The following is a 65,352-nucleotide window of genomic DNA, read 5'->3' as shown; positions in this document are numbered from 1 at the left end:
GTGTGGGCACGACTGAGCAAACATGAAGCAAACAGAGGGGAGGGCCGGGCGAAGCCACAGCTCTTTGTGTAGTTTGCAAAATTCTTGCCTCCAGCTTGTGTGAGAATAACAAGACCTTTATAGTCCTGGGGAGCTAAGACACTGGAATTTGTACATTCTTCACTTGTTTTGTTTCGGGTTGATAAGGAACATTCTATCAATACGTACTAAATGTCCAGGAACAGAAAACCTAGTTGAGTATGTCTTAAGTAAGGACAACTTACTTCACAGGAAGTTTTTTTTTTTTTTCCAAAATATTTATTTATTTATTTGAGAGCAACAGAGAGAGAAAGAGGCAGATAGAGAGAGAGAATGGGCGCGCCAGGGCCTCCAGCCACTGCAAACTCCAGATGCGTGCGCCCCTTGTGCATCTGGCTAATGTGGGTCCTGGGGAATCGAGCCTCAAACTGGGGTCCTTAGGCTTCATAGGCAAGCACGTAACTGCTAAGCCATCTCTCCAGCCTGGAAGTCTATTTTTTAGATGAAGTTAGACTTCTACAAGTAATGTGTACAATAGAAAACTGAACAATGGTCTGGAGAGATGACTCAGCAGTTAAGGCACTTGCCTGCAAAGCCTAACAACTCAGGTTCAGTTCCCCAGTAACTGCCTCAAGCTAGATGCTCAAGGTGGCACATGCATCTGGAGTTCATTTGCAGTGGCTGGAGTCCTGGCATGCTCAGCTTCAATTAATATTTAAAAATGTTATATGGCATTCTATTGTATGTATATCACAATTATTGAAAGAAAAAACTTTAGTCTGGTTCCCAGGGAGTTTATTTCATGTGTATGGTGCTAGCAATAGAACCCAGGCCAGACAAACATTCTACCCCTGGGTGACATCCCCAGCTTTTGGTCTCTTGAGACAGAGTCTGATTATGTAGCCAAGGCTGGCCTTGGACTTGGCAATCCTCCTGCCTCCACTTGCTTAGTTCTGGGATTACAGACACACCAGTGTCTGGTTTTCAGTTTTTGACTTTTCTAGGGTGATGCTGTACACACACACACGCGTGCATATCTGAATAGCTCTTGGACACATGCCTGAGCTTATATGAGGGATAAGTACTTAGAAGTGAACTTAGCTGTTTCCAAATGGGTCTCCCGAGAAGACCCCGTTGTGCTTCCAACACAGGCTGTGAGCGAGCCTGTTGCCCTTGTAGAGCTTGACTCGCTCAGCTGAACGTTCTTGCTGGTCTGGGACTGAAACCGTGTCTCGGCGATGCCCGTATTTCCAGCGAAGCTCCCAGTCTCATCTGTTTATGTCCCTAAGGTCCCCACAGTTTGCCTTTAACCAGAAAAGTATTTACTAATTTGCGAGTGTGTGTTTACGCCAGGGTCTCTCTCACTGCTGCAAATAAATACCAGATGCTTTTATCTCTTTTTGTGTCCAGCCTATGTTGGTGGCTTGGGACTTGAACCTGGGCCAGCCAACTTTGCAAGCAAGTGCCTTTAATTGCTGAGCCATCTTCCCACGCCCTGCCTTTTTTCATACCAAATTTTTCTTCATTTGAAAGTTCTTGACATAAAATGAATTTTATTTATTTATTTTTGGTTTTCCGAGGTTGGGTTTCGCTCTAGCTTAGGTTGACCTGGAATTCACTAGGGTGGCCTTGAACTCATGGTAATCTTCCTACCTCTGCCTTTTGAGTGCCAGACTTAAAGGCATGTGCCAGTATACCCAACCCCATAGTTTCTTTTTTTTTTATAATTTATTTTTATTTCTTTATTTGCAAGCACAGAGAAGAGAGACACACAGAGAGAGTGGGCATGTCAGGGCCTGTAGCCACTGCAAATGAACTCCAGGTGCATGTGACCCTTGTGCATCTGGCTTACATGGGTCCTGGGGAATTGAACATGGGTCCTTTGGCTTTGCAGGCAAATGCCTTAACTGCTAAACCACCTCTCCAACCCTGGTTTCTTTCTTTCTTTTCTCTCTCTCTCTCTTTTTAATATTACTGGGATGGAGAGATGGCTTAGCAGTTAAGGCATTTGCCTGCAAAACCAAAGGACCCAGGTTCAATTCCAAGGACCCACAAAAGCCAGATGCAAGGCGGCACACACTTCTAGAGTTTGTTTGCAATGGTTGGACCCTGGCACTCCCATTCTCTCTTGCCTCATCTCTCTGTCTCTCAAATAAACAAAAATATTTTTTTAATTACTTATTTGCAAGCAGGGAAAGAAAGAGAGGGGGAATGGGCATGCCAGAACTGACCTTTAGACACATATGTCACTTTGTGCATATGGCTTTATGTGGGTACTGGGGATTTGAACCTGGTTCATCAGGCTTTGAAAGCAAGCGTCTGTAACTGCTGAGCCATCTCTCCAACCCCCTGAACTTTGTCACCTCGAGTAAGAATTCTTCTCGTCTCACCTCCCGCTTCCTCTCCCCCTTTATGCCCTTTGGTACTCAGGCTTTTACAGCAAGCACTCTTAGGACCAACTAAGCCACGTCTCCGGTTCTGGTCCTCAGGTTCCCCACTGTCCATGCACTCACGTGGCTTCACTTTTATTTTTCATTCCTGCTCCTTTCTGAGACAGGGTCTTGTGGAAGGAACCCAGGCTGGTTTAGAAATTGCTATGTAGCCAAGCATGACCTTGATCTTCCTGTCTCTACCACCCCCCACCAAATGCTGGACTTGGTGTTGACCACAGTGCTTGGTTCAGTGTTGGGGATCAAATTGAGGGCTTTGTGCTTGCTAGGCAAGCCCTTTGCCAACTGAGCTACGTCTCCCGCCCTTGCCCTGGTGTCTGGAGACCTAACCCAGCCACCTGCTCCTTCCTCACCTGTGTACAGAGCCTTCCATCCTGTTCATGCTTCTTCCACTATAAACAGACTGGAGCTGCTTTTGGAACTGGACGAACCAATGCCAACCCACTGTTCCTGCCCGTGGAATTCTCCAAAACTGGGTAAACAGAAAGAAATCCAGTTTTAAACTTTTTTTTTTTTGTGTGTGTATGGGTATGGGTGCACATCACGTGTGTGCATGTAGAGGCCAGAGGTTGAGGTCAAGGTGTCTTCCTTAGTCTCACTCCCCGCCCCCCCCTTTTTTTTAACATTTATTTAAGAGAGAAGGGACGCATCAGAGCCTCTCCAGCCACTGCAAACAAGCTCCAGACACATGCGCCCCCTTGTGCATCTGGCTAATGTGGGTCCAGGAGAATCGAACCTGAGTCCTTTGGCTTTTGCAGGCAAACACCTTAACCGCTAAGCCATCCCTCCAGCCCTCCCCTTTGTTTTTTGAGACAGTCTTTTGCTAAACCTAAAACTCATCAATTTGGTTAAACTAGCTAGCCAGCAGGCCCCAGTGATCACCTGTCTCTGCCTCCCCATTGCTGGGTCACAGGCACGTGCCTCCATGCCTGGCATTTTATGTGAGTGCTGGAGATCCAAACTCGGGTCCTGGTTGTGATTAAGAGGCAAGTACTTTTCCTGCTGAGCCTTCTACCCAGCCCCGGGGTATTTTTGGTGTTTTCTACTTATTTTTTCTTTTGGTGGTGGTACTAGTCCCTCTAGCCCTGGAATTCACTATGTAGTCTCAGGGTGGCCTTGAACTCATGGCGATCCTCCTACCTCTGCCTCCCGAGTGCTGGGATTAAAGGCGTGCACCACCACACCCGGCCCTGGCTACTTTATTTTCTATTTTTTTTTCCTTTCGGTGGTGGTACTAGGGATTGAACTCAGGGTCTTATGTGTGCACTATATCACTGAGCTACATCCAAAGCCCCCATTTTCTAACTTATTTAAGTATTTTTATTTATTTATTTGCAAGCAGAGAGAGAGAGAGAGAGAGAATGGGAGCACCAGGGCCTCTAGCCATCGTAAATAAACTCCAGACGCATGCGCCACCTTGTGCATCTGACTTCATGTGGGTGTTGGGGAATAGAACCCAGGTCATTAGGCTTTGTACGCAAGCACCTTAACCCACTGAGCCATTTCTCCAGCCCTTGATATATTTATTCTACTTAAATTTGGTATTTATTTGTGCATGTGTGTGTGTGTACACACGTGTACACTGGGCATTGCTCACCCTTTGTGTGTGCCCAACTTACATGGGTGGCCTGGGGGTTGAACCTTGTTCAGCAAGCTAAGCACCGGTAACCACCCCGAAGTTGATACTCGGTGTTTTAAGAAAAATTTTCTTTGGGTTAGAGTGATTCTGGCTCAGTGGTAAGGTGCTTGCTTGTAAATCCTGACAGTCTGGGTTCGATTCCTCAGTACTCAGGTAAAGCCAGTTGCATACAATGACATGCCTATTCTCTTTCTTTCCCTCTTCCTCCTTGCAAATCAATACGCATTGTGGGGTGGGGCACACCACAGTCTTGCCACCCACAAGTGACAGGTGCTTGTCACTCTGTGCACCCGCCTCGTGCGGGTGGCTGTAAGTCAGCACCTTCGGTCACTGAGTCACCTTCCCAGCCTTGAAGTGATATTTTTCTTTAAGTATGAATCAGTGGGAATACGTCGGCACACTGAAGAGTTCTCTCCTGATAGAGGACGCTGCCTAACTGGTGATTGTTTCTATCGCAGGGGTTGTGTAGATTAGATGAGCCTCTGTTTACATCTGTGAGGGGATGAGCTTCTTTACTTGAGTGAGATTTCCCACCTTATCTGTGGGGCACATCATTCCATGGGCCGGGGTCCTGGGCTGTGTAAGAGGAGAGCGCTGGCTGAGCCCCGGCCTTCATCACTCTGCTTCCTCACCGCGGACTGAACATGAGCAGCCGCCTCCAGCTCCTGCTGCCACGCCTTCCCCGCCGTGATGGGCTGTGACCTGGAACCGGACACTGAAATGAACCTTTCCTCCTTAAAACCGATTTTTTTTTTTTTTTTTGGTTGACAATTTTGTCCCAGGAATGAAAATTTGGTTAATATGTTACAGCATTGTGGTACAAATAAAAAGTGAGCTTTCATGGAAAAAGACAAGCAGAAGCTGAGTGCACAGCAGGGCTTGGTGACGCACACTTTTCATCCCAGCACTCAGGGCTGAGGTAGGAGGATTGCTGTATGAGGCCACCCTGAGATTACGTAATGAATTCCAGGTCAGCCTGGGCTAGAGTGAGACCCTAACTCAGAAAGCCAAAAAAGAGCCAGGCGTAGTGGTGCATGCTTTTAATCCCAGCACTTGGGAGGCAAAGGTAGGAGGATCACTGTGAGTTTGAGGCCACTCTGAGACTACATAGTAAATCCAGGTCAGGTGATCAGAGCAGTGACCCACCGACCCTGCCGGCCCACTCCAGCCCACAACACAACAAAGAGGGACCCAAGTGGGCATGCAGCTTAATTGAGACCAAAGGCATCTCAAAAGGTAACTGAGATTACACCAGGTAAGTACCCACTAAATAAGCCTGGTATATAGGCTTGCATCGGAAGTGCTAATTGTGCCTTCCATGTCAGGGTAAATTATATATTGTATCTGATGGATGGTCAGATTTGCCATTCTCAAATGAGCTATATTTTGGGCTTGTCATTAAATTTTTTTTTAAATTTATTTGACAGAAAGAGGGGGAGAGAGAAAGAATAGGCATGCCAGGGCCTCTAACCACTGCAAATTAACTCCAGATGCGTGCACCCCCTTGAGCATCTGTGTAACGTGGGTCCTGGAGAATCAAACCTGGGTCATTTGGCTTTGCAGGCAAATGCCTTAACAGCTAAGCCATCCCTCCAGCCCCCCCCCCCTTTTTTTTTAATTTATAGTGCCTGTGTCTCCTGTTGTTCGTTAGGGAAGGGTCTCACTCAGTCACAAGCTGACCTTGGAACCTTCTACAGACCAGAAATCTCAGCCTTCCAGTTGACAGGGTTAAAGGTGTGGGCAACACACATCCTTAGGGACTGTGACTTTGTTAGAGGAGCTGTTTGTCATAATACCTACTCTTGCATAAATACTCTGCTGATTTTCACTGAATGTGTGTATTGTTTAGTTAAATTTTATAATTTGCCTATATGTTCCACTCATCCTACTAGAATACTCTCATAGGGTCACTTTTGTGGTTATTCTGAGAGTCTTAAGAGCTACACCTAGCACTTTAAGCTCCTACGCTGAAGATATATAACATCAGATTGATTGATACACCTGGTAATACTGCAGATAATTAGAAAACCCAAGCATTAAATTAATCCAAGATACAAAAATCTGTACATTATAATACAAGGAACACAAAAAAATCAAGACAATATAAATCCACTAAAAAAGTATAAATCCATCAGAAATGACCTCCAGTGAGATTGAGTTAGAGGAAATGCCTGAGAAAGATTTCAAAAGAATGATTATAAATATGTTCAAAGGAATCAAAGAAGACATACAAGCCAGGTGTGGTGGTGCATTCCTTTAATCCCAGCACTTGGGAGGCAAAGATGGGAAGATCACCGTGAGTTTGAGGCCACCCTGAGATTTTACAGTGAATTCCAGGTCATCCTGAGCTAGAGTGAGACCCTACCTCAAAAACATAAACAAAAAGAAGACGAAAACACAGGAAACCAATTTAATGAAATGAGGTCAATAAAAGACATGAATAAGGAAATAGAAATAATAAAGAAAAACCAGTTGGAAATACTAGCAATGAAAAAGTCATTCAGATTAAAAAAAAAAAAAAAACTGCAGAAAATCTCACCAGTAGAATGGACAAAGGAGAGGACAGAATATCTGAACTAGAAGACCAGGTGGCAGATCTAATACAGTCCAACAAAGAGAAAGATAAACTAATAGGAAAGCATGAATGGAAATTTCAAGATATTTAGGACACTATGAAAAGATCAAACATAAGAATGCAGGTAAAGTATTAGGAGAACTTAACTCCAAAGGCATAGTAGGCGTTTTCAACAAAATCATAGAAGAAAACTTCCCCCAAATTGGGAAAGAGCAGGAAGCCTTTACAACACCAAACAGACAACCTGGAAAGAACTTGTCCTTGCCATATTACAATTAAACTACCAAACACACAAACCAAAGAAAATATATTGCAAGCAATTAGAGAGAGAAATCAAGTCAAAAAAATCAAAGGCAAGCCCATCAGGATCACAGCACATTACTCAACACAAACTTTAAAGGCCAGAAGGGCTTGAAATGATATATTCCAAGTTCTGAAAGATAACTGTCAACCAAGGTTACTTTATCCTGCAAAGCTATCCATTCAAATAGAGAAATAAGGACATTCCACAACAAAGGTAGACTAAAGGAATATTTGAACACAAAACCAGCTCTACAGAAAACACTTGGAAGGATCCTCAATGCTGAAGAGAAAGAAAAGTGCACATATAAAGAACCTGGGAAAAAACAAACCATACTCACATAGTAGTTAATACAAGAAAGCCAAGGTAAAACTGGAAGAACTACAAAACAAGAAAAATGGCCAAAATAAATAAATGGTGTTTAAGCAAATGGGCCTAGAAAACAAGCAGGGGTTGCTGCTATCCTAATATCTGACAGGTAGACTTCAGACCAATATTAGTTTAGGAAAAATAAAGTAAGTTGAGCCAGGCATGGTGGCACATGCCTTTAATCCCAGCCTGAGCTAGAGTGAGACCCTACCTCAAAAAACCAAAATAAATAAATAAAGGAGGCCACTTTATATTGATTAAAGGAACACTCCAACAGGAGGACATTACAATCCTAAACATATATATATGTACCTAACATGGGGGCTCCCAATTTCATCAAACAAATGCTATTAGAACTGAGGTCACAGATAACACCAAACACAGTTGTAATGGATGACTTCAATACCTCATTCTCATCAATTGACAGGTCATCCTGGCAAAAAACAGATGTATTTGGATTAAGTGAGGTCATAGAACAAATGGACCTAACAGACATACACAGGACATTTCATCCAACTGCTGAAGAATACACATTCTTTTCAGTAGCACATGGAACATTCTCTAAAATAGACCATGTATTAGGACACAAAGCAAATCTTAACAAATACAGGAAAATTGAAATAATTCCTTGCACTCTATCTAATCACAATGGAATCAAACTACAAATCAAGAACAAGAAAACCTATAGAGCATACACAAAATCATGGAAACTAAACAATACACTACTAAATGATGAATGGGTCAATGAAGAAATCAAGAAGGAAATCAAAAAACTCATAGTCAAATGATAATGAGAACACAACATACCAAAACCTTTGGGATACAATGAAGGCAGTCATAAGAGGGAAATTTATAGACTTAAGTGCCTATATTCAGAAATTAGAAAAAAAAAAACCTTAAAATACTTTTGGCTGGGCATGGTGGCACACGCCTTTAATTCCAGCACTGGGGAGGCAGAGGTAGGAGGATTGCCGTGAGTTTGAGGCTACCCTGAGACTACATAGTAAATTCCAGGAGCAAATCTGACCAAAAGAAAGAAGAAACACAAATTAATAAAATCAGATGACAAGGCTATCATCACAACAGATACCAGAGAAATTCAAAAAATCAGAGACATTTTGTAACATATACTCCACTAAGTTTGAAAATCTGAAAGTAATGGATGATTTCCTTGATTTATATGACCTACCTAAATTAAATCAAGATGAGATTAACCACTTAAATAGACCTAAAACAAGTATGGAGATCCAAGCAGTTATAAAAAATCTCCCAATAAAATCCAGGACCAGATAGATTCACTGGTGAATTTTACCAGACCTTCATGGAATAACATCAATGCTTTTCAAACCTTCCCATGAAATAGAAAAGGAAGGAATCCTACCAAACTACTATGAAGCCAGCATCACCCTGATACCAAAACCAGACAAAGATAGAACAAAAAAAGAAAAAAGAAAATTACAGACCAATCTCCCTCATGAACATAGATGCAAAAATTTTCAACAAAATATTGGCAAACAGAATACAAGCGTATATCAGAAAGATCATTCACCCTGACCAAGAGATGATCCCATATCATCTGGCCTGATCCCAGAGATGCAGGGTGGTTTAACATGTGCAAATCGATAAATGTAATACATCATATAAATGGACTGGGACAAAAATCTCATGATCATCTCATTAGATGCAGAAAAAGCATTTGACAAAATTCAACATCCCTTCATGACAAAAGTCCTACAGAGACTGGGATTAGAAGGAACATATCTCAATATAATAAAGGCTATTTATGACAAACCTACAGCCAACATAGTACAAAATGGAGAAAAACTTGAAGCTTTTCCACTAAAATCAAGAACAAGACAAGGGTGTCCACTGTCCCCACTTTTATTTAATATAGTACTGGAAGTCTTAACCATAGCAATAAGGCAAGAGATGCACATAAAAGGGATACAAATTGGAAAGGAAGAGATTGTTATCATTATTTGCAGATGACATGATTCTATATATAAAGGACCCTAAAGACTCTGCCAGCAAACTGTTAGAGCTGATAAACACCTACAGCCATGTAGCAGGATATAAAATAAACACACAGAAATCAGTAGCCTTCCTATATGCTAACAACAAACACACACAGGATGAAATTAAAGAATCACTCCCATTCACAATTGCATAAAAAATAAAGTAAAAAGGACTCATCTCACTACTTTAGAGATACTTGCTTAATCATGTTTATTGCCACTCTATTCAGAATAGCTAGGAAATGGAACCAGCCTAGATGTCCCTCAACTGATAGTGGATAATGAATATGTGGCACATTTACACAATAGAGTTCTACTCAATTGTAAAGAAAAATGAAATTATGAAATTTGCAGGAAAATGGATGGATCTGGAAAGGATTATACTTAGTGGGGTAACCCATGCTCAGGAAGTCAAATGTCATATGTTCTCTCTCATATGTGGATCCTAGCTACAAATGATTGGACTTCTGTATGTTAGTAGGAATAAAACTCAGCAGCAGAGGCCAGTAAACTAGAAAGAAAATATAAAGGGAATAAAAAGGGAGGGAGTAGGTACTTAATAGGATAGTATTCTATATATGTAAGTAGAAGAATAGATTAATGGGGGTGAAAAGGCCTAAGAGAGGTTAGAGGAAGAGATTGAGTAAAGGAAAGGTGGAGGGCTAATCAAATCTAAGAGGATATAAATAAGTCATATGGAAACCTACTTCTTTGGACAATGGAACACTCAGAAGCCATAGATTATTACTAGAAAAAGTTCAGTGCCAGGGATGGGATACCTTCCAGTGAGTTGTTGGCCAGGGAGGTCCCTGATGCCCCCAAAACATTACAGGCCATTGCCAAGGCCCTTGGTTTCCCACCAGGAATAGATGGTAAGACCCTATTGCTGAAGACCCCACATACTTGGGCTGCAAGGTCACTGAGAAATCCTGCTGGAGCTGAGCTAAAAACCTCCTCCATGTATACCAGAAACCTGGAAAAAGCTATGCTTCATGCAGTTCAATGAGACAGAAAGAAATCACCTGTGAAGATACTCAACAGTGGACTCTGCAAGCCTTAAATTTGGCCAGCTGGGCCAAATGAGCCAACAGGTGCAATAGTGGCACTTCTGTTATGGGGATAACCAACTGCTCTCCGATTGGACTGGAGGCCCACTCCATGGGAAGGAATACATTTCTGATTCTGAAAACCTACAACAGGGTAGTCATGAGCCCTAAGGGTGTAACATCTGCTGCTGTCTGGCTAAATGTATATATTATGCTCACCATTCTGCCCAGTAATCATTTCTCTTAATGTTTATACCCATGTATTAATGCTATTCTCACTTGTGATTAGAGAAGTTTTTATTTATTTATTTTTCAGATGACAGTGACCTTGGGATGACTCAGAAGGTATCATGGTGCTGAGAAGAAGTGACAGAGGAGTGCTCAGCACTGCAGTATCTCTATCACATCTTCCAAGGCTCAGGGTCCATTGTGGAAGAGGTGGCAGAAAGAATGTAAGAGCCAAAGGAAGGGTAGAACTCCTTACAACATGCTTCTCTAGAAACAAAATGGCCTGGATATCCATGACCTTACAGTGCCTGACACTATCTACACAAGACCATCATAATAGGAGGAAAAGATGATGACATCAAAATAAAAGAGAGACTGAAGAGAGGGGGAGGGGATATGATGGAGAGTGGAGTTTCAAAGGGGAAAGCGGGCGGAGGGTAAGGGAGGGCATTGCCATGGGATATTGTTTACAATCATGAAAGTTGTTAATTTAAAAAAAATTGGGTGTGTGGCGATAGCTGCGATGTCTGGGTGCGATCTGGTGAGGCTGAGCCGCGATGTTCCGGATTGAAGGCCTTGCTCCGAAGCTGGACCCGGAGGAGATGAGACGCAAGATACGTGAGCATGTGCTCTCCTCCCTACGGAATTTCCCCATCCACGTGGCCCTGCTGCGAGTCACTCCATTTATCTTGAAGAAATTGGACAGCATATGAGGATGGGCAGCTGCATGAAAACACATGACATGAGGAACGTGGCCACAGTTTCTACCCTGTCCTTAATGAATTGGCCCAGAAGGGTCTAAGAACTGCTTGAAAGGACAAAGCATTCTACTTGCAGGAACAAGTAAGGCTGTGGTGACCGGCCTTCATAGCTAAAAGCTAAATAATTTGGGAAGTACAAAAAGATGTTGGGTGCCCTTATTCCTGTGATACTTGGCCTCTGTGAGTGTTGACATAACTGTAAATAATGTCTGACTCCGCTTTCCGGCCAGTGTGACTTTAAGGGGATTGTGTCTGGAGCAGTATTGTCTCCGCAGTCGCTTCTGTCTACATTTGACTTGTGTGCAGAGTGTATTTGTGAAGATGAGCTTTATGGAAATCAGAACACACCATGACTCAGAAGCACAGAACCATTAGTCTATATTTTTAATAAACATACCAATGGAGAAAAAAAATTTGAATAGAAAAAAAATAAAAAGAGATTGAGCCAGTTGTGGCACACGCCTTTAATCCCAGCCCTAGGGAGGTATAGGTAGGAGGATCGCCCTGAGTTCAAGGCCACCCTTCATAGTGAATTCCAGGTCAGCCTGGACTAGAGTGAGACCCTACCTCAAAAAAAAAAAGAAAAAAGAGAGTGAGACTAATTGAGAGAGGGAAGGTATATATGAGGGAGAGTGAAATTTCAAAGGGGTAAGGGGGGGAGGGAGGGAATTACCATGAGTTATTGTCTACAATTATGGATGCTGTCAATTAAAAATAAATATTTTACTTATTTATTTGCAAGCAAAGTGAAAGAGAGTGATGGACACAGAGAGAATAGGTGCACCAAGGGCCTCCAGCTACTGCAAATGAACTCCAGATGCATGTGTCACTTTGTACCTCTGGCTTTACGTGGGTACTAGGGAATCAGACCTGGATTCTTAGGCTTTGCAAGCAAGTCCCTTAACCACTTCGCCATGTCTCCAGCCCAAGCCCAGTATTTTTTCTGGACCAGCAGCATAAGCAGATCACAAGGCAGAGGACTGTGGCCCTAGAACACCTGGTCCCTGTCAAAATTAGTCCCTACCCAGCTCTGAACGAAGTGAACGCCCATCTGTTGGTCTGTGGAGGGTAAACAGGTGTTCAGGCATGCTGAGGGGTTAGCGGCTGCAGTGAGGAGTCACCTGATGAGGAGAGACCCAGCTGGCCCCATAGGAGGCATCACTGAAGAGCCTGGCATGGTTGCCAAGTGACATAAGTGACACAATCATTTTTTTTTTGAGGTAGGGTCTCACTCTTGCCCAGGCTGACCTGGAATTCACTATGGAGTCTCAGGGTGGCCTTGAACTCACAGCGAACCTCCTACCTCTGCCTCCTGAGTGCTGCCATTAAAGGTATGCACTGCCATGCCTGGCTCAATGTATTTTTTAATATTTAATTAATTAATTTATTTATTTTAGTTTCTTGAGGTAAGAGTCTCCCTCTAGCCCAGGTGAACCTGGAATTCACTATGGTGTCTCAGGGTGGCCTTGAACTCATGGCAATCTTCCTATCTCTGCCTCCCGAGTGCTGGGATTAAAGGCATGCGCAAGCCGGGTGTGGTGGTGCCTGTCTTTAATCCCAGCACTTGGGAGGCAGAGGTAGGAGGATCACTGTGAGTTCGAGGCCACCCGGAGATTACATAGTGAATTTCAGGTCAGCCTGAGCTAGATTGAGACCCTACCTCAAAAAAAAAAAAAAAAAAAAGATGATGTGTGTCATGTCCAGCTTTAATATTTTATTTATTTAGGAGAGAGATAGAGAGAATGGGTACACCAGGGCTTCCAGCCACTGCAAATGACACATGTACCACCTTGTGCATCTAGTTTACATGGGTACTGGGGAATTGAACCTAGGTCCTTCGGTTTTTCAGGCAAGTGCCTTAACTGCTAAGCTCTCTCTCCAGTCTCACATCTTTATTATTTATTTATTTTATTTTTTGGTTTTTCCAGGCAGGGTTTCACTCTAGCTCAGGCTGACCTGGAATTCACTATGTAGTCTCAGGGTGGCCTTGAACTCACAGCGATCCTCCTACCTCTGCCTCCTGAGTGCTGTGATTAAAGGTGTGAGCCACTACGCCCAGCCCTCACGTCTTTTTTAAAATATATGTTTATTTATTTACTTGAGAAAGAGAGAGAATGGGCAGACCAGGGCCTCTAGCCTCTGAAAATGAACTTCAGACACATGTGCCACCATGTGTATCTGGCTCATGTGGGTCCTAGGGAATCGAACCTGGGTTCTTAGGCTTCGCAGGCAAGCGCCTTAACTGCTAAGCCATCTCTCCAGCCCACAATTTTTTTTTTTTTTTAAATTTAACGTTTGTTTTTTCCAAGGTAAGGGTCTCACTCTAGCTCAGGCTGACCTGGAACTCACTCTAATCTCAGGCTAGCCACCTCACCTCACCTCAGCCTCCCCAGTGCTAGGACTGAAGGTGTGTGCCACCATGCCCGGCTTGACACTTTTATACATGAATAGAGTGTATTTTGAGTATACTCACGTTACCTTCTCTTGCCTCCTCCAACTCCTAACCCCTTCTTCCTAACTAGTTCTTTCAGGATTTCAATAAGAGCAGCTTTCTTGAGATGCACAAAAATAGCGCATGTGCATCTGACTTTACATGGCACGTGGTTGGATGTGTTGGCACACGCGTTTAGTTCCAGCACTCCAAATATATATATATTTAATTTTTTTTTTTTTTTCACTCTAGCCCAGGCTGACCTGGAATTCACTATGTGATCTCAGGGTGTCCTTGAACTCAAGGCACTCCTCCTACCTCTGCTCCTGAGCGCTGGGATTAAAGGCGCGTGCGACCACGCCCGGCTGAGATAAATATGCATTTAAAAGGACAGATTGCAGCTTCTCATCTGAACCCGGGCTTGCTTCCTTCGGGGCTGAACGGCGGAGGCAGTTCCCGGCGCCGGCCGCTGGAGGGCGCGCGCGCTGCACGGACTCAGCCGCCACGTGCGGGGCGCGTTGCGTTTTAAGGTTTTTTTTAAGGTTTTAAGGAGCGAAAAGCAGCCTGCTCGGCTTGGGCGCAGCGGCCGGCGCGGGCGCGGGCGACCCGGGCTCCCCCTGCACAGCCCCCGCCCCGACCGGGCTTCGGGAGGAAGCAGCTGGCGGCCCAGCCGACTTCTGTCTTGCCTTGCCCACCGCCCTCCAGAACTGTGCCAACACCTGTTGGGCCAGCAGTGGGGGGGGGGGGGGGGGTCATTCCCCGGCCGCGGCTGTGCACGAGCCGCACCTCCCCCAGACAAAAACTTTAGGTTTCTTTAACTATGTGTTTCCAAATCCGGATATGTTTGACCAGAAAATCTAGATTTCCTTTTTTTTTTTTAGGTCACTGGAGCAGCTGGCAACAGTGAGCAACAGGTGGCGGCCCTTAGCCAGCAGCTGTCATCACCCCCCCCCCCCCCCCCCCCCCGCAGGCCGTCACCGCGTCGGCCAGCAGCGACCTCCTGAAGCTATCCAGTTTTTTCTTTCTTCTCTTTTTGATCTTTCTTTCTTTCCTTCCCCCCTCCCTCCCTCCCTCCCTCCTTCCTTCCTTCCTTCCTTCCTTTCTCCTTTTTTTCCCCCCCAAGGTAGGGTTTCACTCTAGCCCATACTGACCTGGAATTCACTATGCAGTCTCAGGGTGGCCTCGAACTCAAGGCGATCCTCCTACCTCTGCCTCCCAAGTGTTGGGATAAAAGGCATGTGCCACCATGCCAGCTTTTTAAAAAAAATATATTTTATTTATTTGAGAGAGAGAGAGAGAATGGGCATGCCAAGGCCTCCAGCTGCTGCAAACGAACTCCAGACGCGTGCAATCCCTTGTGCATCTGGCTAACGTGGGTCCTGGAGAGTTGAACTGGGATCCTTTGGCTTTGCAGGCAAATGCCTTAACCACTAAGCCATCTCTCCAACCTCCCCCTCCCCACTCTTTTTTTAAAGTTTGGGCTTTATTTTCTTTGCAGTTTCCTCAGTGGGTAGAAACTGGTGGTCTGTCCTTCTCCACCTCCGACGTGGGGCCAGTGACGCTTGTCATCCCCCTATAAACCTGGTGTCAAGCGGAAGCCTAGCAGCTCCTGTCATCCTGGTGATGATGACATTTTGGGGGGAGGTTCCAGGTAGGGTCTCACTGTAGCCCCGGCTGACCTGGAATTCATTATGGAGTCTCAGGGTGGCCTCAAACTCACAGCGAACCTCTTACCTCTGCCTCCTAAATGCTGGGATTAAAGGTCTGTGCCACCATGCTTGGCCAAATAAAGATTTTAAAAAAAATTCATAAAAGAACAGAGGACTCAGTAGTGACGATGTGACTACAACCATGCAGACTTGTCCCTGAGCCATCTGGTCACAAGCCTGCAGAAGTCTGAGAGATGGCTTAGTGGCTAACGTGCTTGCCTGTGAAGCCTAAGGACCCAGGTTCGATTCTCCAGGTCCCACGTAAACCAGATGCACATGGTGGCGCATGCATCTGGAGTTTGTTTGCAGGGCTAGAGGCCCTGGAGCACCCATTCTCTCTCTTTCTCTGTCTATTTATTATTATAATAAATAATTTTAAAAAGTCAGAAAAAAACATTAAAAAAAAAAATTAAAAAGCCAGGTGTGGTGGTGCACGCCTTTAATCCCAGCACTCAGGAAGCAGAGGTAGGAGGATTCCTGTGAGTTGGAGACCACCCTGAGACTACACAGTGAATCCATGTCAGCCTGAGCTAGTGTGAGACCCTACCAAAAAAAAAAAAAAAAAAAAAATCTGGAGACAATGGAGAGTTTCCAGCGTGATGACACAGAGGCCACATTGAGACCATTGTCCCCCAAGGCTTGCACAAAGTATGGTACCCACACAAGGGGATCGCATGCTACTGTAAGGGGTTCATGTACATTTCACACATGCAATCCGTGTATGGCTCTAAAGTATGGTGGGGGAGGCTCACAGGAGGAGGTGCCACCAAAGGGGGAAGTGGTGACCGCTGACCAGGGCCCCAAAGGCAGGTCTGTTTTGCCTCCACAGGCCACTTCCCTAGAGCCACAGCAGTTATTGGGGGTCCTCCCCGAGAAGCACACTTCCTGCGTGTGGTGAGGCCAGCCGCCTTCCTCCACCAAAGGCCGAGTCAGGCACCAGGAAGCTGTGGTCAGCCACCATGTGGGGCCGTGGCCTGGTCTTCTGGGGGCTCTTTCTTGTAGCCTTTCGGTTCAGCTCACCCCTCCCCCTTTCAAATTAGCACTTGGCCCTGCCTGGTTGCGGCTAAGACAGCATTTAACCATGCTAAAGCAGGGCAAGTACTTCTTGTTCCTTTATTTTTTTATTTTTTGAGGGGGAGAGGGGTTCTGAGGTAGGGTCTTACTCTGGCCCAGGCTGACCTGGAATTCACTATGAGGTCCCAGGGTGGCCTTGAACTCAAGGCAATCTTCCTACCTCTGCCTCTGGAGTTCTGGGATTAAAGGCATGTGCCACCATGTCTGGCTTTTCTTCTTTGTTTTTTTTTTTTTTAAATGAAAAGTAATTTTATTTACTTATTAGAGAGAGAGAGAAAAAAAATGGGCATGCCACGGCCTCCAGCCACTCCAAACGAACTCTAGACGCATGTGCCACCATGTGCATCTGGCTTACATGGGTGCTGGGGAGTCAAACCTGGGACTATAGGCTTCACAGACAAGCGCCTTAAACACTAAACCATCTCTCCAGTCTGCTTTTTGTTGTTGTTTGCTCTGAGATGGGGCCTCACGTAGCCCAGGCTGGTCATAGACTCACGATGTAGCAGAAGATGCCCTTGAGTTCCTGATCCTCCTGCCTCCACCTCTTAAGTGCTGGGATTAGAGGCGTGTGACAACATGTCTGGCAGGGAGGTGCTTTCAAAAGTTGTCTCCCTCCTAGGGCGGCCAGCAACACCTACACAGAAACACGGATCCAAAAGCCGCGCGTGGTGGCACACACCTTCAATCCCAGCACTCGGGAGGCAGAGGTAGGAGGATCGCCGTGAGTTCGAGGCCACCCTGAGACTCCATAGTGAACTCCAGGTCAGCCTGAGCTAGAGTGAGACCCTACCTCGAAAACAAAAACAAAACCCAAAACAACAACAAAAACACCTGAAGCTGAAGTGCTGACTGAAGACATGAAGCTGGGACCTGAAGAGGTCTGCTAACCCTGACCAGGCCTTGCTTACCTCTGTCTGCTTAAACACTGACTGGTGCTGACTGGCTCCTTTTTTTTTCCCCCCTTTGGTTTTTTTTGAGGTAATGTCTCACTCTAGCCCAGACTGACCTGGAATTCACTATGTAGTTTCAGGCTAGCCTTGAACTCACAGTGATCCTTCTACTTCTGCCTCTTGAGTGCTGGGATTAAAGGCGCATGCTGTCACGCCTGGCTCTCTCTTTCTCTGCTTTCTTATTATTTATTTATTTATTTATTTATTTTGGTTTTTTTTGAGGGAGGGTTTCACTCTAGCTCAGGCTGACCTGGAGTTCACTATGTAGTCTCAGGGTGGCCTCGAACTCATGGTGATCCTCCTACCTCTGCCTCCCAAGTGCTGGAATTAAAGGCGTGCACCACCATTCCTGGCTTCTCTCTCTCTCTCTCTCTCTTTTTAGAGAGACAGAGACAGAATTGGCATGTCAGGGCCTCAGCCACTGAAATTGAACTCCAGACCCTTTCACCACCTAGTGGGCATGTGCGACCTTGCGCTTGCCTCACCTTTGTGTATCTGGCTACCTGGGATCTGGAGTTGAACATGCGTCCTTAGGCTTCCCAGGCAAGTACCTTAACGGCTAAGCCATCTCTCTCTCTCTCTCTCTCTCTTAAATAAATCAAAATATATATTTTTAAAATCCTCCCATTCCTTTAAAAAAAAGATAGGAAGAGTAGCAGTTTCGCAGGGAGCACACAGAACACAGGGTTTGGGGTCATGTGCTAGATACAGACTCGTATGGAAAGGCCTAATGTTACAGACGTTTTGCTCAATGAGAAAGCCCACTGCAATGGGCTGAGATTTTATTAAAAACCGCACAACCACACACACACACACACACACACAGAAACCAGATGAACAGGCTGGATACATGAGGATGGTGTGTAAGATCACAGGAGACAGCTTTGCTTGGGAGGGATGTGAAGAGAGGTTGTGTCTGCATAGAAGGATCTGGAAGGTCCGCCGCTGTGCTCAGTGTGGTCGTCAGTACCTGAGTGGTGCCAAGGGCAGGACAGGAGAGACAGACTTCCCTCAAGGCCATGGTCCTTGCCCAGACAAGAAGGAATGCTCTCAGAGGTGGACAGCGGAAGGCATCTTTGGCTGGCTCGGTCGGTCTTCAGGAGTGGGTGTCCTGGCAGAGTCTGAGGAAGGCACGGACCCCCGGGTGCTCACCAGCCTGCATGGGCCTGGTCAGGACCAGGCCACGCTGGGGTTAGGCCTCCATCCCGAGGGTTCTTGTGAGGAGCAGGGAGGCTGTGGCCTTGTCACGCAGATGCATCTTGGGAAGGAAATGGCAAAGTTAGGATGGCTTGCCAGAGACGGAGCCCACCCAGACACCAGGGGTTCAAAAAAGCAAGAAAAAATATTATTATCATTCAAGGTAGAATCTTGCTCTAGCCCAGGCTGACCTGGAATTCACCACGGAGTCTCAGGGTGGCCTCAAACTCATGGCGATCCTCCTACCTCTGCCTCTTGAGTGCTGGGATTAAAGGCATGTGCCACTACACGTGGCTCTATTTTTTTTATTTTTAAGCATAGAGAAAGAAGAGAGAGAGGGAAAAAGCAGGTGTGTGCCAGGGTCTCCTGCCACGGCAAATTAATTCCAAATGCCTGCACCATTTTGTGAATCTGGCTTTATATGCATACTTGGGAGTTGAACCCAGGCCACCAGGTTTTTTGCAAGCAAGCGCCTTTAACCACTGAGCCATCTTTCCAGCACCCTGGCTTAAAAAAAAAAAAAATTATATAGCTAGGCGTGGTGAAGCACGCCTTTAATCCCAGCTCTCAGGAGGCAGAGGTAGGAGGAACAAGCCAGAGCGAGACCCTACCTCAAAAAAACAAACCTTTAGGGCTGGAGAGATGGCTTAGCGGTTAAGCGCTTGCCTGTGAAGCCTAAGGACCCCGGTTCGAGGCTTGGTTCCCCAGGTCCCACGTTAGCCAGATGCACAAGGGGGCGCACGTGTCTGGAGTTCGTTTGCAGAGGCTGGAAGCCCTGGTGCGCCCATTCTCTCTCTCTCCCTCTATCTGTCTTTCTCTCTTTGTCTGTCGCTCTCAAATAAATAAATAAAATTTTTTTTAAAAAAACCTGTAAAAAATTCATTTGATATGTTTTGGAATGGGGGTGGATGGCACACATGTGAAAGTCAGAGAACAACTTTGGGGTTGGTCCTTGCCTTCCACTTTGTTTTTCTAAAATAATTCTATTTTTAAAATATATTTATTTGTTTATGAGAGAGAACAAGACAGAGAGAATGGGCTCCACTGTCTCACTGTGTGCTCATTGACATTGCAGAAGCCCACCACAGCTTCTTGCTTTTATACGGAGTCTGGGGATCCGAACGCAACTTGTGGGGCAAACACTTCCAATTGACCCATCTCCCAACCCAAGAAAAGCTTTTATTTATTTGTTTTTCTTTTGGTCTGTCTATCTTTTCTTTTCTTCTCTTCTCTTCTCCTCTCCTCTCCTCTCCTCTTCTTTCTTTCTTTCTTTCTTTCTTTCTTTCTTTCTTTCTTTCTTTCTTTCTTTCTTTCTTTTTTGAGGCAGATTCTCACTGTAGCTCCAGGCTGGCCTTGAACTCATGGCGATCCTCTTACCTCAGCCTCCACCACCTCAGTGTGCACCACCATGCCCGGCTGGGAAGTTTTTATTATTATTAATTTAAGAGAGAGAGAGAGAGAAAGCCGGGCATGGTGGCACACGCCTTTAATCCCAGCACTTGGGAGGCAGAGGTAGGAGGATTGTCATGAGTTTGAGGCCATCCTGAGAATACATAGTGAATTCCAGGTCAGCTTGGGCTAGAGTGAGACTCTACCTTGAAAAACCAAAAAAAGAGAGAGAGAGAGAAAGAGACAGATAGATATATAGAGAGCATGGGTGCGCCAGGGCCTCCAGCCACTGCAAACGAATTCCAGACACATATGCTACCCTGTGCATCTGGCTTATGTGGGTCCTGGGGAAATCGAACCTGAGTCCTTTGGCTTTGTGGACAAGTGCCTCAACCACTAAGCCATCACTCAGCCAGCTCTGAGAAGGAGTTTTAATGACAAATTATTTCCCTAAAGGAAAATATTGGGAAGACAGACACCGAGATACTATTTATGAGTGCTGGGCACGGTGGCGTCATCAGCATGAGTGAGGCTGAGGCAGGAGGATTGTGAGTTAGTTCTAAGCAAGCCTGAGCTGCTTAGTGAGACCGTTTCAGAAAACAAAACTGGGCGTAGTGGAGCATGTCTTTAATCCCAGCACTCAGGAGGCCTAGGTAATAAGATCTTGGTGAGTTTGAGGACAGCCCGGGGTTACAGAGTGAGTTCCAGGTCAGCCTGACCTGGAGTGGGACCCTGCCTGAATGTCCTAAGAGCTCTGTGTTTTATTTCTGTTGTTAGTAAGTTTATTTCAAGAAAATGCTGCTGGACGTGGTGGTGCATGCCTTTAATCCCAGCACTCGGGAGGTAGGAGGATCGGGAGGTAGGAGGATCGCCATGAGTTCAAGGCCAGCCTGAGACTACATAATGAATTCTAGGTCAGCCTGAACTCTGAACTAGAGTGAGACCCTGCCTTGAAAAACAAAACAAAACAAAACAAAACAAAACAAAACAAAACAAAACAACAACAAAAAGCTTGCATTATCCTGGCACGTGGGAGACAGGAGATTGAAGGCAGGAGGTCAAGGGTAGGTCATAGCTACACAGTGAGTTCAAAGCTAGCTTGAGCAACACGAACCAAGGAGAAAAGGGAGGGCTGTAGCTGGAGAGGTGGCTTAGAAGTTAAGGCATCTGCCTGCAAAGCCAAGGGATCCTGGTTTGATTCCCCAGGACCCATGTTAGCCAGATGCACAAGGGGGCGCACGTGTCTGGAGTTTGTTTACAGTGGCTGGAGTCCCTGGTGCGCCCATTCTCTCTCTCTCTCTCCCTCCCTCTTTCTGTCAAATAAATAAATAAAAATATTTAAAAGAAAAAAAGACAAGGAAGAGAAAATAAGAATAAGAGGACGAAGAAGAGGAGGAGGAAGAAGAAAGTGCTATTAGAGAGGAGCCTCGGAGCACCCCCAAGCATGTGGAAATTGGTACGTGTGCGGGTCACCGGGACTCACCTGATGCCTGGGTTACGCATGAGATCTTGTAGGACAGCCACAAGCTTGCCAAGCACAGGAAGCTGGCCAGGAACCCAAAGACCTGCCGTGGGGGGAGGAGAGAAAGCTCATGGCCACAGGGTCCATCCTCCGTTCGGCTCTCTTCTCCATGCTTGTTCCTGGCACCGGCTTCGGCGGGAAGGAAGTGGGGGGAGGGGAGAGCACCTGACCGAACCGTCTTGTCCCCACTCTGGTGCACAGGTGGAGACTGGTCTTCTGGTCCCTTGGTTAGGTCTAGCAGCCAAGTCTCTCTGGGTGTCTGCTTTTGGCCCATGTCACGCTAGGCACTGCCAGGGCCCAGGCTTGGGTTTATATTTACAACCCAGTGGAGACCAACCCACTGGAATTTGACAGTTTTGGACTAGTACAGATGAAAAGGTGGCATTGGAAATTTTAATGTTCCAATGGGGCTTTTTTTTTTTTTTTTTTTTTTTTTTTTTTGAGGTAGGGTCTCACTCTAGCCCAGGCTGACCTGGAATTCACTATGTAGTCTCAGGCTGGCCTCGAACTCACAGTGATTCTCCTACCTCTGCTTCCTCGGCGCTGGGAATTAAAGACGAGCGCCAGCCTCCACCCTTGGCTGCAATGGTTTTTATTACTGGTACCGCTGGCGTTTCATTTGTCATGACTTTCTAGCCACGTAAGAGCAGAAGAGGAGACCTGGATGATTAGCTTTAAGTAAGAGCACAGTGAGGTACGTTAGGGCTGCATTCCTTTCTTTTTCCTGGGTCTATCCTGTGCTGCAGAGCAAGGAGGGATGACCTGGACCGAATGAGGGGGACCTGGTGCCTTGAGAATCTGCCAGTTGTTTTTTTTTTTTTTTTTTTTTTTTTTTTGCTTTTCAAGGTAGGGTCTCGCTCTAGCCCAGGCTGACCTGGAATTCACTATGTAGCCTCAGGGTGGCCTTGAACTCACGGAGACCTTCCTACCTCTGCCTCCCAAGTACTGGGATTAAAGGCGCCACCATGCCTGGCCAGGTACGTGTGCGTGTGTGCGTGTGCACGTGTGTGTGTCTAACTAGTCCAGCTGCTTCAGCAGGTCAAACCCATTGAGCTCTAACTGCCACGATTCTAAGTCTTGAACCTTACAACCCTTGGGGGCGAGAGTCTTCTTGCGTCCTTCTCACTTCATAACGGAACCCATGGAGGGACAGGTGGCCACGACAGAAGGAGCCAGGGCCAGATGCAGGGCCTACGCCTAGGCAGCGGACCCCAGAACCCATGCTTGGTGAGATGGTGGCCCGGATGTCCTTGTACCCCACACGCAAAGGCCCTTGGGGGCAGCCGCACCACTGCCTCTATGCGACTGCGGTCATCAGCTGACTTTCGACAGGGATGGCTGGGGACACCCGCATGAAAGGTAGGATTTCCAACACGGTTTGCTGTTCTTTTCAGGCCTGGCTGCTGGTTTACATAATCGGCTGCTTCCAACAGCCTACACCCACCTCATCCCTCGGCTCTCTTTGTACCAATTGTCTGCGCCTCATAATTAGCCCGTTAGATCTGTGTTGGCCTCACATTGTCTGTTCTGCACAATGAGCACATTACATACCACTCCGATCTCCAACTGCCTGCACTGCATAATTGAACAGTTTATTATATCGCTCCAGAACACTCTTCTAGACCACACTGCCTTCCTTGCTTTCTAATTGCTGCACATGCCCTGTCTTTAACTCCTTGGCTACAGGACCACTGTTTCATGATCGGGGGGGACCATATCTTGTTTTATTTCTCCTGGCTTCCCTGTGACGTGGGTTTGTCCTTAGACACAAGGTCAGTACGTGATACATACATACAAGCTATCGGGACTCCAGAGCTGACACAGGTATTCGCGACCTGATGACAAAACCCAGTGGGATCGCCCTTGCGTGTGCCCTGAAGGACTGGGTAGGAATTCCCTGTCTCTTCTGCCAGCCCACACTGCTGTCTGCTAGCTGCCAGCCTGCAGCAGGTGGCCGGCAGCTGAGTCCTTAGAGATCACGTGGGGCTGCTGTGGGTGGAGGGGACAGCGATGTTCAGGGGCCCAGCCACTCTTCTGCAGTGACTTTCGGCCCTCACCGTGCTGAATTTCAGAGCAGAGGCTCCATCTTGATGAAATTCCAGGAGAATTTGTGCGCTATCCATAAGTGATATTTACACAGAGCTTTCCTTGAACTTCATTTCAAAAAATCTTTCCTGCCTTACCCGCACCCAAACCACCACCACCCCTGCCCACCACCCACCTAGAACTCATAGCATACATCACTGACTGATCAGTTTCCTTCCCTTAGAACCAAAAGAGGCCACCAAACATCTCTCTGCACAGTTCGGGGCCAGCCACGTGCAGATGCTTGCAGTGCGCACGGGCATCGAATCCTGCTCCCACCCCCATTTAAGTGGCAGCTGTAAGAGAGACAGATCTGGGGCTAAGGGGCTGCGGAAACTTGCCAACAGCCCCGACGATCTTCCAGCATCCTCTGCTACAAGCCCGGGTGTCAGGCTCTTGGAGAGCGTGTCTGCCTGGATCCAGGGAGGTATGGATTCTAACGAGGAAAGGCCCCAGAAACCAACCCCTTTCCTGCGCCCCAATCGGGGAAGAACAGATCTGAGAGAGCCGAATCTGCTCCTTAAGACCCCGAGGTTGTCCTCACCGATGCAGCCACCAGCGCGCCGAGGTTGTAACTGTTGGAGGCCAGCACGATGGAGGCGATAAAGAGGAGCAGGGTGCCGATTAGATAGTGCAGAAGTTCCTGGGGGCAAAACAAGGCAGAAGTGGGTGGGGAGAGCCTCCTCTGACCTCCCGAGTGCTGGGATCTTCTCCCGTAGGCAGGAGGAGCTGCGCAGCTTACAGGTGGCTGGTTGGAATGCTGGGTCAGAGAGAGGCCCCGCCCACAAGAAGAGACGCCCCGCCCACGTGGAGGGAAGCCCCGCCCACAAGGAAAGATGCCCCGCCCACGAGGATGGAAGCCCCGGCCACAAGAAAGGATGCTCCCCAAGCAGAAGAGGACGTAGAAAGAAGGCGTCACAGGTAGCTAGAGTTGTCTTCTAAGGCCTGCCTCATTCCTGAGGTCAGTTTGTAGACACTGACCTCTGGCTGATGTAACTAAACAAACATGGGCTGAGGCGATGGCTCAGCGGTTAAAGGCACTAGCTGGCAAAAGCCTGACAGCCTGGGTTTGAGTCCCCAGTACCCAAGTACAACCAGCTAGGTATGGGGTTTGTTTACAGTGGCGAAAGACCCTGACATGTCCACATTGTCACTCGCTAAAGAAATGAATGAGTAAATACTTTTTAAAAAAGTTACTAATAGCTGGGCGGGGTGGCGCACGCCTTTAATCCCAGCACTTGGGAGGCAGAGGTAGGAGGAGTGCTGTGAGTTCGAGGCCACCCTGAGAGTACATAGTGAATTCCAGGTCAGCCTAGCTAGAGCAAGACCCTCCCTGAAGAAAAAAGAAAAAAAAAAGTTACTAATAAACAAATAAGCATCTTGCATTTCCGCTCAGAGAAGCAAAGCCACTGCAAAGATGTGAGCCTTTCTGCAGTGAGTTCGAAGGCAGCTTGGGCTACAGACTGAGTTACAGGAGCTAGAGTGAGACCCTTTCCTCAAACAGCAACAACAAAATCAAAAAGCAACCACCCAGATCTAACAGAGCATTTAATCAAGAATGAATGAGAAGAGCTGGAGAGATGGCTTAGCCGTTAAGCGCTTGCCTGTGAAGCCTAAGGACCCTGGTTCGAGGCTCGGTTCCCCAGGTCCCACGTTAGCCAGATGCACAAGGGGGCGCACGCGTCTGGAGTTCGTTTGCAGAGGCTGGAAGCTCTGGTGCACCCATTCTCTCTCTCTCCCTCTATCTGTCTTTCTCTCTGTGTCTGTCGCTCTCAAATAAATAAATAAATAAAATTTAAAAAAAAATTTAAAAAAATAAGCTATAAAAAAATAAGCTATAAGAATGAATGAGAAGGGCTGGAGGGATGGCTGAGTGGTTAAGGCGTTTGCCTGCAAAACCACAGGACCCAGGTTCGATTCCCCAGGACGCACGTTAGCCAGATACGCAAGGGGGCTTATGCATCTGGAATTTGTTTGCAGAGGCTGGAGGCCCTGGTGTGCCCATTCTCTCTCTCTTAAAAAAATAAATAAATAAAAGAATGAATGAAAAGGGAACATTCTCAATTTCACAGATGTCTACAAAACTCATATTTGGGGGGGGGCTAGAGAGATGGCTCAATGATTAAAACACTTGCATGGGTTTGAGTCCCCAGCACCCATGTAAAGGCAGATGCACAAAGTGGCACAAGCATCTGGAGAATGTTTACAGTGGCAGGAGGCCCTGACACATCCATTCTCTCTGCCTGTCTTCACAAATAAATAAATATTAATAAAACCCCTCAGGCCAAGCCTCATATTTAACTCTGGAAGATACACTTCTCTCCTAAGATCAGGGAAACTGATGATAGTTCTTGCCTCTTCCAGTCAACATTCAACTAACTCCTTTCAATGAAGCAAGACAATGAAATGAAAATCACTGAGACAGGCCAGCGGGCTGGAGACAGGGCTCAGCAGGTAAGGGTGACTGCTTACTGAGCTTGCTTACAAAGCTTAGGTTTGATTTTCTTTTCTTTTCTTTTCTTTGGTTTTGCAAGGTAGGGTTTCATTCTAGCTCAGACTGACCTAGAACATCTGGAGTTCATTTGCAAGTAGCAAGAGGCCCTAGTATGCCCATTATCTCGCCTCCCACCAAGTAAATAATATTTTTTTTCCAAGGTAGGGTCTCACTCTAGGTCAGGCTGACCTGGAATTCACTCTGTAATCTCAGGGTGGTCTCAAACTCACAATGATCCTCCTACTGCTGCCTCCCAAGTGCTGGGATTAGAGGAGCCACTCAACGCTCTCCTCAGGCGTCTGTATCTATGCACAATTGTACACGCTACATTACACATCACATCACGCACCACACCATTCCACAACACTCTGTACACAAACAAGCACAAGCTGAAAAATAATAAGTACACGAGGACTAGAGAGATGGCTTAGTGGTAAAGGCGCTTGCCTGCGAAGCGTAAGGATCTAGGCTTGATTCCCCAGGACCCACGTAAGCCAGATGCACAAGGTGGCACATGTGTCTGGGTTTGTTTGCAGTGGCTGGAAGTCCTGATGTGCCCATTCTCTTTCTATCTGCTCTCTCTCTCAAATATATAAATAAATAATAAGGACATGAGCCAATAAGTGGCAACCAACCACCATCATAGGAGAATATATTTAAAAAAGAATATAGAAGCCAGGTGTGGTGGCACACGCCTTTAATCTCAGCACTTGGGAGTCAGAGGTAGGAGGATCACCATGAGTTCAAGGCCACCCTGAGATGACAGAGTTATTTCCAAGTCAGCCAGGACCAGAGTGAGATCCTACCTCGAAAAACCAAAAAAAAAGAATATAGGGCTGGAGAGATGGCTTAGCGGTTAAGTGCTTGTCTGTGAAGCCTAAAGACCCCAGTTTGAGGCTTGATTCCCCAGGACCCACGTTAGCCAGATGCACAAAGGGGCGCACGCATCTGGAGTTTGTCTGCAGTGGCTGGAGGCCCTGGCGCGCCCATTCTGTCTCTCTCTCTGTCTCTCTCAAATAAATAAAAATAAACAAAAATAATTTTTTTAAAGAATATATTTGCAAATTGTATGTCTGGTAAAATTTTATGTACTATATGAAATACAATATATTATATCATATCATAGTATATATGATGACTACAGATAGAAAAACTTGGGATTTGTCCCCTCAACCTCTGCAGATTCATGTTGGTCACCTCCCTGATGCACTCTCCCCTCGCCCAGCCACTTGAGAAAACTGGTCACCGCTGGACAGGAGGGGGAGAGCCACAGCCTTCCCAGAGCTGAACGGTGGGCTTTAGAATCAGGAATGGCCACCCCGCGGTGGGAAGCTCGGGGCTGAAGCAGTGCGGATGGCTCTAGAGATGGCACGGGCAGCCGGGGAGGGCAGAGGCGACGGCAGGGCGGGCTCTCCCTCTTACCCACCGACAGGGGCCAGCTGATGCAGGTGAGCAGCCGGTAGACGCGGAAGAGGTGGGCCAGGTAGAAGATGAGGATCATGAGCAGGTCGCAGATGGTGACGACTTCAAAGAATCTGCAGGCGCTGTAGTCGGTCCAGGCAGGGCTGCGCTTGATGCAGATGAAGGCGGTCAGCAGGATGACCTGAGACACAGAGGGAGACAGCAGGCGCGTGTCACATGTCAGCGTGGGGGTGAGGACACAGAAAACCTGCCTAGCCTGGCTGGCCCAGACTGACAAACTACGACAGTGAGGCCAAGCAGATTGGTTGGGAGGTTGGAAGGGTTAATGTCACATAATAGTACAGGCTTAAAAAACAAAACAAAACACCCAAAACAAAAACACATGCTTTGAGTCACCCCAGTGGTCAACACCATCTGAAAAGAGAAGCTTCTCTAACCAAGAGTGAGAGTAGCATTAGTATATGGGCATAAGCATAAGTGTTGAGAGGGCAGTTTGGTGGGCATAATATATGTATTTAGTAAGACAACAGTAGTAGTTTTTTTATTTATGTGACAGGGAGATAGAATGAATGGGCACACCAGGGCCTTCAGCCACTGCAAACGAATTCCAACCGCATGTGCCCCCTTGTGCATCTGGCTAAAGTGGGTCCTGGGGAATCGAACCTGGGTCTTTTGGCTTTGCAGGCAAATGCCTTAACCGCTAAGCCATCTCTCCAGCCCCCACAGTAGTAGTTTTTATTTTTTATTTTATTTTATTTTTTTTAAAATTTTTATTTATTTATTTATTTGAGAGCGACAGACACAGAGAGAAAGATAGATAGAGGGAGAGAGAGAATGGGCGTGCCAGGGCTTCCAGCCTCTGCAAACGAACTCCAGACGCGTGCGCCCCCTTGTGCATCCGGCTAACGTGGGACCTGGGGAACCGAGCCTTGAACCGGGGTCCTTAGGCTTCACAGGCAAGCGCTTAACCGCTAAGCCATCTCTCCAGCCCAGTTTTTATTTTAATTAATTAATTTTTTTGAGGCTAGTGCAACAGACTGGCCTTTGTTTTATTTTTAATTTTTTTGATTTTTGAGGTAGGGTCTCACTCTAGCTCAGGCTGACCTGAAATTCACTATGTAGTCTCAGGTGACTTTGAACGCGTGGTGATCCTCCTACCTCTGCCTCTGAGTGCTGGGACTAAAGGCGTGTGCCACCATGCCCAGGTTACCTTTATTATTGTTACTTAATTATTTGAGAAAGAGAGCGAAAGGCAGAGAGATGGGGGAGGGGGGGAATTAGTGCACCAGGCTTTCAGACACTGCAAATAAACTCCAGACACGTGTGCCTCCTGATGCACATGTGCAACATTGCATGCTTGCATCACTGTGTATCTGGCTTATGTGGGACCTGGAGATTCAAACACGTGTTCTTAGGTTTTGCAGGCAAGTGCTTTAATTGCTTAGCCATCTCTCCAGCCCTGGCTTTTTTTTTTTTTTTTTTAATGAGAGAGTACAAGAGAGGGAGAGAAAATCGGTGCACCAGAGCCTCCAGCTGCTGTAATTGAACTCCAGATGCATGCGCCACCTTGTGTGCATGTGTGACTTTTTGCCTTCATCACCTTGTGCATCTGGCCTGTGTGGGATCTGAAGAGTTGAACATGGATCCTTAGGCTTCACAAGCAAACACCTTAACCACTAAGACAGCTCTCTAGCCCAACAGTAGTAGTTTCACCTTAGGGCTTATGATATCCCCAAACATAGACTTTAAAAAAATTCAAAATATTTATTTATTTGAGAGAGAAGAGAGAGGCAGATAGGGAGAGAATGGGCATGCCAGGGCCTCTAGCCACTGCAAACAAACTCTAGGCACATGTGCCACCATGTGCATCTGGCTTATGTGAGTACTGGGGAACTGAACCTGGGTCCTTTGGTTTTGCAGGCAAGTGCCTTAAGTGCTAAGCTGCCTCTCCAGCCCTCCACCCCAGGCACAGATTTTGATTAAGGTTTTTGTTTTTCAAGGCAAAGTTCCCCTGTAATCCAGGCTGACCTAGAATTCACTATGGAGTCTCAGGGTGGCCTCAAACTCACAGCAATCCTCCTACCTCTGCCTCCTGAGTGCTGGGATTAAAGGTGTGCACCACTATGCCCAGCTTGATTAAGTTAAGGCATTTGCCTGCAAAGCCAAAGGATCCTGGTTCATTCCCCAGGTCCCATGTAAGACAGATGCACAAGGGGGCGCACGCATCTGGAGTTCGTTTTCAGTGGCTGGAGGCCCTGGTGTGCCCATTCTCTCCCTCTCTCTGCCTCTTTCTCTCTATCAAATAAATAAAAATATATATATATTTTTAAAAAAGAATGTAAGAGCAAAAGGAAGGGCCTGCTTACAAAGCTGTGGCCTTGATATTCATGACCTCACAGTGACTGACTCTCCGTACACAAGACCAGGAGGGGGAAATGACATCAAAACAGAAGAGTCACTAGTTGGAAAGAAGGGATCAGTGGAGGGGATTTGGTGGGGGGAAGGGGATGGTGGAAGGGGAGCATAATCACGGTATATTGCCTATATTTATGGAAGTGATCAATTGAATGTTTTATAAAACCATATGCTGGGGCTGGAGAGATGGCTTAGCGGTTAAGCGCTTGCCTGTGAAGCCTAAGGACCCCGGTTCGAGGCTCGGTTCCCCAGGTCCCACGTTAGCCAGATGCACAAGGGGGAGCACGCGTCTGGAGTTCGTTTGCAGTGGCTGGAAGCCCTGGCACGCCCATTCTCTCTCCCTCTATCTGTCTTTCTCTCTATGTCTATCGCTCTCAAATAAGTCAATAAAAAATGAACAACAACAACAAAAAATTTAAAACCATATGCTGGAAGCCAGACATGGCGGTGCACGCCTTTAATCCCAGTACTTGGGAGGCAGAGGTAGGAGGATCACTGTGAGTTCAAGGCCAGACTGAGACGACATAGTGAATTCCAGGTCAGCCTGGGCTAGAGTGAGTAGAGTGAGACCCTACCATGAAAAACCAATAATAATAATAATAATAAAATAAATAAACAAATAATTGTGAGTGCTGATGGCCACAGTGAAGGACGACACCCCCTCTAAGTGTGTCACTTCATGCAGGAATCCTTCTCAAAGAGGAGGTGTGCGGCTAGGGGTGGACTTTGGGGTGTTAGAGCCCAGCTCACTCTTGCTTCCTGCCAGCTGCTGCAAGACGTGACGCCCAGCCTCTGCCCGGCCACCATGAAGCTTCTGAAGACTGTAAGCCAAGGTTAAACCCTTCCCCTCCAACAGTTGCTTTTGGCGGCGAGTCCTCTGCCCGTAATGGGAAAAAGTGATTACAACAGTGGATGACACACACGATCCCATTAAGTCAGGACCCTTGCCAGGCAGACAAAGTCCTCACTGTTTTCACATGGGTAAACTGAGGCACATAATTGATGCAGAACAGCTGCTCCATTCTCTCAGCTGAATTGGACTGCAGTCTCCAGCCCGAGACTGTCATCCCTTTCTGTGTGATATCCTTTTGCTCACACCAGCCCACGACTTCTACACTTAACCCTGCTAGGGCTGGAGAGATGGCTTAGCGGTTAAGCGCTTGCCTGTGAAGCCTAAGGACCCCGGTTCGAGGCTCGGTTCCCCAGGTCCCACGTTAGCCGGATGCACAAGGGGGCGCACGCGTCTGGAGTTCGTTTGCGGTGGCTGGAAGCCCTGGCGCGCCCATTCTCTCTCTCGCCCTCTATCTGTCTTTCTCTCTGTGTCTGTCCCTCTCAAATAAATAAATAAAAATTAAAAAAAAAAAAACAAAACAAAACAAAAAACCCTGCTCAAACCCTCAGGGCAGCAGCAGAACACAGAGGGCCACTCACACAGACGGCTCCTAGCCCAGTTCCAACAAAGTTCCTTTTCCTCTCCTAAGCCAAACCTCACAGTTCACAATTCTTTCTACATTTAGGTCAAGCACTGTGAGGCACATCTGACCCAGCTGGCAAGCAGTCAGGAGTTTGAATCCAAGTCTGTTGGGCTGTAGGGATCATGTTTCTACAAGTCAGAGGCAGATTTGCAACCCCCACAAACAACAAGTTCACCCTCACTCCAAACCAAGCACATACATGTATGTGTGTGCAATGGGCGCCCACATGGGGTTCTATCATCTCCGACGCAAGAGCCACATTGTGTCTAGCTTTACATGACATGCCCCTCTTTTTTTCTCTCTCTCTCTGCTTGCAAATAAATAAATATTAAAAGAAAATCCAACTGGCACTCAGGAGGCAGAGGAAAGAGGATTGCCATGAGTTCGAGGTCAGCCTGAGACTACACAGTGAATTCCAGGTCAGCCTGGGCTACAGTGAGACCCTATCTTAAAAAAAAAAAAATCCAAGACAAAAACCACAACTCTGGGGCTGGAGAAATGGCTTAGTGGTTAAGCGCTTGCCTGTGAAGCCTGAAGGACCCTGGTTCAAGGCTCGATTCCCCAGGACCCATGTAAGCCAGATGCACAAGGTGGCACATGCATCTGGAGTTCATTTGCAGTGGCCGGAGGCCCTGGCACAACCATTCTCTCTCTGTCTCTCTCCCTCTTTCTCTCTCTGTCTGACTGTCATTCTCAAATAAATAAAAATTAAAAAAAATTTTTTTTTAAATACACAACTCTATAATCCTAGTCTGGACTATAGGAGACCCTGGCCCAAGAATAAACAGGTACATACATTAATTAAATAAAATAAGAAAAAGGTTTAAAAAGTGCTGCAAAAACCACTCAATGCAATCAAGGGCCCCACAGACTGGCTGTGACACTGGCTAGAGCCACCTCAGAATAGAATCACCCATCCTCCAAAGTCATATCCTTTATTTCTTTCTTCTTTTTTAAAAAGGATTTATTTTAATCATTTATTAGAGATGGGGAGGGGGAGGAGAATGGACGCACCAGCGCCTCTAGCCACTGCAAACAAACTTCAGACGCACGTGCCACCATGTGCATCTGGCTTACATGGGACATGGAGAATCGAACCTGGGTCCTTAAGCTCTGCAGGCAAGCATCTTAACCACCAAGACATCTCTCCAGCCCAGTCATGTCCTTTCTGACTGACAGTTTTGCATTCAAATTCTTACCTGAACCAGAGGCAACCTCATGGAGGCAGTGTGAGTTTTAATTCACAGGAGACAAGCAACCTGTTGCTACACAGACACAAGTGTCCCTGAGAACCTGGGGACCAAGTGAGGCTGGTCCATACTCACACGGAAATACCCAGCCAGGCGCTGGACACTGGCGCAGGCACTCAGCCTGGGAGACTGCCCCCTCCAACAAGAAATGGAGTCCTAATGTCTAAGAAACGTCTGGAGGAGACTCAGGTGTGTGGAGGTGGCTGGGGGAGGGAGGCAGGAGATTCCCTGTGCTAAGGAGAATTGGCACATCCGGTGGCTTTGGGGACCCTGTCACCTGCTGCCTGTAGCTTATCTCTGGGAGCGTTCAGCAGTCCTGAGCCCGCACGCCTTGGCTAAGTCAGTTCCTTGAGCCTGCCTATGTCTGGCTGAAGGTGGCACCAGCTGCCTTTGTTTTAGGAGCCCTGAGCCGGAAGCTGGCAGGTCACCCAGCAACACCCTCTCTGTCTTGATCTTGGAATGATGCCTCCGTGGGAGAGGCAGACAGGCAAGCAGAGTGACGGAAACTGATGACAGCCAACACCCAAAGATCTGTAGCTGGGCGTGGTGGCGCACGCCTTTAATCCCAGCACTCGGGGGGCAGAGGTAGGAGGATTGCCATGAGTTCAAGGCCAGCCTGAGACTACATAGTGAATTCCAAGTCAGCCTGAGCTAGAGTGAGACCCTACCTCAACCCCCCCTCCAAAAAAATGATGATGATGACATAGTGAGTGATTGAGGAAGACACCCCACACCAGCCTCTATTCACATGCATGTGCGCCTGCACACATGTGTACCAACAAACATACAAGCATGCATGCACACCACACTATTGAGAATAGAGCCTGGATCCTTATACTTCACAGACAAGCGCCTTAAGCACCAAGCTCTCTCTCCAGCTCTCTGTTTTACTTTTATTACTTTTAATATATACATATATTCCAGGCTGACCTGGAATTCACTATGTAGCCTCAGGATGGCCTCAAACTCATGGTGATCCTTCTACCGCTGCCTCTCAAGTGCTGGGATTAAAGGTATGTGCAACCATGCCTGGCTGGTTTTATAACTTTTTTAATATTTTATTTTGGGGCTAGAGATATGGCTTAGCAGTTAATGCGCTTGCCTGCAAAGCCGAAGGACCAATGTTCAATCTCTCTCCAGATCCCACATAAGCCAGACAGACAAAGGTAACATAAGTGCAAGGTTGGACGTGGGCACTAGGCACAAGTGTCTGGAGTTCGACTGCAAAGGCTGAGGCTCTGACATGCTAATTCTCTCTCTCTCTAAAATAAAAAATTAGGGCTGGAGAGATGGCTTAGTGGTTAAGCGCTTGCCTGTGAAGCCTAAGGACCCTGGTTCGAGGCTCAATTCCTCAGGTCCCATGTTAGCCAGATGCACAAGGGGGCCCATGCATCTGGAGTTCGTTTGCAGTGGCTGGAGGCCCTGGTGCGTCCATCCTCTCTCTATCTGCCTCTTTCTCTCTCTGTCTGTCACTTTCAAATAAATAAATAAAAAGAAACAAAAAATATTTAAATTAAAAAAAGAAATAGTATTTTATTTAAATGTATTTATTTGAGAGAAAGAGGCAGATAGAGAGAGAATGGGCACACCAGGTCCTCCAGCTGCTGCAACTGAACTCCAGATGCATGTGTCACTTTGTGTAGCTGGCTTATGTGGGTCCTGGGGAATTGAACCTGGGTCCTTCAGCTTTGCAGGCAAGTGAGTGCCTTAACCACTAAGCCATCTCTATAGGCCCCTTGTTTTAATTTTTATTTATTTTATTTTACTCTTTTAGTTTTTTGAGGTAGGGTCTCACTCTGGCACAGGCTGACCTGGAATTCACTATGTAGTCTTAGGGTGGCCTCGAACTCATGGTGATCCTCCTGCCTCTGCCTCCCAAGTGCTGGGATTAAAGGTGTGCACCACCATGCCTGGCCCTTGTTTTATTTTATTTAGTTATTTATTTTGAGAGATCTCATTCTATAGCCCAGGTTGGCCTCAAGCTAGCCTTGAACTTATGGTGATCAACCTGCTTCTGCCTCCTGAGTGCTAGGATTGTGGCATGAGCCACCACATTTAGCACCTTTAAAAAGTCCCTAGTGGGCCTGTTCTGAAGGTAACATATGAATTGTTCTGCATTTCACATTTTGTTTCTTGGAATTTTTTTATTTTTCATGGTAAGGTTTCAGTCTAGTCCAAGAAGCTACCTGGAATTCACTGTGTAGTCTTAGGCTGGCCTCGAACTCACAGCAATCCTCCTATCTCTGCCTCCCAAGTGCTGGGATTAAAGGCGTGCGTCACCACGTCCGGCACATTGTGTTTCTTTGTTCAGGAATATAGACAAGTGACCAGCACAGGCGAGGGAGACACAACATCTGTCACCTGCACCCGAGTCTCTGCCTTAAAATGTCCCCTCGACAGAGACACTCTGGGTGGTGGGGGGGGGGACGGCTCCGCTGAAATGCAGCTGTCACCTGAAACCCTGCCCTGAGTACTCACGCGCGACACCCCAGTGGCGGGGACCAACAGAGAATGGCTTGGTAACCCCCACCTGTGAGCCACAGCCCTGGGTGCACGCTGGCCTAAGCTGCCTGCCGCCTGGAAACCACTCTGCCAGGCCCGGAGAAACCAGCTTTATCACGGGCACAGCTCAACCGCTGGTGACAGTCACAAGCAGCGTTGGGGATCTGGGTTTAGGCTTTCTGGGCACCACGGAGCCAGGAGCGAACAGCGGGCAATTATTGAAGTTCAGCTGCCACCATCTGGTCACAACCCCCCTCTCCCCCCGTGTGTTCTTCCTGCGGGTTTCACTGGGGAAGAGGCGTCCACCACCGCACACATCGCGCGTGGGGCTTTATGCTGCACCAAGCCAGCCTCGCGGGGCCGCAGCCCAGGGATGTGTTCATGAGCCTGGCGTGACAGTACACGTCCCTCCTCTTTTCCCTCCCAGCTCTCAACCTGTGGGACCCAGAAGGCCAGGAGATGCTTGGAAATAGACTCCAGTTACCATGCTGAAGATAACAACGGCCAACCCCAAGATGTGGCACTAAACCGGACTCATAACCGAGCGGCCCACGGCAGAGTCCTGTTACATGAACGGTAAACCAGATGTCATCAAGCTTTATATTATCAAGCAAAGCTAAGTGCCACATTTGGTTTTAGCATTTGCTTGATGTCAGGGTCAGACAGGCCTAGTTTTAAAAAATATTTTTTGGGGGGCTGGAGACATGGCTTAGAGGTTAAGTGCTTGCCTGTGAAGCCTAAGGACCCCGGCTCCAGGCTCAATTCCCCAGGACCCATGTTAGCCAGATGTACAAGGGGGCGCACACATCTGGAGTTTGTCTGCAATGGCTGGAGGCCATGGCGTGCCCATTCTCTCTCTCTCTCTCTCTCTGTCTCTTTCTCTCTGTCTGTTGTTCTCAAATAAATAAAAAATAAACAAAAAATATTTTGGGGGGGGCTGGAGAGATGGCTTAGTGGTTAAGGTGCTTACCTGCAAAGCCACAGGACCTCAGTTCGATTCCCTAGGACCCACGTAAACCAGATGAACAAGGTGGCACATGTGTCTGGAGTTCGTTTGCAGTGGCTGGAGACCCTGGCATGCCCATTCTGTCTCTCTCTCTCTCTGTGTCTGCCTCTTTCACTCTCTCAAATACATTTTTAAATTTTTTTTTTTAAATTTATTTATTTGAGAGCGACAGACACAGAGAGAAAGACAGATAGAGGGAGAGAGAGAGAATGGGCACGCCAGGGCTTCCAGCCTCTGCAAATGAACTCCAGACGCGTGCGCCCCCTTGTGCATCCGGCTAACGTGGGACCTGGGGAACCGAGCCTTGAACTGGGGTCCTTAGGCTTCACAGGCAAGCACTTAACCGCTAGGCCATCTCTCCAGCCCTTTTTTTTTTATTTTTTGAAATAGAGTCTCACTCTAGTCCATGCTGACCTGAATTCACTATGTGGTCTCAGGGTGGCCTTGAACGCACGGTGATCCTCCTACCTCTGCCTCCCGAGTGCTGGGATTAAAGGCGTGTGCCACCACACTCGGCTCAAATAAATAAAAAAATATATATATTATTTATTTGCAAGTGGAGAGAGAGAGGTGGGGGGGGGTTAGAGAATGGACATGCCAGAGCCTCTAGCCACTGCAAATGAACTCCAGATACATGCTCCATTTTGTGCATCTGGCTTTACGTGGGTCCTGGGGAATTGAACTGAGGTCCTTTGGCTTTGCAGGTAAGTGCCCTAACCACTGAGCCATCTCCCCAGCCTAGGCCTAGCTTTTTAAATGAGAACAAGAATACAGTTATGTGTTTGATGGTTATACCCTGAGTGCCAGTCGTATGCCCAGGGCTGTGCTTGTCACAGTACTGAAGCCAGGCACGATGGCAGATGTCTGTAATCTCAGCAGTCAGGACACAGAAGCAGGAGAATGGCTGAAAACTTGAGGCTGGCCTGGGCTACAGAGTGAGGCCTTGTCTCAAAAAACCAAACAAAACAAGAACAACAACAAAAAAAGGTGGGGTCCACATGGTTCAGTCCCAGATGGTTAATCTGAGGATCCAGGGTTCAAATCCCTATTTGAACATATCCTGTGCCTGTAAGCTTGTAACTGATTCAGCCTTAGGGGAGGAAAAAAAAAAAAAAAAGCCCCACAGGGTTTGGAGAGATGGCTTAGCAGTTAAGGTGCTTTCCTGAAAAGCCTAAGGACCCAGGTTCGATTCCCCAGTACCTATGTAAGCCAGATGCACAAGGGGGCGCATGTGTCTGGACTTCGTTTTCAGTGGCTAGAGGCCCTGACACACTCATTCTCTCCCTCCCTCTCTCTCTTTCATATAAATAAAAATAAATACACATACACGCTCAAGAGAGCTGGACACAGAGGAGATAGTAAGGCTCAGCACTTTGGCCACTGTCCTCGGGAAATAAATACTTGGAGAAACTGTGAGACAAGTTAGTCCCAGCAAGAGGGCTGGCATCCAGCCTTGAGTCCATGCCAGAAGTCAGTGCCAACCGAGTCCTACAATGTGGCTGCAGGATGCCTTGATCAAAAGCCCAAGCGGCCCCATGCCAAGTCTGTGCCAGCCCAGGGAGGGGGAGATTAGTCTAGGATAAAAAAAGAACAAGCAAGGATACAGGAACCATTGAGGGCTTGTGGCCTGTGCATCACAGACGGAAAGCCACTGTTGTTTAGAATGTGATCACCATAGAGAGGGTCCAGCGAGGGCTGTCAATGGGGCTCGAATGCTGGCGGAAGGCCCACCTTCCATCAGAACATGTGAGACTGGAAGGGAGCTATAAGACAAGGTCAAAGGGTCATTTAACAACCACAATTGCCGGTGGGCCAGTTAATCTCCCTGGACCTCAGGTTCCTTGTCTTTTGAATGGGGATTATATCAAACCTACCACGTGGGCTAATACAAAGAGATGGGATGAAGTTACCCAGGCAACAGCTGGAGAATGGCCTGGAACAACTATCATAGGCATTCGACAAACACTATGCACAGAACTTCTTTTGGGCTCGGGGATGTGGCTCAGTTGGTAGAGTGTTTGCTTAGCATGCGCGAAGCCCTGGGTTCGATCCCCAGCACAGCATAAAACCAGGTGTGGCGGGACCAGGCCTGTAGTTCCGGCACTTGGGAGGCGGAGGAAAGGAGGGTTAGATGTCTTAGGGTCATCCTACACTGGGCTACGTGAAACCCAGTCTCAATAAATGAAATAATAAAATATGAAAATACTCCCCTTTCAGAAGCTTACGGGAGGAATAAATGGAACAATATTTGAGGAGCTCTTGGCACAGAATTATACGTAAGTGGTGATTCTTATTTATGAGAGACAGACATAAAGGCAGAGAGAGAGAATGGGCATGCCAGGCCGACAGAGAAAGAGAGAAGGGAATGGATGCACCAGGGTGTCCGGCCACTGCAAATGAACAGCAGACACTTGTGCCACCCTGTGCACCTGGCTTTACGTGGGCACTGGGGAACTGAACGCGATCCGTCAAGCTTTGCAAGCAAGCGCCTTGAACTGTTGGACTATCTCTTCAGGCCTTTTTGCCCCTCCCCCCTTTTTGTTATGTTATTGTTGTTTTGAGCAGGATTCACTCTAGACTAGGCTGGCCTCAAACTCATAATAATCCTACCTCAGCCTCCTGAGTGCTGGGACTAAAGGCATGAGCCACCATGATTAGCTTACTTACTTATTTAAAAATAGTTTTAGAAGCCGGGCGTGGTGGCGCACGCCTTTAATCCCAGCACTCGGGAGGCAGAGGTAGGAGGATCTCCGTGAGTTCAAGGCCACCCTGAGACTCCATAGTGAATTCCAGGTCAGTCTGGGCCAGAGTGAGACCCTACCTCGAAAAACAAAAAACAAACAAACAAAAAAAAGTCTTAGGAGGTTGGGAAAATGATTTAGTGGTTAAACGGGATGATTCCCCAGGACCCAGGTAAGCTAGATGCACAGGGGTGCATGCATCTGTAGTTCGTTTGCAGGGGCTAGAGGCCCTGGCGTGCCCGTTCTCTCTCGCTATATGCCTCTTTCTCTCTCTCTCAAATAAATAACACATTTAAAAAAATTTTTAGGGGGCTAGAGAAATGGCTTAGTGGTTAAGGCATTTGCCTGAGAAGCCAAGGACCCAGGCTCAATTCCCCAGGACCCATGCAAGCCAGATGCACAAGGGGCACATGCATCTGGAGTTCATTTGCAGTGGCTAGAGGCCCTGGCATGACCATTCTCTCTCTATCTATCTCTTTTCTATCTCTCTCTCTGCTTGCAAATAAATAAAAAAAATTTTTAGGGCTGGAGAGATTGCTTAGTGGTTAAGGCACTTGCCTTTGAAGCCTGAGTACCTAGGTTTGATTCCCCAGTACCCATGTAAACCAGATGCACAAGGTGGCACATGCATCTGGAGTTTGTTTACTGTGGCTAGCAGCCTTGGCACACCAATTCTATCTCTTTCTCTCATAATAAGTAAAATAATAAGTAATAATAATAAGTAAAATAGATCCAGCATGATGCTGCACACCTTTAATCCCAGCACTCGGGAGGCAGAGGTAGGAGGACTGCTGTGAGTTCAAGGCCACCCTGAGACTACAAAGTGAATCCAGGTCAGCCTGGATTACAGTGAAACCCTACCTTGAAAAACAAAACAACAAAAAAATAAAATAAGTGCTGGGATTAAAGGCGTGTGCCACCATGCCCCAGCTGCCTCAGATTTTTGACACGTTCCAACTGAGTTCAGACACTCCCACAAACCAACCATTGATAAAGTTAAGGTCACCCCCAGCGCCCCTGCTTTGGCCTCCCTGGGGGCTCCATTTCTCCTGGCAACCTCCCTCTTAGGAGTGAAGCTCTTTTGGGAGCCTCTTGTCTGCACGGGCCTTCTAAGGAACAGAGGCCTGTGGTGACCCCCTCTTTCCAGACAGGTGAGATGCAGCCTGAGGCCTGGACACTTTGATCATCCCCAGCCCCTCCTGTTGTCAGGCTCGGGTGCCACCATGTGCTCCCCCACCTCCCAGTGCCCGTAAACCTGCCTGCTCCTCACTCCCTCCATGGGGAGTCATAGGAAAATAAAAGCCTCCCTCCAGAAAGGCCTCCACTTATTAAAAATAACCTGAGAAGGCTGAACTTGGTCGCTCCTCACATGTCCCCACCCCTGGCCTGCAGAGAGGTCACTCTGAGGCCTCCTTGTTGCTGTGAAAGCTGCCCGGGAGGGGACAAAGGAACCTTTCAGTCCCCATAGGCAGCCCTGCCCTGGCCTGGAGACCGCAGGAGGAAGTGACCGGCCACAGTGAGCTTGTCAAAAGGTCTGGCCGCATCAGTGCGTGCATTCATCCACCTGTCACCTCGCTCAGGTGAATCCAACAGAAGCCAGCTGTCCTCCGGGGCCGGCAGTGGGGTTCAGAGCTCAGTGACACCAGGCAACTTGAGATCAACTTGAACCTGGATACCAGACTCAAATGTTTCTTCCTAAATCCTGCCTCAGAATGGAGTTGCATAATGTTACACTCTCCTAACATGTAGGCAGAATTGAGAAACAGATAAAGCAAAATTCCAAAAAAAAATTTTTTTTAAACTGGGTGTGGTGACACATGCCTTTAATCCCAGCACTCAGAAGGCAGAGGTACAGAGTGAATTCCAGGTCAGCCTGGACTCGAATGAGACCGCACCTTGAAAAACAAAACAAAAACAAAAAATTAGGGCTGGAGATGGCTTAGTGGTTAAGGTGCCCTCCCTACAAACCTAATGACCTGGGTTTGATTCCCCGGTGCCCACCAAAAGCTAGGTGCACAGTAGTGCAAGAGTCTGGAGTTCATTTGCAGTAGCTAGACGTCCCAGTCCGCCTAGTCTCCTTTCCCTCTCTCCCTCCCTCCCTCCCTCCCTCTCCCTCTCTCTCTCTCTCTCTCTCTCTCTCTCTCTCTCTCTCTCTCTCTCTCTTCATCTTTCTTTCTCTCTAGCTGCCTCTTTCTCTCAAATAAATAAAACATTAAAAAAACCAAAGTAGCCACATAAAGAATTGGTGAGAAATTGGGCTGGAGAGATGGCTTAGCGGTTAAGCGCTTGCCTGTGAAGCCTAAGGACCCCGGTTCAAGGCTCGGTTCCCCAGGTCCCACGTTAGCCAGATGCACAAGGGGGCGCACGTGTCTGGAGTTCGTTTGCAGGGGCTGGAAGCCCTGGCACGCCCATTCTCTCTCTCCCTCTATCTGTCTTTCTCTCTGTGTCTGTCGCTCTCAAATAAATAAATAAATAAATAATAATTAAAAAAAAAAGAATTGGTGAGAAATTGACAAGGACACACTAAGCTATTTACATGACAATGTTTGTTTCAAAAGGAAGTACTGAAAGTAGGAGGTTGTCACCAATAAGATTCTGCAGAAATACTTTCCTATCTATTAATCCTCTCAGTTTTAGGCAGGAGTGATTGCCTAGTGGTTAGGGCACTTGCCTGCAAAGCCATGATTCAGGTTGGATTCCCCAGTACCCATGTAAAGCTAGATGCACAAGGTGGTACATGCATCTGGAGTTTGTTTGCAGTGACTGGAGGTCCTGGTGTACCCATTCTCTTTTGCTACCTACCTCTCTCTATTAAATAAACTATTAAAAATAAAAAAACCCTCTTAATTTGATATTAACATATTGTTGGGTAAATGCCAGGAATGCATGGTTGGTTTAATATTTTCAAATGAGGGGCTGGATATAGTTCAGTTGGTAGAGTGTTTACCTAGAATGCACAAAGTCCTGAGTTCAATTCCCAGCACTGCATAAACTGGGAACAGCATGCACCTGTAATCTCAGTACTGGGGAGGTACAGGCAGGAGGATTAGAAGTTCAAGGTCATCCTCAGGTACATAGCAAGTGTTTTTATTGTTTTGTTTTGTTTTACTCTTTTGTTTTTAGAATATTTACACCAGTCCATGTACTGTCAAGCTACAGTCAAGGAAGGAACCACTGGACCTCAAGCCAGGTTCAACAACCCAGGATGGGCCTCATACTGTGGTGAGCCACCATCCAGGTCATGGTGTGGTCCCAAAACTGTCTTAGTTGTGTCAGAGGAAAAGCATAGCATGGAGTCCACTGTGGCATTTTATTCATGTTTGCTTTCTTTATACCCCTAGAAAAAAAGTCCCAGGATTTCCCCTCCTGTGTGTTTTCGTCTTGCTTCTTCATGGTCCATAATTCCAGCTGAGGTGGTCAGGACAATGAAACCAGACTGACGGGATGGGAGCCAATTATTCTGCCATTTTTCTAAGTCTTTGAGCTGTACATCAGATCAGGGGCTGCTCACTCCACACTCATTTAACCTGCCTGTGAGGTTCGCAACAATTTTCCCAGCTCTGTGATCATCAATAATTTCAAACTCGCCAGTGTAACCGTGCTTCATCATCACTGTTAGAAACTGGATGATGACTTTGGAGCACGGCCTAATCAGGACATGGCCTTTGCCTCTTTTTTCAGCATTGTTGATGCTCTTGAGAGCATCCGCCAGGACATTCATGCACACCATGATGGCCACACGGAAAGATGGCGGGAAGAAAACAAGTGGTTTTTTGTTTTTTGTTTTGTTTTGCTTTGGTTTTTCAAGATAGGGTATCGCTATAGCCCAGGCTAACCTAGAATTCACTATGTAGTCTCAGGGTGGCCTCCAACTCACAGAAATTCTCCCCCCTCTGCCTCCAGAGTGCTGGGATTAAAGACATATGCCACCATACCCAGCTACATAGCGAGTTTGAGGCCAGCCTAGATTATAGTGATACCCTGCCTCAAAAATATATATGTGTGTGCGTGTGTGTGTGTGTGTGTGTGTGTGTGTAGTCAAATGACTCAAATTATATACCACATAAGCAGACAAAAGAAAAAAACATATGCTTCTGTCAATTGATGCAGAAAAAGCACTTGTCAAATTTCAATATCCATTCATGATAAAAAACATTTAGCAAGGGCTAGGCGTAGTGTCACACGCCTTTAATCCCAATACTCAGAAGGTAGAGGTAGGAGGATCACTGTGAGTTCGAGGCCAGCCTGAGACTACATAGTGAATTCCAGGTCAGCCTGGGCTACAGCGAGACCCTACCCTGAAAAAACAAAAAAACAAAGGGGGAAAAAAAAACATTTAGCAATTTAGGATGAAAGAGAGCCTCCTTAATCTGATTAATGGCATCTATACAACGTCCCGTAGCCAGTAGTGCATTCGATGGTGAGAAGCTGTAGGCTCTCCCCTAAGACAGGGGAGAAATAGAGGATGGCTTTTCTCACAACTCTTACTCATCTACCAGAAGCTGTAACAAAGTAATAAAAAGAATGAGCGGCTGGAGAGATGGCTCAGCAGTTAAGACACCTGCCTGCCAAGCCTAAGGACCCATGTTTGACTCTCCAGATCCCACATAAGCCAGACACACAAAGGCGAGGCAATCACAAAGTCGCACATGCCCACTAGATGGTGCAAGCATCTGGAGTTCGATTGCAGTGGCTGAGGCCCTCTCTCTCTCTCAAAAAAATCAATAACACAAATAAAATAAGAAAAAGAAATGAGGGGCTGGAGAGATGGCTTAGTTAAGGCATTTGCCTGCAAAGCCAAAGGACCCCGGTTCGACTCTCCAGGACCCACGTAAGCCAGATGCACAAGGGGGCGCATGCATCTGGAGTTCGTTTGCAGTGGCTGGAGGCCCTGGCTCGCCCATTCTCTTTCTTTCTCTCTCTCTTTTTCAAATAAATAAATAAAATATATTTTTAAAAAAGAAAAAAAATCTTTTTATTTATTTGTAAGCAGAGGGAGGGGGAATGGTTGGGCCAGGGCCTCTTACCACTGTAAATGAACTCTAGATGCAAGTACCACTTTGTGCATCGGGCTTTATGTGGCTCCTGGGGAACTGAATCTGGGCCATCAGGCTTTGCAAGCTAGTGCCATTAGCTGCCAAGCCAAACCCCGAGCTTCTTTCTTTTTCTTGAGGGAGGCACTTTGTTAACTGAGCCATTTCTTAGCCTCCCAATGCTCTTGAGTTTCCATTTCTCCTTCTTTAGCTGAACTTTCTGGAAGAAGTGTCCTTCTTTGTGTGAATCGGAAATTTAGGGGCTGGAGAGATGGCTTAGTGGTTAAGGCATTTGCCTGCAAAGCCAAAGGATCCTGGTTCGACTCTCCAGGACTCATGTAAGCCAGATGCACAAGGGAGTACATGTGTCTGGAGTTAGTTAGCAGTGGTTGGAGGCTCTGGCATACCCATTCTCTCTGTCTCTCTCTCTCTCTCTCTCTGCCTCCTTCTCTCTCTCAAATAAATAAATAAAATATATATATTTTTTAAATTCAGAAGTCTCTCCTCTGCGGATACAGTTCTGCTCCCTCACCTTTTCTGGAGCCCCAAGGAATGCAGACTGATGTTGACAGAAGTGGACAGTTGTTCAGGGGCAGATGGTCTATGCAGTTTGACTATTTACTACCTTACTCATTTGTACTTCTCTTCCTTAAGTAATGAGGCAATAAAAGGAAGTTAATAGGAAATGTCAAAGATGAACGCAAGAGCAGAGCCTTGGATCTAACAGGAGCTATAAGTGATGCTCACGTATTACAAAGGGCATCCGAGTGTAAGCTTTCAAAGTCAAGGGAAAGTTAAGAGAACTGAATGGAGCCAAGCGTGATGGCACACTCCTGTAGTCCCGGCCCTCTCGAGACTGAGGTAGAAGGGTCACTGTGAGTTCAAGGCCAGCCTGGGGCTACAGAGTGAGTTCCAGGTCAGCCTGAACCTTGTAAGACCTGGCCTGAAAACAAAATAAGAACTTAATAAAGAAGGTTCAGGTTGATAGTGGGGCTCAGCAGTTAAAGACACTTGCTTGCAAAGCTGCCAGCCTGGGTTCAATTTCCCAGTACCCACATAAAGACAGATGCCAAAAGTGGTGCAAGCATCTGGTGCTTGTTGGCACTTGTCTGCCCCTCACCACACACACACACAGCACACGGAGACTGGTTTATACGAAGGTCCACTGGGGTGATCCCCTGGAAAGGACTGTGGGGCAGTAGGCAAGGCAGGAGGGGGATGGTGGGGAAGAGCTGAGCTCAAGTGTATTTGTGAATCTGTGGAGTGGAGGACTCGAGGGTGAACCTTGTTTAATACATTTGGGGTCTAATTCTGTATTACGTTGATCTAATCATATTTGTACAGTAACATAATCTTGTAAAACGAAATGTTAGATCCTCAAAATATCTTTCATGGATGCAGGTTGCTTAACATGCTAATCACATCCTTAATATCTCCAATAGTTTCTGTGAGATAGGAACACAGTGAAGAATTGGCATTGGGGCTAGGGCACTGCCTCAGTTGGGTAAAGTGCTTGCCTTGTAAGCAGGAGGATGTTCAATCCCCAGAACCCATGTTTTTTAATTAAAATTTTTTTAATTGAAAATTTCCATAATTATAGATAATAAATCATAAGAATTCCCCCTTTCTCCTTTGCAACTCCACTCTCCCTCCATCATATCCCCTCTCCATCTCAATTACTCTCTTATTTATTTATTTATTTGAGAGAGAGGGAGAGAAGGAGGAAGGGAGAGAATGGGCATGTCAGGGCCTCCAGCCACTGCCAACAAATTCCAGACTCATGGTGCCCCCTTGTGCATCTGGCTTACATAGGTCCTGGGGAATCAAACCAGGGTCCTCAGGCTTTGCAGGCAAACCCCTTAACCTCTAAGCCATCTCTCCAGCCCTGTCTTTCTTTTATTTTGATGTCATGATCTTTTCCTCCTCTTATGATGGTCTTGTGTAGGTAGTGTCAGGCACTGTGAGGTCATGGATATCCAGGCCATTTTGTGTCTGGAGGAGCACGTTGTGAGGAGTCCTACCCTTCCTTGGGCTTTTACATTCTTTCTGCCACCTCTTCCGCAATGGACCCTGAGCCTTGAAAGGTGTGATAGAGATGTTTCAGTGTTGAGCACATCTCTATCACTTCCTCTCAGCACCATGGTGCCTTTTGAGTCATCCCAAGGTCACTGCCATCTGAAAAGAGAAGCTTCTCTAACCAAAAATGAGAATAGCATTAATATATGGGTATGAACATTAAGAGAAGTGCTTACTGGGCAGTTTGGTGAGCATGGTATATACATTTAGCCAGACACCAGCAGGCACAACACCCCTAGGGCTCATGACCTTCCTGCTGTAGGTTTTCAGTATCAGGCATGTATTCCCTCCCATGGAGCAGGCCTCCAGTCCAATTAGAGAGCAGTTGGTTCCCCCATAACAGACGTGCCACTATTTCACCCATTGGCTCATTTGGCCTGGGTGGCCAAACTTAAGGCTTGCAGTGTCCACTATTGAGTATCTTCCCTGGTGATTTCTTTCTGTTCCATTGAACTGCATACAGCATAGCTTTTTCAGCGTTCTATCAGCTGGTCTACATGGAGGAGATTTTCAGCTCAGCTCCAGCAAGATTTCTCAGTGACCTTGCAGCTCAACCATATTGAGTCTTTAGCAATAAAGAACCCATGCTTTTAAAATCCAGATGTGGGATTGCAGAGGTGGCTTAACGGTTAAGGCACTTGCTTCATAGGCAAGCGAAGGACCCAGGTTCAATTCTCCAGAACGCACATAAGCAAGATGCACAAGGCGGCGCATGCATCTGGAGTTTGTTTGAAGTGGCTGGAAGCCCTGGCACACCCACTCTCTCCCCAGCCCCCTCGCAAATAAATATTTAAATATATATATATTTTCATTTGTTTAAAAGATTTTATTTTCATTTATTTATTTGAGACAGAGAGAGGGAGAGGGATAGATAGAATGGGCATACCAGGGCCTCTAGCCACTGCAAATGAACTCCAGATGCATGTGCCAGCATGTGCATCTGGCTTACATGGGACCTGGAGAATAGACCCTGGATCCTTAGGCTTCTCAGGCAAGCGCCTTAACGACTAAGCCATCTCTCCAGCCCTAAATAAAATATCTGAAACAACGTTTTTGAGCTGGGCATGGTGGTGTATGCCTTTAATCCCAGCATTCGAGAGGCAAGGGGTACGAGGATCACTGTGAGATCCCACTCTTGGCGCCGGAGTTGGCCCTCCCTTCTCGTGAGGTCATGGTATGCCTCATCTTCGCCCAGAGGAAATGGGACTTGGGCGCCTTCCCCCATCCCAAAGCACCTGAGCATTCCATAGTCTAAGGTCTCACAACTTCTGCCTTCCAACACCAGCCAATTAGATAGCATAAACCTAGGTATCCAATCACCTTATAGTCTGTATGTGCCCTCTCAACCTTTCCCAAGTGTTTATAAACCCACTCCCCTGTTGAATTAATAAGACAAAGACCCATCAGGCTGTCTCCACGGTGGTTCATTGCCTTCACCCTGCTCCCTCCGACTCCTTCTGCGCCCAGGACCTTGGTGGCCAGCGACCCCTGGAGATAGAGAGGACCCTCAGCCCCTCAGAAACTACACAGTGCATTCCAGGTCACTCTGGAATAGAGTAAGACCCTACTTCAAAAAAAAAAAAAAAAAAAAAAAAAGCTTTGGGGTTGGAGAGATGGTTCAGCAGTTAAAGCACTTGCCTTCAAAGCTTAATGACCCAGGTTTGAGTCCCCAGTACCTAGGTAAAGCCAGATGCACAGTGATGCATGTATCTGGAGTTCATTTTCAGTGCCTGGAGATCCTTATGTACCCATTCTTTCTCTTACCCTCCCCCCTCTCTCTCTCCACCCTCTTCTCTCTGTGTGCAAGTAAATAAATAAAAAAATATATTTTAAAAATGTTTTTATTGCCAAGCGTGGTGGTGCATGCCTTTAATTCCAGCACTTGGGAGGCAGAGATAGGAGGATTCAAGGCCAGCCTGGGACTCCAGAGTTTGTTCCAGGTCAGTCTAGGCTAGAGTGAGACCCTGCCTTGAAGAAGAAAAACAGCGTCAATAGCAAAGCAGGAGGGCTAGCCGGCGGCGTAGAACAGTCCCCAAGTGGTGATTTCTCCCAAGGGATGCTGGGCTGGGAGGGACAGGGGGTCAGGCACAATCCTGATTCAGGAGGTGAAAGGTTGCTCAGGAGCCCAAAGGCAATTGCTTTTATTTTATTTTTTGAGCTAGGGTCTCACTCTAGCCCAGGCTGACCTGGAATCCACTCTGTAGTCTCAGGGTGGCCTTGAACTCATGGCGATCCTTCTACCTCTGCCTCCCAAGTGCTGGGACTAAAGGCATGCGCCACCACGCCTGATGGCAGTTGATTGTGGCTCCTCCATAAATTCTTCTAGGAAATGCATATGGATCACTTCTTTTTATTGTATATAATTTTATTTATTTGCACAGGTGTGTGTATGTGTGTGCCAGGGTCCCTTGCTGCTGCACACAAACTCGTGCCACTTTACACCTGGCTTGGTGTGGTAGCTGGGGAGTTGAGCCAAGGCTAGCAGGCTTTGCAAGCAAGCGCCTACAACTGCCAAGCCATCTCCCCAGCCCTTATGGTTCACCCCTTGATGGCACAGAGGACCACAGTGTGCATAAAAATACAGTTAAGATGGGGAAGGTAGAGCACGCCTATAACCCCAGCACTTGGGAGGCAGAGGTAGGAGGAACGCTGTGAGTTCAAGGCCAAGTCACAGGACAGGGGCTGGAGAGATGGTTAGCGGTTAAGGCACTTGCCGATGAAGCCTAAGGACCCATGTTTGAGTCTCTAATACCCATGTAAGCCAGATGCACATGCGTCTGGAATTGGTTTGCAGTAGCTAGGGGCCCTAGCGTGCCCTTTCACTCTTAAAAAAAAAAAGTCACGGGGGGCTGGAGAGATGGCTTATTCCTGGAAAATGTTCAAAGTCCATCTAGAGGTAGAAAATATCAGATGCCTACAGTGTTGAAGATATCTCTAATCTGACCACACTGGAAAGTCTTTCATTGCCTTGTGGCCCTGCAGCTGCTATAACAAGTTAGTGTGTATTTGGTGGCTGAAAACAACAGATATTTATTCCTCCTCAGTTCTCTCTCTCTTTTTATTTTTATTTTTTTTAGAGAGAGTCAAAGAGAGAGAACTGGCGTGCCAGGGTCTCAGCCACTGCAATCAAATGTCAGATGCTTACACCACCCAGTGGGCATGCGCGACCTTGTGCTTGCCTCGCCTTTGTGTGTCACGTGGGATCTGGAGAGTCGAACATGGGTCTTTGGGCTTCACAGAAAAGCACCCTAACTGCTAAGCCAGCTCTCCAGCCCCTCTCTCTTTTTCATCTGCACGTGTATGTATGTGTGGTGTGTGTATGCATATGGAGTCTTGATACTTTGTGCCTCTCTTAATCACTTGCCTCCTTATTTTCCTGAGGCAAGGTCTCTCATCTGGACATACAGCTCGCTGATTCGGCTGGTCTGGCTAGCCAGGTAGCTGCCTCTCCAGCCCTGGGATTACAGGCCCAGCATTTACATGGGTACTGGGGACTGAACCCAGGCAAGCACTTTATACTGACAGCCGTCTCCCCAGCCCTCCGGGAGAACTTTCTATATCATATGGTCTTAGGATCTTCCAAGGAATTAAAATGACACACCTAAGTTATTTCCATTACCATGACATTGCTGGTAACTGTAAAAAGCTGTTGAAATAATTTTGTCCTCTATTGATTTGATTTTTCACTCAGTAAACATTGATTTGTTTTTCCCTCTCCTGCTCTTGTCTCAAATTGGGTTGAAAAATAAAAAATCAAAATACAGCTCTTTTCATGCACAGCAAAAGGTAACCTCTAAAATCCCGTGGGGTCCCTCATGTAGCTGTCTGGGGGCTGCGGGCCTAGAGGGGCAAGTCAGAAGAGAAGAGACAAGCCCGGGTGGCAGGTCGAAGGTGTTCAGGTGGGTCTGTCCTCAAAGAGCATCACTGACAGCTTCAGACAGACGGGAGCAGATCTGCACAGTCTCCTGCTCAAATGCCCGGCAGAATCCCATGCAGCCCAGGCTGGCCTTGAACTTCTGAGCCTCCTGCCTCTACCTCCCAAATACTGGAGTTAGGTGTATACTGCCATGCCTGACTTACACAGTACTAAAGACTGAACCCAGACCTTGTACATGCTAGGCAAACACTCTACCAACTAAGCTACATTGCTAGTCCCTATTTGTAAAAATATTTTTTTTTCTCTATTTATCCAAGCGAGAGAGAGAGAGAATTGGTGTGCCAGGGCTTCCAGACTCATGCGCCACCTTGTGCATCTGGTTTACGTGGGCCCTGGGGAATCGAACCTGGGTCCTTTGGCTTTGCAGGCAAGTTACTTAACTGTTAAGACATCTGTTCGGGCTGGAGAGATGGCTTAGCGGTTAAGCGCTTGCCTGTGAAGCCTAAGGACCCTGGTCTGAGGCTCAATTTCCCAGGAACCACATTAGCCAGATGCACAAGGGGGCGCACATGTCTAGAGTTTGTTTGCAGTGGCTGGAAGCCCTGGCGTGCCCATTCTCTCTCTCTGCCTCCTTTTCTCTGTCGCTCTCAAATAAATAAATAAAATGAAATAAAATTCAAAAATAAAAAATGTAAAAAAGACATATATAAAGCCTATTTATTTATTTTTGAGACAAGGTCTCATGGAGCTCAGGGTGGTCTTAAACTCACTGTGTAATGAAGGGTGATTTTGAACCCCTGAGCCTCCAGTCTCATTCTCCTGTGTGTTGGGCTTACAGGTGTGCTCCTCTACACCCAGTGAAAATGCTTTCTAAAAGATAAGGCAGTGTGTTCAATACCCCAGTGAGGGGTCTTCTTCCCCACCTCTCCTAGATCCACCCCAGCCTGCCCATCACTGAGGGGCCAAATAGGTCAGTTAAGGTACAACCAAACAGTAGGCTTGTAAGCAGTTAGTACACCATTATTTAAGAGTTTAAGAGCTTAAGAGCTGGGCGTGGTGGCGCATGCCTTTAATCCCAGCATTTGGGAGGCAGAGGTAGGAGGATCACCGTGAGTTCAAGGCCACCCTGAGATTACATAGTGAATTCCAGATCGGCCTGAGCTAGTGAAACCCTGCCTCGAAAACCCCCCAAAACTAATAAAAATAAAGAGTTCAAGGACTGGAGAGATGGGTTAGCAGTTAAGGTACTTGCCTGTGAAGCCTAAGGAACCAGGTTCGATTCCCCAGGTCCCATGTAAGCCAGATGCACAAGGGGGCGCATGCGTCTGGAGTTTGTTTGCAGTGGCTGGAGGCCCTGGCGTGCCCATTCTCTCTCTCCTCCTCCTCCTCTTTTCCTCCTACCACTTGACCATGCTCAGACTAGGTCTTGGACTTTTTAAAAAATTTATTTACTTACTTATGTGAGAGAGAAAGGTAGGGGCACATTGAGAGGGAGAATGGTGCCGGGCGTGGTGGAGCACACCTTTACTCCCAGCACTCAGGAGGCAGAGGTAGGAGGATGGCTGTGAGTTCAAGGCCAGCCTGGGAGAGAAAGAACGGGCACACCAGGGCCCCTAGCCACCGCAAACAATCTCCAGATGCATGTACCACCTTGTGCATCTAGCTTTACATGGGCACTGGGGACCTGAACCCGGGTCCTTTGGCATTGCTGGCAAGCACCTTCACAGCTGAGCCATTTCTGCAGCCTTAGGTGTTGGATTTTTGTTTGTTTGTTTGTTTGTTTTTGTTTTCAAGGCAGGGTCTCACTCTAGCCCAGGTTGACTTGGGATTCAGTATGGAGTCTCAGGGTGGCCTCGAACTCATGGCGATTCTCCCACCTCTCCCTCCCGAGTGCTGGGATTAAAGGCGTGCGCCACCACGCCCGGCTTAGGTCTTGGATTTTGAAACTACCTCCTGTTACGGGAATTAAGTACACTGAGGAAATGCCACCCCCTTCAGTCCCCATCTCATCACGTTGTGCAAACCCCCTCCCTCACTGTCCAGGTCCCTATCGCCTCTACCCAGTAACCCTTAAGAAGCCATTCCTGGGCAAGAGAGATGGCTTAGCGGTTAAGCGCTTGCCTATGAAGCCTGAGGATGCCGGTTCGAGGCTCAATTCCCCAGGACCCACTTTAGCCAGATGCACGAGGGGACGCATGTGTCTGGAGTTTGGTTACAGCAGCTGGAGGTCCTGGAGTGCCTGTTCTCTCTTTCTCTCTCTCTGCCTATCTATCTCTCTCTATTTTGTTTATAAAAATAAATTTAAAAAATGAAAAAGAAATATATAAATTAAAAAAAAAAATCTAGCCGGGCTTGGTGGTGCATGCCTTTAATCTCAACACTCCGGAGGCAGAGGTAGGAAGATCGCTGAGTTTGGGGCCACCCTAAGACTATATGGTGAATTCCAGGTCAGCCTGAGTTAGAGTGAGACCCTACCTCGAAAAAAAAAAGACAAAAAAAACCCTCACACCAGCTTCCGTGTGGCTTTGAGTCCTGTCACTTTCCCTTGGTGTTAAATAAAATTGTTAGATCCTGGGGCTGGAAAAAGTGGCACATGTGTCTGGAGTTCGTTTGCAGTGGCTACAGGCTCTGGAGTGCCCATTCTCTCTCTCTCTCTCTCTCTCTCTCCCCCCCCTCTTCCTCCCTCCCTCTCTCTCTCTCCTTGCAAATAAATAAATAAATAAGTCTTAAACAACAACAAAAAGGTCTTAAACCAGTGCTGGAGAGATGGCTTAGCGGTTAAGGCATTTGCCTGCAAAGCCAAAGGATCCCGGTTCATTTTTCCAGAACCTACGTTAGCCAGATGCACAAGAGGGCACACACATCTGGAGTTCACTTGCAATGGCTGGAGGCCCTGGTGCGCCCATTCTCTCCCTCTCCCTCTCTCTCAAATAAATAATTTTTTTTTAAAAGTCTTAAACCAGGTATGGTGGCGCATGCCTTTAAAAAAGTCTTAGGTCCAAGAAACAGTTTGTCTCTGGTCGATCTTGAACCCAGGACCTAAGACGCAGATAACTGACACATCCCTGTCAACCAAAGTTCAATAATCTGATAAAATACATATTGTTATGCCAGGCATGGTGGCACACACCTTTGATCCCAGGATTTGGGAGGCAGAGATAGGAGGATCGCTGTGAGTTCAAGGCCATTCTGAGACTACATAGTGAATTCCAGGTCAGCCTGTGCTAGAGTGAGACCCTACCTCAAAAAACCAAAAGAACAAAAGATAATTGTCAAGTTCTCTGACTACTTGATCCCAACCCAAGCTTTCTTCTTTCTCAAATTTCACTCTTTTGGTGTTAGAGCCTTGGGTAAATTACCTAATCTCTCGGTGCTTCAATCCTCGTTTAAACTGGGGCATTGAACCCAACTCCTAAGAGAATGAGAATTCAAAGGGCCGGGGGTAGAGCTCAGTTGTAGAGCACTTGTCTTGCATGGACAAGGGCCCCGGGTTCAATCCCCAGCACTGTAGGAGAAAAAAAAGAGAGCGAGAGAATTCAGCAGAGAGACATGTAAACACAGTTAGCTAGCTCTTCCCTGCTGGGAGCTCAATATGTCATTATTTAGTTAAGTACCACTTTCCTAAAGTGAAATGGAAAGTTGGTTTTTTGTTTTTTTTTTTTCAGTGCTTCTTCATGGGTAATATTTAGAGTTGCAGCTGCCTTTTTGCAAGGAGTGAAGAAAAGCAGAGAGGAAGGGAGTAACACACGAGGTGCTTGGGCTGAGGACGTGGCTCGGTTGCCAGAGCCCCTGACTAGCGTGAAGGAGGCTGAGCTGCATCCCAGCATCACCTAAGTCCGCGACGCTGGTGCACGCCTCTAGTCCCAGCACTGGGGAAGTGCTGCTCAGGTTCACGTTGCTGGTAGAAATCACTCAACCAAGAGCAGCTTGTGGGGGGAAAAGAGGTTTATTTTGGCTTACAGGCTCAAGGGGAAGCTCCACGATGGCAGGGGAAAATGATGGCATGTCAGAGAGTGGACATCACTTCCTGGCCATCATCAGGTGGACAATAGCAACAGGAGAGTGTGCCGAACACTGGCAAGGGGACACTGGCTATAAGCCCGCCCCCAACAATACACCGCCTCCAGGAGGCGTTAATTCCCAAATCTCCATCAGCCGGGAACCCAGCATTCAGAACACCTAAGTTTGTGGGGGACACCCGAATCCAACCACCACAAGAAGCAAAGACAGGCAAATCTCTGGGGCTTGCTAACAGCCATAGTGAGCTCCAGGACAATGAGAGACCCAGACTGAACACAAGATGCTGGGCGCGGTGGCGCACGCCTGTAATCCCGGCACTCAGGAGGCAGAGGGATAGGGAGGGTCGCCGTGAGTTCGAGGCCACCCTGAGACTACATAGTGAATTCCAGGTCAGCCTGAGCTAGAGTGAAACCCTATCTTGAACACCCCACAACAAAAAAAATGTAAAAACTTAAGAATATTACAAAAGGTGGATAGGATTCCCAAGGATGACACAAAGGACTTCACACACACACACACACACACACACACACACACACACACACACGGGCACTACTTGCTCTATTTGTCCATCTATCTTAGCTGGTGGAGTAGGAGAGGACTGACTGCCTTGCAGGTTTCAGTGTTCACACAAGCCAGGGTCCCTGGTTTCTGCAGGAGGCTGGGCCACCCACATACAACAGGGAAGAAGCCAGGGGTGTCGGGAGCGGTTTGTCACTTCCTTTCTCTTTGGGAGCCTCCCCCACCCCCACCCAGGCTGCTCTGGAAGTCCAGGCCCAGAACTGCATAGGCTGGGAGGAATGCAGCCAGGGAGGGAGGGAAGGAGGGAGGGAGGGAGGCACCTCCTCTAACCTGGTGAGGCTGGATGGAAGCGGTGAGGGGCAGGTCACAGGGGTCTTCCAGGGCCACAGCTGGGCCAGCAGCAGAGCATGGCTGACAGATGGCAAAGGAGGAAACAGATGGACACCCAGGGGGGCTGAGCAGGAAGCCAAGGCGGGGAGAGGGCAGGGGAGAAGAGAGGCCTTCTCTGCAAACAGAATTTATTTTTTTAATATATTTTATTTATTTATTTATGAGGGAGAGAGAGAGAGAATGGGTGCACCAGGACCTCCAGCCACTGCAAACGAACTCCAGACGCATGCACCCCCGCCCCTGTGCATCTGGTTTACATGGGTCCTGGAGAATTGAACCGGGATCCTTTGGCTTTGCAGACAGATGTCTTAATGGCTAAGCCATCTCTCCAGCCCCAGAATTTATTTATTTGTTTGTTTGTTTGTTTTCTTCCCAGGTCGTGTCTCACTCTAGCCCAGGCTGACCTGGAGTTCACTATGTAGTGTCAAGGTGGCCTTGAACTCATAGTGATTCTCTTACCTCTGCCCCCCCAGTGCTGGGATTAAAGGCGTGCGCCACCATGCCTGGCTGCAAACAGAATTTAAACAAATACACTGTCCCCCTCAGTCCTCCTCCTCCCGGAAGATCTAGGAGTGTCTCAGAGGGTCTTTACGACACATTAAGTAGCCACAAAACCCACAGGAGCAATGGGAGCCCAGGGTCTCTCCCCCCCCCCCCCCGCCCCCCGCACTTGGCCCTGCAGCCTGGCGCACCCTCCCGGTGGCTGGTGACTATGTCACCTCACCGCTGGCCAGTGGTTCCCAGTCTGGCAGCAGGTGGTTATTTGGGCTGTCCTGGGAAGAATTCTTGCCAAATAAATACAAAATTCTTTGGCTCTTCAGCTTGAATACATAAAGTCTCCCACTCGGGAGGCTGCACGTCTTTAAATGTCTGCTCACGCTGTTGCCATTAGTTAAAAATAGGAGCAGTGGGAAGGACGACTGACTTGTCTGTCCTTCCTCCTCCTGCAAACCATAGACACCAAAACACTATCGTGACTTAAAATCTTTCCCACTGGGTGTCTCGAAATTCCTGCATGGAAAAGGGAGAGTCATTATTTATTTTTTTTAATTTTTTTTTGTTCATTTTTTATTTATTTATTTGAGAGCAACAGACACAGAGAGAAAGACAGATAGAGTGAGATAGAGAGAATGGGCGTGCCAGGGCTTCCAGCCTCTGCAAACGAACTCCAGACGCGTGCGCCCCCTTGTGCATCTGGCTAACGTGGGATCTGGGGAACCGAGCCTCGAACCAGGGTCCATAGGCTTCATAGGCGAGCGCTTAACCGCTAAGCCATCTCTCCAGCCCGGAGAGTCATTATTTTTGAGACATTAAAAAATCTACAAAATTAAGGCCGGGAGTGGTGATGCACGCCTTTAATAGATAGGGGGATCACTATGAGTTCAAGGCCACCCTGAGACTGCATAGTGAATTCCAGGTCAGCCTAGAGTGAAACCCTGCCTCCAAAAAAATTTAAAAAATCTACAAAATTGTGCTGGGGAGATGGCTCAGAGGTTAAGGCACTTGCCTGCAAAGCCTAAGGACCTGGGTTCAATTCCCTAGTACCCCTGTAAGCCAGATGCACAAGGTGACGCATGCATCTGGAGTTCATTTGCACCCTGGCTCTCTCTCTCTCTCTCTAATAAATAATTAAGATGTTTAAAAAAATCTACAAAATTAGGCCAGGTGTGGTGATGCATGCCTTCAATCCCAGCACTTGGGGACAGAGGTAGGAGGATCACCATGAGTTCAAGGCCACCCTGAGACTACATAGTGATTTCTAGGTCAGCCTGGGATGGTATGAGACCCTACCTTGAAAAACCAAAAACCAAACCAAACAAAACAAAAGAAAAAAAAAAAAGAAAGAAAATCTACATATTGTCTTAACACCAGCCATCTCAGCAGGGCATGGAATTCTTCATTTCTCACTCTGCACAAGTCTGTGTGGCTCATTCTGAGAAAATATTTGCCTGTGTGTAGACCCTGACTGTTCTACAAGGAAACACACCACGGACATGTGTTCTGTGTGGAACAGTTGGAAGCTCTTGGGCCAAAAAGGCAGATGGCGGGGAGAGAAGTGGCCATGTAAATTGTAGGTTTTTTTCAAGGTAGTATCTCACTCTAGCTCAGACTGACCTGTAATTCACTATGTAGTCTCAGGGTGGCCTCGAACTCATGATGATCCTCCTACCTCTGCCTCCCAAGTGCTGGGATCAAAGGCATGCACCACCATATCCGGCTATTTTTTAAAATATGTATCTATTTATTTATTTGCAAACAGAGAGAGAGAGTGCTCCAGGGCCACTGGCCAATGCAAATGAACTCTAGACACATGCGCCACTTTGTGCATGTGGGTGAGAATGTTTGCTCTGCAAGCCCAAGGGCCTGAGTTTGATTCCCAGCATCCAAGTAAAAGGCCAGGCCTGATCATGTGTGCATCTAACTCCAGTGCTGGCAGGGTTTGAGGAGAGACAGGAGGCTCACTGGGGCTCCCTGGTTAGCCAGTCTAACTGCAAAACAGGGGGCTCCTAGTTCAGGGAGAGTCTGTCTTAGAGAAATAAGGTGATAGAGGAGGGCGGATGATGTGTGTTCTCAGCACGGGTACACCATACGTGCACATACCACCCAACTACCCTCACACATACACACATGCACACAATGCTCGCTGAGAGAACAAATGGACAAGAAACACTGGAAAGGCCCTAATCCCTCCCTCTGTCTCCCTGCGGTCCCAGCAAAGTAGTCTGTGCCCTTCAGCCCCCGGGTAACCCTTCCAGCTCTGGCTTTTTGCATACCCACTTGATGCCACGTGGCCCAGTACAAGGCCAGACAGGCAGCAAGCCATGCTGGGGATATCGAAGCAGCTTCCTGACATACAGCCACGTTCCCCACAACCCAAAGCAGCGGGCGCGGTGCGGGTGCCTTGCACCAACAACTGTGTCGTGGGGATGGGCAGGAGGCCATCAGACCTAGGCAAGCCCCACTTGCTGCTACTGGTGGCTGCATGGGTGGCTTTAGGAACGCCTACAACACCCCTCCAGCCCATTTCCTCACTTGCCAAAGGTGTGACTTACCACATCCTTGAAAACATCTCATGAGAGCCTGGCGCGGTGGCGCACACCTATAAGCCCGGCACTCAGGAGGCAGAGGTAGGAGGATATCAGAGAGTTCGAGGCCACCCTGAGACTGCATAGTGACTTCCAGGTTACGCTGGGCTAGAGTGAGACTACCTCAAAAAAAAAAAAAAAAATCAAGTCTTAGCTCTTATTTGGAACAGACCCCATCACGGTCACCTGCAACCACAAGGACCCCAGGTAAGGCCCTTAAGGAGTTTCCAGTGAGAGATGGCGTTTTCTCAACCCTCGGTATTTTATTCTTCAAACCCATGAAAGCTTCTCACCACCTTTAATCCTTTAATGTATTAATTTTAATTTTTTTTTTTTTTTGAGTTAGGGTCTCACTCTAGCTCAGGCTGACCTGGAATTCACTATGCTGTCTCAGGGTGGCCTAGAACTCATGGCGATCCTCCTACATCTACCTCCTGAGTGCTGGGATCAAAGGCATGTGCCACCACACCTGACCCACCTTTAATTTTGTGCATCAAACTACAAACCAGGGGCTGGGAAGATAGCCCAGTGGTTAAGAGCACTTGCTTATAAAGCATGTGGACCTGGGTTCAATTCCCTAGCATCCATATGGAGCCAGTCACAAGCCAGGCTCATTTGCAGCTACTGGAGACCTTGTCTTAAAGAATATGGAGGACAGTTAACTCCTCTGGCCTCTGTATGCACTGTGGCATGTGCACGTTCATACACATGCATGCATACATGCTCATATGCACAGCACTAAATAAAATTTAAAACAAACAAAATGCTCACCCGGTATCTTTGTCCCTTAAACTTGAGGACCCAGAGGGAAACCTCTGGCCCCAATCTCTGCCCACCCACCTCGCCACTTCCAGAGCTCAGCCCATCTCTTGTATGTGTCGCTGTGGGCAGTGTACACGCAGGTGTGTGCGCAGTCCTGTGTGGGTGGGTGGGTGAGCGTGTGTGGAAACCAGTGGTTGACATGGGGTGTCTCCCTCAATTGCTCACTTCTACCTTATTTATTTATTGTTTTTTTTTTTTGAGGGAGGGTCTCACACTGGCCCAGGCTGGCCTGGAATTCACTATGTAGTCTCAGGGTGGCCTCGAACTCATGGCGATCCTCCTATCTCTGCCTCCTGAGCGCTGGGATTAAAAGCATGCACCACCTTATTTATTTATTTATTTACTTTTTTTTTTTTTTTTTTTTTTTTTGAGAGTGATTTGGCTGGATGAGGTAGCCAGTAAACTCCAGGGATTCCCCCATCTCCAGCTCTCCAGAGCTGAGATTACAGAAGCGTACCACCGTGGGTGCTGGGGATCCGAACTTGGGCTTTCATCATTGCACTTTTTATCTACAAACCATCTCCCCAGCTCCTCGCTTCCATTTTTAAGAATGAGGACTCAGCCGGGCATGGTGGCGCACGCCTTTGATCCCAGCACTTGGGCAGAGGTAGGAGGATCGCCGTGAGTTCAAGGCCACCCTGAGATGACAGAGTTAATTCCAGGTCAGCCTGGACCAGAGTGAGACCCTACCTCGAAAACCCAAAAAAGAAAAAGAAAAAGAAAAAGAATGAAGACTCACAGTGCCTGACACTACCTACACAAGACCATCATAAGAGGAGGAAAAGACCATGACATCAAAATAAAAGAGAGACTGATTGAGGGGGGGAGAGGATAAGATGGAGAGTGGAGTTTCAAAGGGGAAAGTGGGGGGAGGAAGAGAATTACCATGGGATATTGTTTACAATCATGGAAGCTGTTAATAAAAAATTAAATAAATAAAAAGAATGAGGGAGATATGTTGTCTGCTCTATTTAGCTGTTCAAATCTCTTAGGACCCAAAACATACCCTGCTCAAACCCAACACTGCTCAATGCCAGACTTTTTTTTTTTTTTTTTTTCCTGCTTTTTCCAGGTAGGGTCTCCCTCTAGCCTAGGCTGACTTGGAACTCACTCTGTACTTCTAGGCTGGCCTCAAACTCACAGTGATTCTCTTACTTCCGCCTTTTGAGTGCTGGGATTACAGACATGAGCCACCAGCCTGGTCTGGAGAGATGCCCAGTGGTTAAGGCACCTGCCTGCAAAGCCTAACAACCAGAGTTCGATTCCCCAGTACCTGCGTAAGGCCAGATGCACAAAGTGGCACATGCATCTGGAGTTCATTCTCAGTGGCTGAAGGCCTGGTGCACCCATTCTGTCTCCTATTTTTTTCTGCTTGGAAATAAATAAATAACTAGAATTTTAAAGTGCTGCTATTTTTAAATTTTTGGTCCATGTAGGCACCCTTCTTCTCAGAGAGGAGGGAACAGGGGCTGGAGAGGTGGCTTAGCAGTTAAGTGCTGGCCTGTGAAGCCTAAGGACCCAGGTTCGATCCACATAAACCAGGTGCACAAGGTGGCCCATGTATCTGGAGTTCATGTGCAGTGGCTGGAGGCCCTGGTGCACCCATTCTCTCCCTCTCTCAAAAAAAAAAAAAAAAAAAGAAAAGAAAAGAAAAGAAAGAGAAGAAAGAAAAACAGAGGAGGGAACTGGGTCCTCCCTTTCTTTAGGCTTGGTCCAAGCTGGGCACCTGGGCATCTGGAATGAAGATTATGATGGTGGAAGGTTCTGGTCCTGTCACTCAGTCCCCAGGATAGGGCTAGCTTAGCAAGCAGGTCCTAGCTTCCTGTTTTACTATCCTGCGCCCCAATCCCTACACTTGGGTCCCCATATTACTTTACAAATCTACCACTCCCCTCTGCACCCCTGATGAGCTAGAGTTGCAAACAGCCCAGCCCAGTTTCAAAACAGACCGCATGAACGGAAAAGGTGTTGCAGAGTAACATTTTAAAAGAATTAAAAAAAAAAAAAAACTGAAGAAAGAAAGAAAAAAGGAAAACCACAGGAGAAGACAGCGTAGGAAAAGAGCAAACAGGCCGGGCAACTTCTGGCCGTGTAAGAGTCACTCACATCCTCAGTCTCTGCCCAGCTCCAGGTGACCATCGCTCAGGACCCTGGCTCCCCCACCCCGTCACCCCACCAAGCAGGACAAGCCCCTCGGCACAGGCGCTCCCAGCTGCCTTCCTCGACCTCCCAGATTTCGGGGTGTGTGTGGGGGGCACCGCCCCAGGGGTCACGACCCACCCCGCCTCCCCCACCGGCGATCGGAACGCAACCCCGAGTTCTGTTCGCTCCGGCGACCACGCACGGCCCAGAGGGCCAGGCCAGGGGACAGCAGGAGGACAGCCGGGGTTCGCTTGGGCGCCGCAGGCAGGCCGGGCGGCCCTTCTCCCCCGGGCTCGACGAAGAGGAAGGAAGACGAAAAGGAACTGGCTCCCCAGCCTGGGAGGCGAGCCCGGGCCCACTCGGGGGCGGCGGCTGGAGAAGCGTGGACGGGACCCGGGACACCCGGCGTGGACAGGCCCGGGGGCTGAGCCGGCCACTTCCCAAGAGGGACACACTGGCTGGAGAGTCCCGGGGCTGCGCGCGCGCAAGCGATGCTCGGGGGACTCCCCCACAGTGGAGGTCCAGCTCCGCGCGCCTCGGTCCCCCAGATGTCCACCTCGGTTCCCCCCACCACCACCCCAGATCCCCTTCCCGGCCACCCTGCGCGTCCCTCCACCCCCTGCAGCGTGGTGTGTCCCCCCCACACACTTACCATCTGCGCCACTTTCATCAGGGCCCCCAGGGTGCGCGGAAAGGCGAGGTCCAGCATCCCCTCCGAGGGCTGCCCGGGTCCCGGGGCGCCAGCGCTGCTGCACGTGGTGCGGACGAGCCCCGGACCGTGCGACATCGCGCGGCCCAGCCCGCCCGGCCGCCTGCCCGGGCCCCGGGGACTTAGCTCGGGCCAAATAAGCCGGGATGGGGCGGGAGCCCGCGGGGCGGGGCGGGGCGCGCAGGTCCCCCTCCCCCGGCCTGGAGCTGGGACTCAGCGGCGAGCGGCCAGCTGACCGCGTCGTCCCGGGGAGCCGCCGCCGCCGCCGCCCGGGGCCCTGCAGACACGCGGAAGTTGGGACTGGCGCGAGCAGGAAACCGGGACGCCTCGGGGCTCGCCGCCTCTCTCAAGGGCGCGACACCCCGGCCACAGCTGGGGCCCAGCCTCCTTCCTGCAGGATGCTCGGGGGGTGCAGGGTGGAGGGGAGCCCGAGTGTAACGGGTTGAACGCCCAAGAGCGTACGGTGCACTTTCGTGTGTGTGTGTGTGTGTGTGTGTGTGTGTGTGTGTGTGTGTGTGCACGCACATGCATGTGCACGCACCTGTGTGATCATCCCCCCACCAGCGCGCGGACCCCGCCCAGCGCCTGGGGAAGTTCCCTCTCTCGCGTTGCTGGTCCCCCCAACCCATCTTCCCTCTCACCTCGCCCTCCTTTCCAGCATTTCCAACACCGTAGGTTTGTGTCTGATCTTGGACGTCACATGTCTGGAAGTAATGCACAATGTCCTTCTCTAGCTTCCTTCACTCAGGGTAATAATGTTAAATTTATTTTTTAAAATACTTTATTTAGCCGGGCACGGTGGCGCACGCCTTTAATCCCAGCACTCGGGAGGTAGAGGTATGAGGATCACCGTGAGTTCGAGGCCACCCTGAGACTCCAGAGTGAATTCCAGGTCAGTCTGTACTAGACTGAGACCCTACCTCGAATAAAACCAATAAAAATAAAAAACAATAAAATACTTTATTTGGGAGCTGGAGAGATGGCGTAGTGGTGAAGGCGCTTGCCAGCGAGGCCTATGCACCCAGGTTGGGTCCTCAGTATTCACATAAACCAGATGCACAAGGTGACGCATGCGTGTGCAGTTTATTCGCAGTGGCTGGAGTTCTGGGCATACGCATGCTCTCTCTCTCTCTCTAATAATTAAAAAATCTAACATGATTATATTTATTTATCTGCAAGCAGAGGGAGAAGAGAGTCAGAGAGAATGAGTGTGCCAGGGCTCTAGCTGCTGCAAATGAACTTTGTTCATCTGGCTTTACCTGGATACTGGGGAATTGAACCCAGGTTGTTAGGCTTCGCAAGCAAACACCTTATGTGCTGAGCCATCTCTCCCGCCCTAATTTTAAATATTTTTATTTATTCAAGAGACAAAGAGAGAGGGAGGGAGAAAGAGAGTATGGGCACACCAGGGTCTCTTGTCACTGCAAATAAATTCCAGATGCATGCACCACTTTGTGGTGCTGGGAACTTGAACCCGGGCCAGCAGGCTTTGCAAGCCAAGTGCCTATAACAGCTGAGCCATCTCCCCAGCCCAATTTTTCCAGCCAACAGGCTTTTATAAGCAAATGCCTTTTACAGCAGAGCCATCCACCCAAGCCCCGCACAACACATTCCAGGTTCAGTCTGTGGGGGAATATAAATTTTACCAGGCTGGGTGTGGTGGTGTACACCTTTGATCCCAGCACTCTGTGGAATCTGAGGTAGGAAGATCCCTGTGAGGCTGAGGTCAGCCTGATGCTACAGACTGAGTTCCAAGTCAGCCTGGACTAGAGACTATTCGAAAAAAACAAAACAGGGCTAGGGAGATGGTTCATTGGTTAGAGGCACTTGTTTGCAAAGCCTGTCAACCTGGTTTCAAGTTCCCAATACTCACATAAAGCCAAAAGCGTAGTAATACATATGTCTGAAGTTTGTTTGCAGTGGCAAGAGGCCCTGGTGTGCCTATATTTTGTGTCTCTCTGTTTTTCTCTCTCTCCCTGTTTGAAAATATATAGAAATTATTTTTTAATATTTTATTTTTGTTTATTTATTTGACAGAGAAAGAAGGAGGGGGGAGAGAGAGAGAATGGGCACACCAGGGCCTCTAGCCACTGCAAATGAACTCCAGACGTGTGTTCCCCCTTGTGCATCTGGCTAACATGGGTTCTAGGGAATCGAGCCTGGGTCCTTTGACTTTGCAGGCAAACGTCTCAACCGCTAAGCCATCCCTCCAGCTCTAGAAATTATTTTTAATTAATTAATTGATTGAGACAGGGTCTCACTATGTAGCCAGGCTTTTCTCTGCCTTTCTAGTGCTGGGATTACAAGTGTGAAAGTGTATGCCACCATGCCTGATACATATATAAAATTTTAGAGAGAGAGAGAGAGAGAGAAATGGAGACAGAGAATTGTTGTACCAGGGCCTCAGCCACTGCAGTTGAACGCCAGACGCTTGCGCCACCTAGTGGCCATGTGCGACCTTGTGCTTGCCTCCTCTTTGTGGGTCTGGTTTATGTGGGACTGGAGAGTCCAACTTGGGACCTTAGGCTTCAAAGGCAAGTGCCTTAACCACTAACTCTAACTCTAACCCTAACCCTATTTATCCGGGCACTGGAGCCAGGCATGGTGGTGCACACCTTTAAGCCTAGCACTTGAGAGGCAGAGGTAGGAGTATCACTGTGAGTTTGAGGCCAGCCTGAGACTACACAGTGAGTTCCAGGTCAGCCTGGCCTAGGGTGAGACCCTTTTTCAAAAAAAAAAAAATAATAATAATAATTAATTAATTTTTTTAAAAAGCTGGGCATGCTGGCACACATCTTTAATTCCAGCAATAGGGAGACAGAGGTTGAAGGATTGCTGTGAGTTAAAGGCCAGCCTGGGACTAGAGTAAGTTCCAGGTCAGCCTTGCCTAGAGAGAGGCCCTACCTCAAAAAAACAAAGAAAACAGGGCTGGAGAGATGGCTTAGTGATTGAGGTGCTTGCCTGCGAAACCTAAGGATCCAGGTTTGACTCCCCAGAACCCACATAAACCAGATTCATATGGTGGCACATGTGTCTGGAGTTTGTCTGTGGTGACTAGAGGCCCTGGTGTGTGCCCGTTCTCATTCTCTCTGTCTCTCTCTAATAATAAATAAATAAATAAATAAATAAAACCAAACAAACAAAACATGGACAAATCCTCCCGCCTTCTTCCCCCACCCATGCCCACCTTGCCCATGACCTTGGCCCTTCCCCAGTAGGCAATGTCTCTCTGGAGTGGCTGAGGTCCTCTGCCTGGTGTTACCCCATGTCTGAGCATGGCTGATAGGAAGTCATCTCTGCTGCTGGCTCACCTTGAAAGAACTTGAGCCAGACGTTGGCAGCGTTTCTTGTTTGTTTGTTTATTTATTTGAGAGCAACAGACAGAGAGAGAAAGAGAGAGAGAGAATGGACGTGCCAGGGCCTCCAGCCACTGCAAACAAACTCCAGACATATGCGCCCCTTGTGCTTCTGGCTTATGTGGGTCCTGTGGAATCAAGCCTTGAACTGGGGTCCTTAGACTTCACAGGCAAGAGCTTAACCGCTAAGCCATCTCTCCAGCCCCAAAGCATCATTTTCTGGTTGTTGTTTTTCAAGGTAGGGTCTCACTATAG

The 65,352-nt window shown here is 47.8% G+C and overlaps 2 protein-coding genes and 1 pseudogene across 3 annotated transcripts; 1 reads left to right on the top strand and 2 right to left on the bottom strand.

Annotated features, from left to right (window-relative positions):
• Positions 1 to 11,198: 11,198 nt before the first annotated feature.
• Positions 11,199 to 11,391, top strand: LOC101602589 (mitochondrial import receptor subunit TOM5 homolog). Its single transcript, XM_045136692.1, has one exon. It carries the CDS (start codon positions 11,199 to 11,201, stop codon positions 11,352 to 11,354), a length of 156 nt encoding a protein of 51 aa, XP_044992627.1. The 3' UTR covers positions 11,355 to 11,391.
• A 6,940-nt stretch (positions 11,392 to 18,331) lies between these two features.
• Positions 18,332 to 61,819, bottom strand: Cmtm7 (CKLF like MARVEL transmembrane domain containing 7). Of its 2 annotated transcripts, XM_045136689.1 has the most exons (5): positions 61,685 to 61,819; positions 27,680 to 27,856; positions 24,304 to 24,402; positions 21,636 to 21,717; positions 18,332 to 18,824 (listed from the first exon to the last, which is right to left on the bottom strand). In XM_045136689.1, exons 1-5 carry the CDS (start codon positions 61,817 to 61,819, stop codon positions 18,811 to 18,813), a joined length of 507 nt encoding a protein of 168 aa, XP_044992624.1. In that variant the 3' UTR covers positions 18,332 to 18,810. The 2 variants fall into 2 exon arrangements, with proteins under 2 accessions (XP_044992624.1, XP_044992626.1); XM_045136691.1 differs by lacking the exon at positions 24,304 to 24,402.
• LOC105944289 lies at positions 42,402 to 42,795 on the bottom strand (annotated as a pseudogene).
• Positions 61,820 to 65,352: the final 3,533 nt, after the last annotated feature.

Source organism: Jaculus jaculus, chromosome 17 (genome assembly GCF_020740685.1).
Source record: "Jaculus jaculus isolate mJacJac1 chromosome 17, mJacJac1.mat.Y.cur, whole genome shotgun sequence".
Lineage (NCBI taxonomy): Eukaryota > Metazoa > Chordata > Mammalia > Rodentia > Dipodidae > Jaculus > Jaculus jaculus.
Note: the sequence above shows the minus strand (reverse complement) of the source record. Positions and strands in the feature narration are given on the sequence as shown.

What these genes read in the sequence shown, in the direction of transcription:
- LOC101602589 (XM_045136692.1), top strand. Translation starts at nt 11,199, where the DNA reads ATGTTCCGGATTGAAGGCCTTGCTCCGAAGCTGGACCCGGAGGAGATG.
- Cmtm7 (XM_045136689.1), bottom strand. Translation starts at nt 61,819, where the DNA reads ATGTCGCACGGTCCGGGGCTCGTCCGCACCACGTGCAGCAGCGCTGGC. An exon ending in TGATGAAAGTGGCGCAGATG is followed by an intron (nt 27,857 to 61,684) that starts GTAAGTGTGTGG and finishes TCTGTGTCTCAG; the next exon opens with GTCATCCTGCTGACCGCCTT. An exon ending in GCGCGCTGGTGGCTGCATCG is followed by an intron (nt 21,718 to 24,303) that starts GTGAGGACAACC and finishes CCCCCACGGCAG; the next exon opens with GTCTTTGGGTTCCTGGCCAG.